The following is a 72,089-nucleotide window of genomic DNA, read 5'->3' as shown; positions in this document are numbered from 1 at the left end:
TGAAACCAGACTTCAAAATCAGAACTTTGCTCCTTCCCAATCTGGACCAGAGCTTGGAAAAGTTACTTTTTTGAACTACAACTCCCATCAGCTCCAGCCAGCATGGCCACTGGATTGGGCTGATGGGAGTTGTAGTTCAAAAAAGTAATTTTTCCAAGCTCTGATCTGGACACGTAGCTATTGATGCCATGCTCGGAATCATTAAGGATACCTTCTGCCTTCTGTCTGGGCCTTAAGATGGGCTTCAGAAGCCCTGTTCTGTGTCCCCCCCCCATTTTCCAATGAAGCTGAATGTTGGAAGATTTAGGACAGACAAAAAGTTCTTCTTCACACAGCACATATTTAAACTATGGAATTTGCTACCACAAGAGGCAGTGATGGCTACCAACTTGGATGGATTTAAAAGAGGATTAGACAAATTAATGGAGCAGAAGGCTATCAGTGGCTACTAGCCATGATGTCTATGCTCTGCCTCCACAGGCGGAAGAAGCATGCTTCTACATACCATTTGCTGGAAACTGCAGGAGGGGAGAGTGCTCTGCACTCAGGTCCTGCTTGCAGGCTTCCCATTGGCAACTGGTTGGCTACTGTGAGAACAGGATGCTGGACTAGATGGGCCATTGGCCTGATCCAGCAGGCTTGTCTTATATTCTTATGTTCTTAAATATATAATACACAAGTTTGAGAGACAGGACCTTCTCTTTGGAGGCTCCTGAACTGTTTAATTCTCCTTCCCAGGGAGATCTACCATTCTTCTGTTCCCACGGTGAGGTCAGTACTTACTTGTTTCAGAATGCCCTTGATTAGCAATGGTTGCTGCATTTGGAGTTTTAAATGTTTTATTTTGATGCTGCCATGGCTTTGCTATGACTTTGCTATGTGTATTTCATGTTGACACTGTGATTATATTGATCTGGAAGTTTTCTATTTTATGACACGTTTTCAATATTCTTGTAAGATCGGATACTGGACAGGAGAGGGTTAGTGGGCCAGAAGGACTGCTTGAAGTTAGTGGGCCCAAGGGAAGGTTTAAAGGTAACAGCCCAGAAGGACTGCTTAGTATCAGCCTTTTCCAACCAGTGTGCCTCCAGATGTTGTTGGACCACAATTCCCATCTTTCCTGACCATTGGCAATGCTGGCTGAGGCTGATGGGAGTTGTGGTCCAACAACATCTGGAGGCACACTGGTTGGGAAAGGCTGGCTTAGTTGGTCAACGCTGCTGATAAAACTACAGGTGACATGCTGCTATGGGAACTAAATAGTACATAGGAAGCTGCCTCATACTGAGTCACACCATTGGTCCATCTAGCTCAGTACTTTCTACATTGACTGGCAGAGGCTTTCAAAGGTTTCAGGCAGGGAACCCTTTCAGCTCTACCAGGAATTGCAGATGCCCTATCACTGAGCTATAACCCTTTCCCAAATTGCTTCTTGATTCATGGATCATTTGATGAATGTTCTGAACAGAATAATATAGTTAGAGAACTGGGTAGAGACTATCCAGTAGACTTTTCCCCCTCTAGTTAACAACGAAGTAATGCAGGAGCCCATGCGTGAAGAGAGACTTCATTTGAGTCAGAACAGGGACATGGAGTGCTGAGTTTGAGGCTCTGTAAACATTTTAGGATGCACGTTGTTCTCCTGGAGATCATAGAATCATAGTGTCAAGAATAGCTAATTTTGGTCAAGCTGAAATGGGTCAACCAGAGAGAATTCTGGGAGCCTGTGGTTCCCTAGGACACGCTACTGGGGGAGATCCATGGCTCAGTGCCAGACAGACAATTTGCAACCTTGCAAGAAGATGCAACTGAACCTTAGCTGGTATCCCTTATCGGCTTCCTGAGATCAAAAGTCAGGAAGAGGGGGTGTTGTAGATCAGGACCCCTGGGTGAGGCTGTCTAGCCCCCTTATCTTCAAAGGCTTAAAAGGAGTGGATCATGGCAGGGGCAGAATATGGCTATTTGCCTCCCCCCTCCTTGTTGACCGATAAACTCAATAAAAATGAAGGATGCTCTTTCAGTCTTCCATCTACTCAATTTGCCTGAAGTTTTACAGAAAAGCCGTTTGGAAACCAGGCTATCTACTGTAAGTATAGGATCTTAGCTTAGCAAGCTCTTGTTTATTTCCTTTTGTCTGTATTGAACCTCTTGCCATTGTTATACCAATGTATCTCGTGCAGCCCGGCTGAGGGTGATTGGCTTTAAGGAATCAAACTGCTGCTCTCTTTTGTATATACTGTTCTACTTCTTTTAAATAAACTATCATTTTATAAATGGTGTGTATTGACTTGAAACTAGTGATTCTAAATCTAGTCCTTGATTGCTGAACGCTACTGATTACCGTTGATCAATAAGGGTTAATCCCTTTAGAATTCACACAGCTCTCTGAGATCCCTTTCCTCAGAGAAAAGGGCTAAGAAGAAGGGGTGGTGGCAGTACTACTGTGAAATTACTCCTGGGAAGCAGAGATCCAAAGGAGTTGGGACTGTTCTCAGAAGCAAAGAACCCCCCTTGGGGTGCCGAGGATAAGGGACCTCAGGGGGACAATTCTTTGACACATAGAATACTAGAGATGGAAGAAGCCTATAAGGCCATCGAGTCCAACCCACTGCTCAATGCAGAGATCTGATGTGGGAGCAGCAGACTTTGTGTTTTGCTGGACTGTTGCAAATATTACAAGATGAAAATAAGCCTCCAGTGACCATCCAAAGGAAGCCAAACCATAACTATTTCTCCATTCATGGAACAGGGCTGAGTGTAGCCATGTTGTTAGCCAATTTGCATATATTTTATAAAAAACCTGGAAATACACTCCAACACTGTAAATATAAAACAAAATCCTGCTGTTCTTCATACTGGTATAAAACATTGTCCTGGATGGATTATCCCATAAATCCAGCATTGTGTCCAATGAATGACCCAAAAGTTCCCACTAAATGGACCCTCCACTCCTGCCCCCTCATGTCCTTTCACATCCTGAAACTCTTTCTGCATGTAAAAAGGAAAGGGAGTGCTGTATCCTAAGAGCTGCTTTCTATCCCATTACTGATGTCCCTTCTGAGCAGGAGTGGGCAGCCTAATTGAATGTTGGTGGCAAGGAGAGGAAAAATAGAAGAAAATGGGGTGGTGGAAAGAAAGAAGGAAAAGTGAATGGCAGAGAAAGAGAAAGGTGTGGGCTGCCCACTTTTTGGCTTTGGCTCCACCCACCACCAGCATGCAGCTCGCAACAGATCATACCCTAGGGAATACAGCCCTCAACAAATAACATAATCCCATCCCTTACTTTAGAGTATGTTCTTCATAGTTTGGGGTTGCATCTGGAACTCTAAAATAAGGAACACATTGTGAGAAAATGAGGGGTGGGATCCACTTTTTAGTTCTGATCCAATTGCATTCTGTTGAACTGGAATGCCATTCTGTCCTGTCTTTGTTTCCATGATATTCTGCTTTTATTTGGTTCAAGTGTGTTTGTGTGTGTGTGTGTGTGTGAGAGAGAGAGGGGGGGGGAGAGAGGGAGAGCACATAAGATCAGTGGGGAGGGAAAGGAACAAGGTGGAATGACAGTGCCGACCTGGGCTCCTGCTGGGAGGAAGGGCAGGATATAAATCAAATAAATAAATAAATTTTTAAATTTAATACTAGAGATTAAAAGGCAACCGTAGAGAGTCTGGCCCATGTTAAGGAGATTTCCTATGCTTGCCTTTTAATCTCTGTAGTATTAACCCAGACAGGTTGGTGATTCTTTTTCTAGCAGAGGGATTATGTTTGGCTCCCTCCCTCCCCACTTGGAGCATGGAAGAGAGGGGGAGAGAGAGAGAGAGAGAGAGAGAGAGAGAGAGAGAGAGAGAGAGATGCATAAATTACTGCTGTGCTGTAAGTAAAATCAATACAAAAACAAAGAACAATATTGTTATATTCAAGAATTCCACCCCCCCAAAATAGTCTGGTGTCTGGGGGAAAGATGCTGAAGTTTGGAGCAAACATGATTGCTCCTTAAAGATAAAGAATATGCGAATTATTGCAAAATCCCATGCTAAATCTGACTTCAGTGGAATTCTCACCCATCCCCGGAGAAAAAGACATACAGTAGGGCTTGGCTTCTCAGCACCCCGCTTTTCAGAGTTCTGCTAATATGGTGCCAGCGGGGTGATCAGCTGGAGCGGGGGCTGGAGCTCCCCGTGCTCCAACTGATCTCACCGGAGGAGGGGAAGATCAGGTGTAGCACGCTAGAGCTGATCTTCTCTTCCTGTGCGATCAGACCCCCCCCCTGCTCCAGCTGATCTCACCGGAGGAGAGGAAGATCAGGTGTAGCACGCTACAGCAGATCTTCTCTTCCTGCATGATCAGACCCCTGCACTACAGCTGATCCAGCCAGAGGAGAAGATCAGCTGTAGCACACTATAGCCGATGTTCTCTCTTCTGGCGTGATCAGACTCCCGCTCGAGCTGATTGTGCCTGAGGAGGAGAAGATCTGATCTGATTAGCAGATTAGGCTCCAGACCCCCACCCTACAGCTGATCCGCTTTTTGGCGGTTTTTGCTTTCCGGCGGGGGTCTGGAACCTAACCTGCCGTATGAGTGGGGCCCTACTGTATTGCATGTGTCAGGCCATTAACAGTACTTTATTAGAATATATTGTCCCCATAAATGTATTTTGCAGTAATGGTGTGTCTCACAAATGAATAAGGGTCATAAATAAGGAACCATTCCTTGAAATAAGGAAGAGGTAGCAAGCCTACTCATTAATGGGCTTCCCAAGATGCTTTGGAAGAAAGAGGAGCAGGAATGAGGACAATAAGAGCAGGTGCTTTATAGAGTGGCAATTGTGCAGTCTGGAACACACACACACAGAGTGAGTGAGAGAGAGTAATCTGTGAATTAGCTGAAGGCTGGAAGTGTCTTGGGTGGGCAGGGACTCTGTCTCTGGTGACCTGATATGAGGTTGAGAGTATGCTGTTTGCCTCCACTTGTGCTCTACCTGGATATATGCAAATTAAGTAAATATTATAAAGATACCTTCTGTAGCCAAAGCTATTTCTCTTCCAAAGGAAGCCAAACATGGGCCCCAGTGCCCTAGAACTTTTCACCACTCATAATATAAAGAGCAAACTGGATCTCTTGTTGGAGCACAAAGTTTGGCTTTGTCAGGGCTGTTGCAAACGGAGGGTAGTATTCAATGCTAGTCCTGCTCAGAGTAGACCCACTGAAGTTTAATAGACATGACTAACAGGCTCATTAATTTCAATGGGCTTACTCTGAGTAGAGCTTAGTCAAATACAAACCTGAGTTTGCAACAGCCTTGTGAAAACAGTGCCTCCTTCAAGTACCTTCAGACCCTGCAATGGCAATACTCACTATGGCTTATCCTCATGAAGAGTGAGGAACCGGGTCTGGAATTATATATGTGACTCTGATAATAACAGAGCTTGGAAAAATTAATTTTTTGGACTACAACTCCCATCAGTCCACTCCAGTGGCCATGCTGGCTGGTGCTGACGGGAGTTGTAGCTTTAAAAAGTAACTTTTCCAAGCTCTGGATAATAATGGGTTGTTTCCAGTGCCACATAAGTGGAAGACAGCTCACACAGCTGAATTTTCCCTTGCTTAACCCCCTTACAGCCCCATGGACTCCTCCCCCCACAAAGCATCCCCAGAGGCTCTCTCTCTCACCAAATATTGTGAATTGTGTTTTACAGGGTTGCAGTTAGAACAGGGAATCACCTGAAATCGGGCAGAGGAGTGTTGCACCCAATCCCCCCTCCCACTGCAGTCCTATCCCACAATGTTTGGTGGGAGAGAATCCCTAGAGATGCATTGTGGGAGGTTATTACAGGTAGCTGCAGGGGGAAGGATGGGAACAGAAAGAGTGGTGGTGCAAGCTGCTTTCCCCTTGCTCGTCACTGGATGCAACCCCATGGTAAAATTTGAAGGCTAGTTTCCAGTAGCAAAGCTGTTGCTGGACTGTAACCCTTCCAAGTTGCAGGGATGGAGTCACACACTTGAATCCATTTCAGACTTTTGAAAAAGAATCAACACCTTCCCCATAGAAAACGAGCATGACAGGGAGAAGGGCTGAGCCTCATCTTCTTCCTGAGATGTTGCTTTTCCATGTGCAAGGAAGACCATTTTGTAGGGAGTTGTTCAAACTTGTGCAATATCCCACCTGCAGCCTGGATTTCGTACATCCCAGGAAAAGCTTTGCCATTTGACTCTGCTGAGTGTATAAACTGTTTCATTGAAATCATCATCAACAACGACGACATAATTATCTTCAAGGGAACAGAATTCACAGGATTTTGTCTTGAGTATTCATGGGAGAAGAGAAAAAGACATAAAGAGAGAGGGAGGGAGATTGTTTTCAGACATCACCCCCATCACTTGCCATCTCATTTCATCTAAGCTTAGAAATAATGTCAGATAAGCCTTTCACATGTATTCTGGAGTGCCTGCATGTTTAAATACATTTGACAATATGCAGCAAAATCCTCTTTCAATACGTCTGGTAGCAGACAAACAGCAAAAGGGTAGTTCTCCATGTCTGTAAAGACGGCAGAGATATGCGTGTGCCGCACAAACTGACCTTTGTGGAATTGTTCAAATTTGGCAATGAAATTGATAGATTTACATGATGCATATGCAGTCAGCCTCTCTGTCTTCGTGTCCTTGTGCTCATTATAAAAGGCACAGACACCGAGCTTGGTTTATAGAGCGATGATAAAATACCCCATGGCACCTGGGCTCCCTGCAGAGCTCAGAAGATTTATCTGCCTTTAGATGAGGTACTCTTCACAGGGACTGTTCCCTCGCCATCTCCCCACTGGTGAACTTAAAACCTGGACTTAAGGGATCACTTATCTGGCTAGAAGAATAATTTAGTCGCTGTCCACTCAATGCTTTGTCCTTCCAGGTCTGTATTTTAATAAAGGACATCAGTTTACTCAATTGTGCTGAATTGTGATTTTTGGGGTTTGTGATTTAAACCAGACTGGTCTAATGGCTGTTTATCTCTGCAAGGCCCAGCTTTTCCTGGGAAGAAATGGTGATGGGGGGGGGAGAGGCTGTGCCTGCTCTCTGCTAATGTACATATATAGACCAAAGACCTTGAAGAAGGGTACATGGCTGAGACTTGATGGTAAGCAGACCTGGTAGGAGATCTGTGCCACAGGCAAGCTACATAGCACCTTGAAACTGCTTTAGTGGAATATTACACTACATTTGCAAAGGATACTGGGCATGGGGAAATCCTTCTTGGGTAAGATAGCTGTTAGCAGAGGTGCTATTGAGGACCTTCTTCTTTGTATCAGCATTTTGGAAACCCACACTGAAGCACTGTAGATATTTATTTATTTATTTATCAAACTTGTATACCGCCCCATAGCCGAAGCTCTCTAGGCGGTGTACAAAAACCAAAAACAAATACAATTTAAAATACATCTTTTAAAAAACAATTTAAAACACAAATTAAAAATTTAAAACAATATAGAACACGTGCTAAAATGCCTGGGAGAAGAGGAAAGTCTTGACCTGGCGCCAAAAAGATAACAGTGTTGGTGACAGGTGCACCTCGTCAGCAAAATCATTCCATAATTTGGGGGCCACCACTGAGAAGGCCCTCTCCCTTGTTGCCATTCTCCGAGCTTCCCTTGGAGTAGGCACCCGGAGGAAGGCCTTTGATCTTGAACGTAGTGTACGGGTGGGTTCGTATCGGGAGAGGCGTTCCATCAGGTATTGTGGTCCCAAGCCGTGTAAGGCTTTATAGGTCAATACCAGCACCTTGAATCGAGTTCAGAAACATAAAGGCAGCCAGTGCAAGTGGCCAGAATCGGTTTTATATGTTTGGACCATCTGGTCCCTGTTACCAATCTGGCCAGTGCATTTTGCACAAGCTGCAGTTTCCGAACCGTCTTCAAAGGCAGCCCCACGTAGAGTGCATTGCAGTAATCTAATTTGGAGGTTACCAGAGCATGGACAACTGAAGCCAGGTTATCCCTGTCCAGATAGGGACATAGTTGGGCCACCAACCGAAGTTGGTAGAAGGCATGGAATCCTGCTTCTCCATGGACATCATCCTTTCTCGATGGGGACTGGGGGCAACAGTTGTGTAGCATCCTGAAGGCTTCACAAATGTATCATGGCATAAGCTTTTGTGCACACTATAATGGTTCATGCCATTATAAATGTGTAGGTCTTTAAGGTGCTGCAAGACTCCTTAGGTTGTGTTCAACTAAGTCCTACTCAAAGTAGACCCACTGAAATGAATGAACCTAAGTTAGTCATGTCTTAACTTCAGTGGGTCTACTCTGAGTAGTACTAGTATTGAATGCCACCCTTTAACTATGTTTGCCGCAAGAAATGCTTTATTGCTGCTACCTCTCTGGATTTACAGAATTTATTTATTTATTGCATTTGTATACCGCCCCATAGCCGAAGCTCTCTGGGTGGTTTACAACAATTAAAAACATTAAAAATATATACACGTTTAAAAACACATTTTTTAAAAGCAATTTTCAAAAACACTGCTAAAATGCCTGGGAGAAGAGGAAAGTCTTGACCTGGTGCTGAAAAGATAACAGTGTTGGCGCCAGGCGCACCTCATCATAAAGATCATTCCATAATTTGGGGGCCACCACTGAAAAGGCCCTCTCCCTTGTTGCCAGACTCCCAGCTTCCCTCCCAGTAGGCACCCAGAGAAGGGCCTTTGATGTGGAGCATAGTGTACGGGTGGGTTCATGTCGGGAGATGCATTCCATCAGGTATTGTGGTCCTAAGCTGTGTAAGGCTTTATAGGTTAAAACCAGCACCTTGAATCGAGCTCGGAAACATAGAGGCAGTCAATGAAAGCGGGCCAGAATCGGTTTTGTATGTTCGAACCGTCTGGTCCCTGTTACCAATCTGGCCGCTGCATTTTGCACAAGCTGCAGTTTCCAAACAGTCTTCAAAGGCAGCCCCACGTAGAGTGCATTGCAGTAATCTAATTTGGAGGTTACCAGAGCATGGACAACTGAAGCCAGGTTATCCCTGTCCAGATAGGGACGTAGCTGGGCCACCAACCGAAGTTGGTAGAAGGCACTCTGTGCCACTGAGGCTACCTGAGCCTCAGGTGACAGAGATGGTTCTAGGAGAACCCCCAAGCTACGAACTTGCTCCTTCAGGGGGAGTGCAACCCCATCCAGGACAGGTTGGACATCTACCATCTGGTCAGAAGAACCACGCACTAGCAGCATGTCAGTCTTGTCTGGATTGAGCCTCAGTTTATTAGCCCTCATCCAGTCCATTGTTGCAGCCAGGCACTGGTTCAGCACATTGACAGCCTCACCTGAAGAAGATAAAAAGGAGAAATAGAGCTGCATGTCATCAGCTCCGGATGACCACACCCAATGTTCATGTAGATTTTGAACAGCATGGGGGACACAACTGACCCCTGTGGAACCCTATACTGGAGAGTTCAGGGTGCAATGTTCCCCAAGCATCACCTTCTAGAGCTGACCTGCCAAGTAGGAGCAGAACCACTGCTATGCAGTACCTCCCACTCCCAGCTCAGCCAGTCTTCCCAGAAGGATCCCATGGTCCATGGTACTGAAAGCCGCTGAGAGTTCAAGGAAAATCAACAGAGTCACACTGCCCCTGTCTCTCTCCTGACAGAGGTCATCATACAGGGCGACCAAGGCTGTTTCCGTGCCAAAACCAGGCTTTAAACCCGACTCAAATGGATCCAGATAATCGGTCTCATCCAAGAGCGTCTGGAGCTGGCCTGCCACAACTCGTTCAAGGACCTCAAGAGATTTTCTGGGTCCAGGGAGGGTCTCTTCAGGAGTGGTATCACTACCGCCTCTTTCAGGCAGCCAGGGACCACCCCCTCTCACAGAGAGGCATTAATCACTTCCCTGGCCCAGCCAACTGTTCCATTTCTACTAACTTTTATTAGCCAAGAAGGGCAAGGATCCAGCACAGAAGTGGTTGCACGAACCTGTCCAAGCACCTTGTCAACATCCTCAAGCTGTACCATCTGAAACTCATCCAAGAAATCAGGACAAGGCTGTGCTCTGGATACCCCGCTTGATTCACCTGCTATAACACTGGAGATTAAGTTCTGGTGGATGCTAAAGATTTTAGCCTGGAAGTGCCTAGCAAATTCATTACAGAGGGCCTACCATGTCCTTGGGGCCAGTGTGTAATAGCCCCCAGACAATTCTGAAGAGCTCCGCTGGGTGGCAAATTGATGATTTGATAGTGGCAGCACAATATTGTTTTTTGCTGCCCTCACTGCCCCTAAATACAGCTTACCGTAGGCACTTACCAGTGTGTAATTGCATCCACTAGGAGTTTGTCTCCATCTGCACTCAAGCCATCTCCTGTATTGTTTCATTGCTCTCAGCTCTGGGGTATACCATAGAACCATACGAGCTCTACACAGGAGAGGGTGCTCAGGAACAATCATGTTAGCCGCCCAGGTCACATGGACAGGGTGATTGCAGAAGGAGATAGAGCTCCTATAGACCACAGCAAACCCCCTCCCTGACTCTCTGGTCTACCCTGATGCTGAACCAGGTACTCTGGCAGACATAGCTGGGAGAGACTGACTCCTCCCTGCTCACCCACCCAGGTCTCAGTTATACATGCCAGATCGGCTGTCTCATCCACAATTAAATAATGAATGAGGGAGATCTTATTATGCACCGATCTGGCATTTAGGAGCAGCATCCGGAGGTCTGAGAGCTGGCTGATAGGGCAACCAACAAACCTGTGGGTGTGGGGAGGACCGGAACAAGGCACAGTTGTTAACTGCCTAGGCCACATTCCCCTTACCTGGCAAGTCCTCACAACACCATATCTCCCTCTACCAGTCACCACACTAATTGGGGCTCCCTCAACTCTCCCCACTTGGCTCTGAGTCCTCTCTCCCAGGCACATGACTCAAGACCCACAAAAAGCCAGACAATCTGCAAGGCAGCAGCCACTTCAGTCAGCCAGCTTATGTACCCCCTCCAGAGAAGGGACAGGTGGAAGAAATCAGCCACAGCTGGCTGAGTACCTGGGGCCTGGTCCTGCAAGGAGTGACACCTGCAGAGCAGAAGTCCAACAGGGAGAGGATGGTGGTGGTAGCCGAGCAGCAGCAGCAGCAGCAGCAAGCAGGCAGGCAGGCCCCCTTTTTTCTGCAGGCACTGGGTCTCCCAGAAATTTGCATTAAATAGAAAAATGACAACACAGAGCTATGTGAAATATTTTCAACATGAAAAGGAGACTGGGGGGCTGATATTTTCTCTGAAAAACTTTCCCAATCTATTCTTTTTTTTAAAAAAAATGCTTTTATTTATTTATTTAGTATTGCATTTATAATAATATTATTGCCTTTCCTCCATGAAGCTCAAGGTGGAGTACAAATGTAGTTTTTCCCCTCACCAACAACCCTGTGAGGTAGGTTAGGCTGAGAGGCAGTGACTGGCTCAAAGTCACCCAGTGCACTTCATGTCTGAGTGGGAATTTGAACTCTGGTCTCCCAGATCCTAGTCTGGCATTCTAACCACTTTGTCACTGTTCACATTACACCAGGGGTGAGGAACTGTGGTTTTCCAAATGATGTTGGACTCCAATCATCTCCAGCTAGCATAGGCAATGGTCAGGGATGATAAGACCAGAAGAAGAAAGGCCCATCTAGTTGAGCACCATGTTCCCTAGTGGAGAACCAGATGCCTATGGGAAGCTTGCAAGGAGGACATCCCAGCAACAGCGCTCTCCCTACTTGTGCTGCTCAGGAAGAGGCAAACGGCTTCTGGTCCTGGTGACAATGCAATCCTATACAGGGTAATCCTATACATGTCTACTCATGAGTAAGGTGCACTGAGTTCAACGGGACATATTCTCTAGTAAATGTATATGATTGCCCCTTAAGGCTTGCAATTCATGCATAGGATTGCATCACACATATCTTTAGATGTTTTGTTTTCATGATTCTAGAGGTGATTAGGGCTGAGCCAAAACTGCTCACACAGCTTCATTCTCCTGGTCATTGCTAAATTGACTTATTTAAATTAGGCTTCAATTGAATATTGTTCAGTTTCAGGTTGTGTGTGTGACATCTAGCAATATTGTTGAGGTATAAATGTATCCTGAAAAATACTTAAATTATGTGAATACTTACCCTTATTCATTCCTATTCAGTGCTATTATTTCTCCCCATGTCAATTTTTGCAGTGCCCCCATCCCCAGCTATTCTGCTGCTTCTGAACCCACCACTCAGGGATCATACAACAAATGTGAATATTTTACAACACCAGTAAAAGCCAATCAGAATAGGCTATGTGATGATGTCACTGAGGGAAACTAGGAAGTCAGCCACATAAGGGCAATGTACTCATCTTTATTATTTATAACCCACCTTCAGAAGCAAAATAAATGTAAAGAAATCATTTAAGCAGCCATTGTTAAACAAATGCATCCCCCCCCCCAAAAAAAAGTAAAGAAGGGGAAGGTTTTTCAGCACTGCTATCAATGTTTGCAAAAAAAAAAAAAAACCTCTGTGAGTAGTGTTGGCGCAGCTCCAATTTAAATATATGCAAATTTTAAAATGCCTAATCACTGGCATTGGAGCTGAGCAAAAATAAAATCAACTGTGAGGGGGAAAAAACAATCCAATCAGGATGATTAAAAATCAGCTTGGGAGCAACTCTGTTGTTTCCAGCATACCTATTCTAACTTTTTTCTTTTTTTTTTTTTTAATGAGCATGTATTTATTATGGACTGGTGCCTTTTTATCCTGCATGACCAGGACATTGCTGGCTTTTTAAATTTATATTTTAATGTGAGAAAGGTGAGTTCTCCTTCCATGTGGACATCTCTTAGTAATGTCTCAGCAGAATAGTGTCCTTGGTGATTCTAACCAATAGAGATAATTTGGTGGATGAAGTGGCAGTTATGGGAACTCTGGGGGAAAGTGACCACAACATACTTGAATTCTTGATTTTAACAGAAGCAAAAGCTAAGACTTCAGGAAAGCTGGTTTTAATAAACTCAGAACAATCGTAAATATGGTTCCATGGCAAGCCACCCTAATGCAAAAGGAGTTCAAGATGGGTAGGAGTTTCTAAAAAAAAAAATTCTAAAAGACCATGGCAAGCAATCAGAGATTTTTCAGTTAACCTGGAAAAAACAAGAGTTTTCTACCTTTGCAATGGGGTCTAGGTACTGCCTAGAGGTCAACAAATCACAACCCTGCCTGCACTTATTGGCTATAAATCTGAAAGGGTGTGGTTAGAGCAGCCAGCTATGAGCTGATTTAACAGAAGTTGGGGGGGTAGCGGCTGACATTTTGGTGTATATCTTGAAAACCAGACCACCTAGAAACTTACTTTTTAAAAAATGAAAGCTGGGAGTCTGGAGATTAAGGTAACTCACCTGGAGAGCACCCCAAAAATCCAGAGTCTTCAGGGAAAAACTGGGGATCTGGCAACCCTCAGCCAGAACTGATGCAGGGGTGCATTACACATTGCCTGTTTGTTGTAAAGCATGTATGTTCTTTATGGAATGAAGGCAGTGGGAGCCGAGAGAGAGAGTGTGAGAAAGAGAATGGCTGCTGGGGATCCCAAAGGCCCAAAACAGGAATGATGGAAATTGGGGTGTGTGTATCTGGCTTATTCTGCTTGACTAAATCTAGCTGTGTAAAGACTTGTGGCTGATCAGTTCTAGGGCTTCCAAAAGGAGTTTTCAAAATCCTGGAGTCATAGGGTGGTCCTGCTTTGAGGGAGATTGGGAAGTCATACAACAGTGCAAGGCTGTGTGTGTGTGTGTGCTTGTTCCAGGATTATTGCTATTATTCAAAATTCTCCCGATGAAAGCCGATGCTCAAAGGCTGCCCATAATTTTAAGTACACATGACAGGTAACTAACACGGTGAAATAAAGCATAAAAGAAATAATTATAGCCATAGGAATCTAACACCCACACTAGCACGAAACTTTCTATGGATATAGGACTTGAACTGGGCTCTGAAGATCAGTCTTTGGTATTACATATTTTGCTAGCAAAATGCCCCGTCGAACTGTGGGATGGCTGAATGCGGAATCATTGGCCATCTTGCCCCTGATTGCTCAGGAGTTTCAAACATGCAAATAAGAAGGGCAGCAGAGGAAGAGGGTTGGTTGACTGGTTACCAGTGTCACAAATGGCTTTTCACTGGGCCAATGTTAGCATTAAGCTTGTCCGTAGGTTACACTGAACACATGTACAAGCTGTCTCTACATGTGTACAAGGGTTTGTGCGGAAGACTATGTATTTGTTGATTTGTACAGCTCAACTACACTTGTTGAATGTTACATGTGAAGAATGTTACATGTGAATAATTACAAGTGTACAGCTTAACTACGTGCACACAGGTAAACAAATGATATATTCTTTAAATGCAGAGCTTGGAAAAGTTACTTTTTTGAACTACAGCTCCCATCAGCCCCAGCCAGCACTGGCTGGGGCTGATGGGAGCTGTAGTTCAAAAAAGTAACTTTTCCAAGCTCTGTTTAAATGTAACATTGGGAGGAAATGCCACACTGTTGTAAATCTTTTTAGCTCTTTCGGACCAGCTTGTCAGGCCCAACTAGCAGCATGATGATCAACATAAAATATGAAAGCACCCACAGATAGCAATCAAAATGTTCTAGCTAGGCTTTCTTCCTGGTACACAACTCTTATTCCTTAGGATACATATGCAATATATTCAATTTCACATTTTCTGTTTTTGAGGCTGAACTGCATTCCACAAAAATCATTACTCAGCTGGCTGTAGGAAATGTACACATGCCACAAAATAAGTCCTTTTATTTAAACATTGCATCTGTGATGGGACCATGGACTAGACCAGCCTTTCCCAACCAGTGTGCCTCCAGATGTTGTTGGACTACAACTCCCATCTTCCTAACCATTGGCAATGCTAGCTGAGGCTGATGGGAGTTGTGGTCCAACAACATCTGGAGGCACACTGGTTGGGAAAGGCTGGACTAGACCCAACTAGCCATTTTTTTTAACCGGTCAGGCTGGTTTAGGGGCAACTGAACAGGCAGCTAGATAAGAGCTGGCTGTCATTTTTTCTCCTTGCACGATATATGTTACCCATCTGCTTCACTGCTCCTTCTGTGTGTCTGCATCTCATGTATTTACTCCACACCCCACCAGTGCCCTCCTTTTTCCTGCTCCCTTAGGTGAGGGGCCATGGCTCTCAAGCACCAGGATCTCTAGTTATTTTTTTATATATAAAAAAGATCAGATAGCTGCCAGCCAAGAATAGCCAATATTGGGCTAGGTGGGCAAAATTTGGGTAGTTTTTCTGAGCAAATCTGAGGGCTCAGAAAAGTACCCCCCTTCATCTCTGCTATCCCTCCCCATCCCCAGAAGTCCACCCTGCTCGTCCCATCTCCCCACCTTCAAGGAAGCTAGCACAATGGGTCTGCCCCACCTGATGAGCCATATCTGTCCAATGCTATGGCACTCTCATTGCCAACCCAAGACATTTTTCTGCTTGGAGATCAAATGGATCTGCCCCTGTTCGGTCCAATAGTTCTGAAAGTCTTGCTTTGTCTAGAGCTGTGTGCAAAATGGCCTCTTGAAATTCCCCCCTCTATTTATGGGCAAAGAAAGTATAGGGGGGCACCATTTCACTGAGTTTATCCAGGGTGGGAGGAGAAATTCTCCAACAGTTTCTCAGAGGTGGGGCTCACTATTAGCAGTAGCACAGCCCCCCCTTTTTAAAATGCTGCTGCAAGTGGCAACAGAAGCAATTGCATTGGTAGCCTGGCTGCCATGTTGCAACCTTCACAATACCCTGGACCTAGCATCAATCCAAGGTATCTTCGTCACCCCAAATAAGTATTTGTTTGGAGAATGTTGTGCAAAGTGTACTTATCAAAACCTCAGAAATTTTATCAGAACAATTTCTTTTGAAAACTTTCAGCTCAGCTCTACCAGGACCATACAGCCTCCAAAACTTGCTTTTGTCTGTCCCACTCTCAGAGGCCACTTCTGGGCATGGAGCACTATGGAAGACATGGTTTCCTCAAAAGATGATCTGAGAACAGGAAAAGAACTGAGGAGCTATAAAAACTCAACTTTTGTTTGAGGCCGGCCTGAAATTCATATCCAAGCTTGGCTTGGGCAAAGCGTCCTGTACTCTGGAAAACTATGTCACAGATCTTGCCAGTTAGAAGTGTAAACTAAGCAAGAAAAAGGAGTATAACTAGTGCCCCATATACCTTGATTTTAGGGTTGCCAGGTTCCTGGCCTGAGACTGACCCAGTATCTTTAGGAGAAGAGAAAGTCAGCCAAGTGCAGGTGTTCTTGCAACCCTGTAATGAGAAAAACCACAAGGTGGAATTCTTCCTTCCCCCTGCAGAACTTTTAAAGATACAGAAGACCTCTTGGAGGCTGGGCCTGGCAACCAAGAGGTCTTCTGTATCTTTAAAAGTTGTGCAGGGCAAAGGGAGAATTCCACCTTGTGTTTTTTCTCATTACAGGGTTGCAAGAACACCTGTACTTGGCTGACTTTCTCTTCTCCTAAAGATACAGGAACCTGGCAACCCTACTTGAGTTGGTCTTTCATTCCAATGTGTCATTTCTTTTTTAGCCAGACACAGAGATAAAGAGTTGATTAAAAGCTTTTAAGTGTTCTTTGTTAAATTCTTTATGCCGAGTATCTCCTCAGATAAGCCATCTGAGCTTTACACTGAAGCACTGGCAAGCACTAAGCAAGTTGCTCAGTTAGAACAATTTTAAATCACAAAGGAGCACCACCATTGAACATCAACAGAAACATTCTTCAGGAAGGTATTCTTTTATATATATATAATGCATTTTCTTTGTTAGGCTATCAGAACGATCAAGCTTTCCACGCCTTACAGAACTGTCTGCAACTGTGGCTTTATTTTAGCTCGTATTTACAGCTTTGACAAATAAATGGAGGGTGAAAATCTTGAAAAGTGTAAATTCTTTCTCCTTTGTCCTCAGTCCTGAGAAGCACAGAAAAGCTCATCACAAAGAGAGGAAAGCAGCAAGCAGCAAGCAGCATAGATGGAATCACCTCTGCAATTGAATAAGCAAATTTGGTTGATGGAATTCCATCCCTCTTAACAGTAAGGATTTGTATCTTATAATTTATTCATTTACATTTCTATCCTAAAGCTTTGGACAGGTTGCAGTTGTTGTGGGTGTTTTTTCTTTTTTTTTAAAGCCATTTTTAAAAGTCATAAAGCTGCAGGTCACAATTCAACACAGCTTGGCCCCATCTGTACTATATATTTAAAGCAGTATCACACCACTTAAAATGGTCATGTCATACCTCAAAATAGTCCTGGAAACTGTGGTTTGTGAAGAATGCTGAGGATTGTTAGGAGACCCCTATTCCCCTCATACAGCTACAACTCCCAGAATTCCCTGGGAAGAGGGGTTGATTGTTAAACCACCCTGTAACTCTGTGAGGGGAATAGGGAGCCCCCTAACAATTCTCAGCTCCCCTAGCAAACCACAGTTTCCAAGATTCTTAGGGGGAAGCTATGACTATTAAAGCAGTACAATACTGTTTTAAATTAATAGGGCAGATGATCTCTTAGATGTGTCCCCCCCATGGCCCCATCTGCACTATACATTGAAAGCAATGTCATGTCATTTTAAATTGCCATCCCCCAAAGAATCTTGGAAATTGTAGTTTGTAAAAGGTGCTGAGAGTGTTTAGGAGGTACCTGTTTCCCCTCACAGAGCTGCAATTCATACAGTGGTTTGATAATCAAGCCCTCTCATAATCATGCCATGCCATGTCATATCATGTTGTAGTGTCATTCCACATCAACACTCCCTGACAAATTGTATGAACTGCTTTGAGAATCCCTTGGATATGTTGTCAGGGTGGCACTCATGGAGAAGAAGCATTTGTAGAGTACATGCATTGCATGCAGATGGGTCTGGGTTTCATCGTTAGCTTTGCCAGCAAAAGATCTTAGATACCATTTTGGGGGGGTTTGTTAGGGCCTGGGAGTACCATCACTGTCTGCAGTGGTTGTGGCTGAGTTAGAAGCATTGGTGGTTTGTATCAGTATAGCCAGCTGTAGGTGTTCAAATTTCAATGGAGGCTGGTCCATTTGGGAAAATGGGGCACACCCCACCAACCTCAGTCTGCTCTGAGCCAGACCCTACCTGCCGGCCTTCTTGTTTACAACCAGTGCAGGGGAAACACAGCCTGTCAGCTTTCTTCTACACCATATCAGTGTTGCCCTTGTAAACAGGGACGGGGATCAGGACAAAACTAGAATTAGTTGGCTCTGCCTTTTATTGGCTCTAGTTCCACCTACTGTTGGTCTCCCAACCTTCTACCTTAACAATCCCAATGAGCATAAGCCACCACTGCCAAATTTGCCTCACGCCTTACGATGGGGAAAGAATCTGGCAAGCCATGATTCCAAAGTGGGCACACCTGATCCAGCCTGATTGGACCAAACTGGAAGCTATAGACAGCTGAATTCTCACTGTCTTGTGAATTTGCATATGAGGTCGTCTGAGGGCTGCCTGCTTGTCTTCTCTTCCTCTTAAAAAAAGTAATTTCAGCCACCTATGAGTAGCTACGTCGTACAACTCTGGACTCTCCTTTCGCATCTGTGCGCATCAGCCTCTGGGCTTCCATTTGGCTTTGACCCAGTGGCGTCATTAGTCACAGCATTACTTGCACTTGTCTGTTGTTCTTCCCCAGTAGCTCGTTGAGTGCAATCTGACCAGGGGGTCTCATCTTCCAGCTCTGTCTCATGTTGCATTTTGGATACTCTGTTCACAGGGTTTTCATGGTAAGAGGTATTCAGAGGGGGTTTACCATTGTCTTCCTCTGAGTTTGGATGCATCTTAGTCTGGTGTCTCAGCTTTGACCATTCGGCCTTGGGTGACCCTGCTAGGAGTCTACCCTCTTGGTCTAGACTCTTGATGGCATTGCTCTCCATTTCTGCAACACTGAGTGACAACAAGTGATGTAGCAAAAGCAATTAGGAGCTATAATGCAAGGTCTGAGTGAGTGATATCAATGAGATTAAACGGGAAACCCATTAACATAACCATCATCCAAATCTACGCTCCAACGGCAAACAGAGAAGAAGAGGAATTTGAGAGATTTTACGCAGAAGTACAGGAAGAAATTGATCACACACCAAAACAAGATGTTCTAATAATCATGGGGGACTGGAATGCAAAAGTAGGGAACAGAGAAGAACTAGAAATTATGGGAAAATGGGGTTTAGGAATTAAAAATGAAACAGGAGATTTACTGAATTCTGTGAAGCTAACAATTTGTTTCTTGCAAACACATTTTTTGAGCCAACAAGAGACAACTATACATATGGACATCACCAAATGGTCAATATAGGAATCAAATTGATTATATAATTGGTAGCAGAAGATGGAGAAGTTTCATACTTTCTGCGAAAACAAGACCAGGAGGAGACTGTGGTACAGATCATGAACTGGTCATATTGAAAATCAGAGTAAAGCTAAAGAAGAACAACAAAACAATCATAATGCCAAAATACAATTTAAATAACATCCCAGAAGAATATAAAGATCAAATAAGGAACAGATTTGAGGCTTTGAACTTAGTTGATAGAGAATCAGAAGAACTATGGATTGAAGTCAGAGACATTATCAGGGAAGAATGCAAAAAGACAATACCTCTAGTTAAAAAGAGAGAAAGACCTCAATGGCTGACTGAAGAAACTCTTAAAATGGTTAAAGAGAGAAGAAAAACAAATGCAAAAGGAGATAGAAACACAGTCAGAACCCTAAATGCAATACTACAGCAACTAGTACGCTGGGGCAAAGAGAGCTATTACAATAGTTATTGTATAGAAACAGGACAACAAGAGCAGAACAAGAGCCCTATTCCAAAAGAAATGAAAGGGAAATTTAAACGAAGAGTAGGGATGTTGAATAATCAACAGAGGAACACACTGACTGACCGAGATGAAATAAAAGGAAGATGGAAGCAATACACTAACTATATAAAAGAGATGCAAGGATGACAGATTCATTCTCGGAGGAACAGTATGATGAAGAACCAGGATTTATTTATTTATTTGTATCCCACCCTACCTACCAGCAGGAGCCCAGAGCGGCAAACAAAAGCACTAAAAACACTTTAAAACATAAAAAGACTTTACATTAAAACAAAAATCTTTCAAAATATTTTTTTAAAAAGCTTTGAAGAAATCTTAAAAAAGAAAAAAAAGGTTAACATCTTTTTATTAAGGTTTACAAATAGATTAAAAAGCAATTCCAACACAGAAGCAGACTGGGATAAGGTCTCAACTTAAAAGGCTTGTTGAAAGAAAAAGGTCTTCAATAGGCACCGAAAAGATAACAGAGATGGTGCCTGTCTAATATTTAAGGGGAGGGAATTCCACAGGGTAGGTGCTGCCACACTAAAGGTCCGCTTCCGATGTTGTGCAAAATGGACCTCCTGATAAGATGGTATCTGCAGGAGGCCCTCAGCTGCAGAGCGCAGTGATCGACTGGGTATATAAGGGGTAAGACAGTCTTTCAGGTATCCTGGTCCCAAGCTGTATAGGGCTTTGTACACCAAAACTAGAACCTTGAACTTGGCCCGGTAGAAAATGGGCAGCCAATGCAGTTCTTTCAGCAGTGGGGTGACATGTTGGCGATACCCTGCCCCAGTCAGCAGTCTTGCCACTGCATTTTGCACCAGCTGCAGCTTCTGGACCAACCTCAAGGGCAGCCCCGCATAGAGCGCATTACAGTAATCCAGCCTAGAGGTTACCAGTGCATGGACAACAGTGGTCAGGCGATCCTGGTCCAGAAAAGGCCACAGCTGTCTTACCAGCTGAAGCTGGTAAAAGGCACTCCTAGCCACTGAGGTCACCTGGGCATCTAGCGACAAAGATGGATCCAGGAGCCACCCCAGACTATGGACCTACTCTTTCAGAGGGAGGATGACCCTATCCAAAGCAGGCAACTGACTAATTATCCAAACTCGAGAACCACCAACCTACAGCACCTCCGTCTTTCTAAGAATCAGACTCAGTGTACTGGCCCTCATCCAGCCCACCACCGAGTCCAGGCACCAGTCCGGGGCTTACATGGCCTTTCCCGATTCTGATGTTACAGAGAAATAGAGCTGGGTTTCATCAGCATACTGCTGACACCTTGCCCCAAATCTCCTGATGACTGCCCCCAAGGGCTCCATATAGATGTTAGCATGGGGGACAAGATGGTACCCTGAGGCACCCCACAGCACAACTGCCAGGGGGCCGAAAGGGAATTGCCCAATGCTATTCTCTGAAAATAACCCTGGAGATAGCATCGGAACCACTGAAAAACAATGCCTCCAATACCCATTTCACCAAGTCAGCCCAGAAGAATACCATGGTCAATGGTATCAAAAGCTGCCAAGACAACAGGTAATAATAACAGCGTCACACTCCCCCTGTCCTCCTCCCGATAAAGGTCATCCATAAGGGCAACCAAGGCCAATTCAGTGCCATAATCAGGCCTGATCCCAGAGTGGAATGGGTCAGGATAATCTGTTTTTAGAATGTGAGGTGAATGTGAGGCTCTTAAAATACTTGGAAGAAACAAATCACCAGGAATAGATGGCATACCAGTAGAGTTGCTTCAAGTTATTGAGACTGAAACTGTCCAAATTTTGACAAAAATTTGTCAACAAATATGGAAAACTAAACAATGGCCCACAGACTGGAAGTGTTCAATTTACATCCCAGTTCCAAAGAAAGGGGATCCCAGAGAACGCAGCAATTATCGAACTATTGCCTTAATATCCCATGCAAGTAAAGTAGTGCTCAAGATTCTACAACAAAGGCTCTTACCATATATGCAGCGAGAAATGCCAGATGTCCAAGCTGTATTTAGAAAAGGAAGAGTTACCAGAGGTCATATCGCAAACATACGTTGGATAATGGAACGGACTAAGGAATTTCAGAAGAAAATCATCCTGTGCTTTATAGATTACAGCAAAGCGTTTGATTGTGTAGATCATGAAAAACTATGGAATGCTTTAAAATAAATGGGGGTGCCACAGCATCTGATTGTCCTGATGTGCAACCTATACTCTGGACAAGAGGCTACTGTAAGGACAGAATATGGAGAAACTGATTGGTTCCCCATCAGAAAGAGTGTGAGACAGGGGTGTATTTTATCACCCTATTTGTTTAATCTATATGCAGAACATATCATACGGAAAGCAGGATTGGACCAAGATGAACGAGGTGTGAAAATTGAAGGGAGAAATATCAATAATATAAGATATGAAGGAAAGAAATTCAACGACTCACTAACTAGTTCTACACCCTCCCTGGAGCATGTTAAAATTGATCTCGATGTCTCTTTAACAAGCCTAGAAAGGAGGGAGGACTTACATGGCCCAAGCCTAGAAGGAAAATCAATGATTCCTGACCAGCAGGAGGTTCCCATCTCCCCTATTTTGCAATCTCCTCATATGGATTTGGGGGCTTCTAAGATTAATCCATCTATCTCAACACCTTTGACAGAAGATATCGAAAAGGCTGATCCTATCCACGGTAATACCTCTCCACCTCTTGACGATTCGTCTGAGCCTTTAAAATCGGAAACAGATTCAAAAGACTTACTCCAAAAGCTGATAACTAAAAATCTCATGGAGCTACCATCTAACCTGCTAACTGACTGCGATTTACATAAACTATTTCACTCAGTAAGGAACAGCTTCGATTCTATAAAGGGGGTTCCGCTTCCCGATTTGATGGATAAAATCGATGATACTCCTAACAAGCTGAATGACCCTTCATTCTCCTCATCAGAAATCAGTCCAGTGGTCTTGGGCTGATTATTTATGCTGGCGAATGATCTTGTCTCTATCAAGTCGTCAATGATTGAACTTAATAGCATATTAACTAAACTAGTCAACATATCTTTTGGCAAAGACTCCAATCAACCTCATTCACAACCTATCCAAGGAATACAACGAAATCCTAGACCCTGTGTAAAAACCAACAGATCCAAAAACAAAAACAAAAACAAAACACAAAATCAACTACAAACGTAATATCGTACAACTTTCCAGAGGGAAGAAGACGTCCTCCCAGGAAAATTTTAAGCAACCTATTAAGAGAAGAAGGAACTTTAAGAAACCTTTTGCGCATATGGATCAAACTGGCTCAACAGTAACATCGTCTGAGCCACCTAGTCCTCCTAAGCCGCCAGTCAGTGATAACAAAGATAATTGGAACTCTACACACAGTCTTGTAAACAATTTACTTCTAAGTCAAGAAAACAATCCCCGATCTGCTCATCAACTTCACTCTCAGCTGGAGAACCACCATTTGCCATCCAACTTTCTACCAATTTCGCTTCCTGGCAGTTCTAAGGCATATCTGCACACAGTCCCTTTACAAGATCCTTGGGAGGAAGTCTTACAAAGACCAGCTATTCCCCCCCCCCCCACTGGCCTCTAAGCAATGGAATTTAGTCTTGGATCCTCTACAACTTATTTTTGCAAACTTCCTGAAACCTTCGGGTCTTTTATCCCAGACTGAACGTATCAATCACTTTTGCACTCTTTTTAATTGTGAACTAGCGCCTCTTCCATCAGAAGTATCCCAAGTCCAATACTTTTATTTTAATGGATACACAGCTCGGGCCCTGGTCCGATTTCACTCTTTATCTACAGTGCGCAATATACTATCTGATAGGTCAAATATAGTTAAACAAGGAATGTCTATTCATAGACACTTTGTCAATAGAGCTCCCCCTAAACCCCTTTTAACTACTGATATCCATGCTAAAGCAATTTCTCAATTACAGCCGATTTTAACATTGCCAGATGAAACTCTAATTGACCTGTCCTTAACTACTCCGTGTCCAGGGACGACTGTTAAAACTGATGTTCTGCTCAAAACAGTCCCGCAAATACAAGCTCCCTCTAATCCTTTTACTTCAGAAGAACTTTTACTTATTGGTACTTTTTGCTCTCTACCTGAGGTAAATCAGAATGAGATTTTGGACAGATTAGATCGCCTAAAAACTCACCTCATTTCTCTTATAACACGAAATCTCCCTCATCTTTCAAAAGAATGTTCTGAACATCGTGTCTCTTTAGAGCCAATAATACAGATTTTAAAACCAAATCTGACAGTTAATCAAAGGAGTTATTGGGATAATGACAAGGATCCCATAGATAAAGTTCTCCCTTCCTCTTTGGTGGAAGATTCCACCTCGGATAAAACTTCTACATATGAGCTTGCAAAAAAAGCAAAAATCACTTCTCCAGGATATTGGCATAAGATGCGTTACTTGTCATCGGAGGAAAGGGGTCCCGTTAAGGCTCCTCCTGTAACTAACCATTGCCCTCAATCGAACCTTAAGGCCTTCCAGTCCATCACAAATATAGCAGATCCTCCAATAGTAACCTCTTCAATAACTCCATCTCAAAATGGGTGCATTGCCCCCTCTCGTCTTTTTGATGAGATTCATTATACATGACCACTTACCATCTTATCCTGGAACATTAATGGCTGGGTGAATAAAAGTCAGGACAAAGACTTTATTGAATTTCTAAATTCCTTTACAATTGTTTGCTTGCAGGAAACATGGGTGTTGTTTCCGTTAACTACGAATTTGCAGGGCTTTTTGTCCTTTTGCACCCCGGCAAAAAAATCCTCGGTAAAGGGTCGTCCTAGTGGGGGCCTCATAACCTTCATCTCAAAGTCATGGAACCTATTGATTGATACACTTCCTTCACCTCTCCCTAATAATATTTTAGTGCTTAGGATAAAGGGTCTATGGAATGAGCCTTTGATATGTATTAATGCTTATTTCCCACCCAGCTCTAACTCTGTTGTTGATGTTTCTAATCTGTGGGATAAGATGGAAGAAGCCTTATCTCATTTGGAGACTACGTTTCCAAGTGATAGAATTCTCCTGTGTGGGGACCTGAATGCCAGAATAGGTAACCTCTGGCCTTATAACTCAACTACTTCCAATCACGATCCATTAACACGGGACATTTACCAGTATAAAGGCATGCAAGATATAAAGTCAAATACCCAGGGATTACAGCTAATTGAATTAGCTGCGTTACATTCTTTAGAAATATTAGTGTCCCATAAGATTTTAGAAGATATTATCGACTTTACAGTAGAACCTCGAATCGAGAGTGACCATTTCCCTCTCCTTCTAAGATTGAAGTCCCGTACTAACCAAAATACACTTTCCCTCTCCCCACACGTTACTCAAATAGTTGAGAAAAGAGTTCCATGGTCAGAGCAGACCAGTATTATCTGTGACTCTCTGTTCAAGTGTAATATATTCCAAACATTACGCCAGTCAGTTATTGACGATACCCAAGACCCTATAATAGCCTTCCAATCCATTCTCTTTAATCTTAGATCTCACTTAATTCGACAGAATAAGGGCCCGTTCAGTAAGACCAATACACACTCGTGGTTCAGCCAGGACTGTAGAGCTGCGAAAAGGAACTTTAAATCCTCATTTTTGCTCTTTTTGAAGTTTTCCTCACAACAAACTTATTTCGCCTATAAAACAAACAAGACATCCTATAGAAGCCTTTTTTTTTAAAAAAAAGCAGAGTATATAGAACATTCATGGCAGCGCTTACTTAAAGCACTTTCCGAAAACCAAGACCGCCTATTTTGGCAGCTAGTTAAATCGGGATCCTCCTCATTCAACCATTCCCATGCAACGCAGATTCTGCTAACTGTTTGGCGTTCATATTTTACTAAACTCTACTCCTCAACTGCAATTTATAATACCACCCCTTATAATCTGATTAACAAGAACCTATTACCTTGGCCTCCAGTCACAGTGAAAGAAGTAAAAACTTTAATTGATTCGTTAAAAAATGGAAAAGCTCCAGGGGAAGACTTTCTTCCGCCAGAAATTTTTAAACATTATTCTGGTTGGTGGGCCCCAATCCTGGCACGTCTTTTCACCAAAATTAACGATTCTGGGGTAATCCCAGAAGGATGGGTAAACAACATTATCATTCCCATATACAAGAAAGGTGATCCCTCTGTTCCATCCAATTATAGACCAATCAGTCTATTGAATGTAGCTTCTAAGTTATATAGTAAATTTCTCCTTAACAAGTTAAATGATTGGGTTGAATCTCGACAGATACAGATACTCTACCCTGAACAAATTGGCTTTCGAAAAGGGTCTTCACCAATAGACCACTGTCTGACTCTTAATTTCTTAGCGAGACAGAGCATTGTTGGCCCTACAAAACATTTATATGCGGCTTTTGTAGACCTAGCCGCAGCTTTTGACTCGGTCGATAGGAACCTTCTATGGTCTAAGCTGATGGAATGGAACATCGACCCACGCCTACTTCACCTCATTAGAGCTCTCCACACTAACACCCATGCCTATGTGAGAGATGGCCGCTCAGGAGCTCTATCAGATTCAATAACGATAGAGAAGGGAGTTAAGCAAGGCTGTCTATTAGCCCCCCTTCTCTTTAATCTAATTTTGAATAATGTCATTCCTGCTCTATCCGGTCCGCAATTCTATCCACCATCAATTGGACGTAGAAAAGTATCAATTCTACTCTATGCAGATGATATGGTTCTTCTCTCCCTAGTCCCTCTCGGCCTTCGGAGGTTATTAAGTAGCTTACAATCATACTGCTTAAAAGAAAATTTAAAAATAAACTATGAGAAAACAAACATCCTGGTTTTCGGTAAGAAATATAAAGGCCATCATTGGCAGATGGCAGGTTCTCAGCTCGTTCAGACCCGCACCTATAAATATCTGGGAATTTACTTCTCAGATACCTTGTCATGGAATCGTCATCTACAATATATTAAATCCTTAGTTGCTAAAACAGTTGGAGCGATTTTAAAATTCTATCGCACCTCTGGTCGTAATCAGATTTTGCCAGTCCTGAAAATCTTTAAAGCCAAAGTGGTTCCGCAGATTTCATTCAGTGCAATGTTATGGGGATGGGATAATAAGAACATAAAGCTTTTAGAAACCATACAAAATGACTTTCTCAGGCGTATACTGTGCCTGCTTAAAGGAACATCAGCAGCTATGCTACGATCTGAGACTGGTTTCCCTCAGCTGTCTGCTCGCATTCATCTCATACTTATGAAGTTTTTGAAATCTTTAGAGGATCCCCATGATAAAATACTTTTAAAACTCTGTAGTGATCGTCCTTTGGCCACTAAATTATGGAAATGCAACCTAGCGGATCTGATTCACAATTACCATATTTCGCAAGGGGACTTCAAACTACTTTCTAGTAATAACCGCCTTCGAGAAGTAATAGTTCTCCATTCTCTGAAAGTTGATAGATTATCTTCCATCAATTCAAAGGTTGCTCCTTGGTACTGGAGATTTAAGTTAGATTACCATTGTTCATTCTACCTTACATCCCCCCTTCCACTGGCCCTGAGACATGCCTTCACCGCATTGCGCTTTTTTTCTTTGCCTAACGCCGACAGAGAGGGTCGGCTCTCTGGCATTCCCAAAGATCAAAGGCAATGCATCTGTGGCTCCCATGTGCAGGAAGACCTTCCCCATATATTGTTTTATTGTCCAATTTATAATCATCCTCGTCATAGATTTCTTAGGAACTGGCTCGATAATTATCGGCTGACTTCAACTGAGGATAAAATAAAAAGTTAATGTCTGATTCTATTCCTGACGTAACCTACAATGTTTCACTGTTTACCATAGCTGCTCGTAACTTAAGAGTTAATTTCAAAAGAGTTCAATCGCCCGATATATTTTTAGACAGTAAATGAGTTATTTTATAATTAATTTTAACTTATTTTCTCCTGGATCTTAATGATTTAAATGATCTAAATGATTGTAATAATCTGATTACGCAGTTGTAAATATTTTTTGTTTGTCTCCTGTTTTATTTTTAATGCTGATGGCCTTCGGCCCTGCAATTTAATAAATACAATACAATAAGATATGCAGATAATACCATACTCTTAGCAGAAACCAGTAATGATTTGAAACAAATGCTGTTGAAAATTAAGAGGAAAGCACAAAAGCAGCACTGCAGCTGAATGTCAAAAAGACTAAAGTAATGACAACAGAAGCTTTATGTAACTTTAAAGTTGACAATGAGGACATTCACCTTGTCAAGGATTATCAATACCTTGGCAAAGACATTAACCAAAATGGAGACAATAGTCAAGAAATCAGAAGGCTAGGACTAGGGAGGGCAGCTATGACAGAACTAGAAAAGGTCCTTAAATGCAAAGATGTATCACTGAACACCAAAGTCAGGATCATTCAGACCATGGTATTCCTGATCTTTATGTACGGATGTGAAAGTCGGACAGTGAAAAGAGTGAATAAGAGAAAAATCAACTCATTTGAAATGCTGTGATGGAGGAGAGCTTTGCAGATACCATGGACCACGAAAAAGACAAATAATTGGAACAAATTAAACCAGAATTATCATTAGAAGCTACCATGATGAAACTGAGGTTATCATACTTTGGACACATAATGAGAAGACATGATTCACTGGAAAATACAATAATGCTGGGGGGGGGGAGGAGTAGAAAAGGAGGAAGACCAAACAAGAGATTCCATAAAGGCAGCCACAGACCTGAACTTACAAGATCTGAACAGGGTGGTTTATAACAAATGCTATAGGAGGTCACTGATTCATAGGGTCACCATAAGTCATAGTTGACTTGAAGGCACATAACAACAACAAATGAGTAGCTAAGTAGTGCACCAGGCTCTTGCTGCTATGCACATTGAAACCAATGTAACAAGTGCCCTTAGGAGAGACAGATCTTGATGATGTGCTTCCTTCCTTTTTTTGGTAAAAAAAATGAGGTGCTGGTACTCATATCTTGATAATAGTGCTGTGAGTGCCAGCAAAAAATGGCTGCCATGGGCAGCTAAAAAAGAGGTGGTGATACTTCATACTGGTGAGTTCTATCACAGAAAAAGCACTGGCCATAAATCCCAGGAGGAATTTTATGTTCATTTTATGTTCTCAGGGAGAATTGGACGTAAAATATCTGCAATGTACATAAAATATGTAAAATACATAAAATACCTCCCTGAGAGTGATGGCACATAATCAAGACCCATCATCTTGCTACACTGATTTCAAAGCCCTCTGTGCTAGCTAGCCACTCTTAAGCGCCTGAAAAATTACTTTTTTTAAAAAAGCAGCAAGAGAAGACAGGCAAGGCAGCCTCAGACAGCCTTTTACGTACTGACAATCTGGACTACCTTGCAGATTTTTTAAAACTTTAAAAGGAAAAAATCTGTATGAGGGTGGAGACACACTTACTGTTCTGCTGGTTCCAGTGTGCCTCCACCTCTCTCTTCCAAAAATGGGGGCGCCAACGCTAGTTAAACCTCATCCCTTTTTACTGTATAATCTAGTGGGAGCAGCTTGAGCGCATTTTTTTCCTAATTCATCTTCAGAGAAATTTCTCAACTGACCGGCAGATCAACCCCTTTCCCCCTCTAGGTGTGGTTAATGGAAATGTTTTGGTCTGGCAACTAGTATGTTTACAGCCTGAATTTTTAAGGATAGAGATTTGTCTTTCAAAACCTGCACAGAAACAGGATGAAACAATCTTTAGACCTGTTCTGCAATCAACCAGCCTGACTCGAATTTTGTCCTTGGGCCATCCCTATTTAAAACATCCAGTTGGGGCTGGAGCACCTATGGCCCTCCAGATGTTTCTTGCTATGGCTCCCATCATAGCTAGGCTCCTTTGGGATGAAGAGTGGAATATAAATTCAATTAATCATCATCATTATCCTAACCATTGGACATGCTGGCTTGGACTGATGGAAGTCAGAGTCAAACAACACCCAGAGGGCCACAGGTTCCCCACCCCTTCCTTATGGAGATAGAAGCCTTGTTTTAGAACTATTTAGGGTAGCCATATGTCCTATTTTAGAAGATAGCCTTCTATATTAAGGTCTTTGTTCAATGCCTGGTTTAAAGAAAAAGAATACCATAAGAAGGTAGAGAGGACCCTTGAAGTAGCCCATCAACAGTTAGAACCTGGAGAGCAGACTGAGCGCCATACCGGTCGCCTGGTCACACTCTTCCCTACTATGGTTATATGTAATTTAATATTATATAATTTTATATATTAATTTCTATTTAAAGGAGAGCAGATCTTTCTATATTTGAATCTATATGCATGATATATGCAAATTTTAGGCAAATCTTTGTCCTTTTCGGTAATGCTTGTTTTTTTCTTGTTTGGCAATGCATATGAGGCCACCATCATGGACAGTATTCATGGGGTCTATATTGTTTAAAGAAAGTCATGAGCTCAAATTGTTCTTAAATCAGTGGTTGATTCTTTAAAATGATAATACTCTCACTAGCAGTAATGCATTTATGTGCATTTTTAGACACACTGGAAATTGTTTCTGACACATTAGCAGGGAAATAAATGTATGGAGGTCTCTCTGGATGTTCTCAGCTATTAGAGCAGGGCTGATTCTTTGAGCCTAAAACATGCTTGTTGGTTTTCTTCTTGTAATTAATGCCAGCAATATTTCCATTAAATGCTTCTGCATGCCTCTCGGAGCCGTGTAGGTCTCGACAGCAGGTTGTGGATCTAAGGGACATATGTGAGGCATTTTTACACATTTTCATTTCACATCCCCTGAAGTTTGCCAAATAGTTGTGGAGTTTTTTTGCAGCCATTGGTGAACAGTAATAAATTATATTTATATAGTTTATATAAATATATAAACACATCTCCTCTCTATTGTCTTTCTACAGGATTACCCCCCCCCAAATGCAGCTAGATATAGAGGTACACCTAACTGCACAATCCAAACCCAAGATCCATTGGGATGAGAGACTTTGAAATAAGCAGATCTTGGGATGTCCTGGCTCGGTCAGGGCTGCACTGGCACAACTCCCTCATCCCGGTGTAAGCCCCTCAGCCCAGCTGACAAAGCTATGCTGGGTCAGCCAGAGAAACTTAAGCCAGCAAAACGTATGTTGGTCTAAGTCCCCCTGAAGAGGCATTCCAGGGTTGAGGCAGGGGCAGAACAGGGCAAGGAGAGACTTACACCTATTCCAAACAGCCTTCAGTTTAGTCACATGACTTGGCAACTGGGAGGAACCTACACTGGCAAAAAGGGTGGTAAATCAAGCTCTGTTTTAAAGAATTGCTTTTCCTTAACCAGGCTTGGGCTGGCAGCCCTGCTCCTAAATGCAGTTTGGAACAGAGGTAACTTATGCCAGCTTCCTATACTTAGGATTTTTCTGTTGAATAAGTACATTATTTTTGGATGCAATAGTAGATGAAAGGGCTGGAATCAAGTGCAAAGGTAACTCTGACAGAGAGAGAGAGAGAGAGAGAGAGAGAGAGAGAGAGAAAGAGATGTGTATAGGCTCAGATCCTAAGTCAAGTTAACGTAAGGAAGCTCACGGAAGGAAAGTTTTCCATCACATATTTCCCACTTCCTGCAGGCACCTGCCTCCCCACCACCACAAAGCCTCTCAAGAGGCTGTCCTGAAGAATATGGGATGAGGCATGGAGGGCTGCTGGGGGAAGGGGAGAATCACTCCAAATTGGGCAGAGGTCTACCCATCATTGGATAATTGTCCCCTTGCCCTGCAGTCCTCCATAGAGGCTTTTTTTTTTTTTGCAGGTGTCTCCCGGAAGGAGAAGAGGATAGAAAACGTTCCTTCTATGAATTTCCACTTCATCTTACAAGCCATGCCATAATCTGCTCTGGGTGGCTAGTAGGGATGGAAAGATCTGTCAATTTAGGTTCCCTCAGTTTCTCATTTTTTCCAATCTTAAATTCATTTCTCCGTTTTTCTGTAGCAATGTTGGTTTTTAAATCCTCCTGAACATTTTTTGGTATTTTAGCATGAATTTCTCCTAATAAACACATTTTTGTAGGGAGTAATGTGGACATTTTTTGCAAGCCTCATCATATAATGCATTTGTGCATGTTATTTTCATATATTCATTTTTATCCACACTTTCCCTTAATATATGCATTTTTGTAAATATTGTTTGGCTGGCGAACTGCATCACAAAATTCAAATAAGTATGAATTCTGAAGAATGGCTATGGTTTGGTTCTCACATTGTTCCAGAAAGTGCAAATTTGACAGATTTAGTTTGAAATGTGGACTGAATAGTTATTCTCATCCATCCCTACTGGCTAGTGTCATATGCCGTGCTATAACGCATAGAGTGTTGGACTTAGACCCAGAGTCCAATCCAAATATGATCCCAACTGAAATCCAAGCTCACTGGGTGATTTTGGATTATTCACTATTTCTCATTCTAAACTATGTCACAGGGTTGCTGTAACATTAAGTATATGGTAAGAAAGAACCATGCACACCAGGCATAGGCAGCATTCAGTCTTGTGGGATCTAACTTAGCTTTTTACTAGAATCTTCACACTGACCAAAATATCAGCCTCTATTTTGCAAGGATGGTGGCTCAAAATCAGCCAGGATGATGAACAGAAGCCATCTATCTAAGGTTCATACACTTACCTGTACGGGCCTCTTCTTCACGTAGCAGAGGGATTTGAGTACCCATGTGTCTTTCCCTCCTGCTCATGCTTAAAACATATTGTGTGACATGGCAATATGTGTAAGTAATTTATGCAGTTGTCCTCCCTCACAGAAAGGGAAGGAGGCAGACTGCACAAACTGTGTTTATAAATCAAGGAGAGGGAAGCAAGTCCCTTCATGCCATGAATGGAGGGTCTGATATAGTACTTGCATGCAGCAGCATTATGACTTTACAAAGGAACACAGGAATCTGCCTTGTACAGAGTGAGACCATTGGTTCTTCTAGGTTCGTCTACACTGACAGTGGCTCTCCTAGTCTTAACTGGACATGTCGGAGATTAAACCTGGGATCTTCTGCATGCAAAGCTCTAGCACTGAGCTACAGCCCTCCCCCTAACTTTCAAGAGAACTTCTGTAGGGGAGGACACAGAGGTATAACTACATGAAGCAACCAACAACTCCCTCATTTGGTAGTCTCTGATGCCCTGGGGGAAGAGGATAGAGGACCACTAAACCTCTTTTCATCATTCCAGACAGACCTGCATGTGTCCTGAGCAAGGCTCTTTAGTCATGTTGAAAGTTAAATTAATGTTTTTAATTATTTCAATTTTAGCAGAAAGCACTCTTTCCCCCCATAAATTGATTTTTTTTTTATCACGTGCATATTTCTGGAACATTAGTTAATGCTTGACCTTTGCAGGAAAAGGGCAAAATATTAGTGTTTGACTAAAGTTATTAACCATGTGTGCAGTTTTTTCTTTTGTTCCTTCTTATTTTAATTGCGGCTGTATTTGGGAAATAAAATGTTGTAATGGAAATGCAGACAGCCCTGTTGCTTTGCCCTCTTAAGCTGTCTGACATAAAGTAGAATGTGTGTGTTTTAATATTACAGAAACAGAGAGGGGGGGAAATGAATATAGAATTTATAATAATTGTTATCCAGTAAACTATTAAATCGCTTTTTGAATCGCAGATGTTTTAATACAAGTAAGATGAACCTTTTCTTGGCCTTTTAGTTCACATAATCCCTACCTCTTTCTTTTTATCCTTCTGGTATGAGCAGATGGAATACTGGAATCTCAAATTACCATTCTCCGTTTTCTACCAGTGCCATATTTTCAGCCTGACGAGGTCTTCTAATTGTTTGATTGTCCTATTCACTTCTTTACTGCTCCATCTTGAGGCAAGCGTAACGGTATATGCTTGCTTTCTGCAATTGGGGATGAAGTCGTATTTTGATGGTGGGGAGGGGGACTTTGGTTGTTGTTCAGCTATCAGGACTTTCTGAAGCAAGGACCGTCAGTGGTGTAAGCGGTGTCACATTTATATGCTTGAGTTCTGAATAAGAACAGAATATGGAGAGTGAGTTTTTTCTTGTAAAGTGGAATTGTTCTTGCCTGTGAACATGGACTTTAATGTGATTGCAGATAGTGGACACTTTGCAGAAGAGCAACTCCAGTTCTTAAAACGTAGTTTTACATGAAAATGTGATTTTGCCAATATCAGATAAGTGGTCCAAATAGCCCTGTATTGTCTAATCTGAGTTACAGTGTCTCCAACTCTGCAGTCTTGTTACTGGAGATCTTTTCACTGAAGGGTGGCCAATTTGTAACCGTCGAACTGCATGTGACCCCCAGCCTAATTTCATGTGGATCTCTCTTGCAAGTGGTCATCTCAGACCTTTGGCAAGAGAGATCTGCCCCTCACACAACAGCCCCCTGGGCGGAGAAGAAGAGGGAGAAAGAGAGAAGGGAGTGCTACAAAGAGAAAAGGGGTGTATCGAAGCAGATCTGCATGGCTTACAATTACATTAGTTAGAACACACACACATATAGGGAATGATCTGGGATTTAAAATGTGTCATGACAGTGATTTGGGGCAGAAGTGCGGCACCTTTTTTCTACCAAGGGCAACATCCCCTTGGGGGTAATCTGTCAGGAACCATGTTCTGGTGGTGGATGGGGTCAGATCTAGTGGTGGCCAGGAGCCGTAGCTGAGCCACCCCTCTTTCTCTCTTTCTGCCAACCCCTTCTATGTGAGATTAGGCTGAAGTCCACAGGAAAACCCATCCAGGGGACAAAAAGGGGACATGTATATGGCTGACATGTCTGCAAAGGACTGATTTAAAAAGTCATAAAAATTATGGGGAGGGCCTATAGTTTAGTGGTAGAGCACATGCTTTGCATGCAGAAAGTCTCAGGATCAATCCTGGGCGCCCCTGGTGCGAGTGGAGGCGACTCTTTAGGTAAAGTGGGCCAGCCTCGTGGAGCGCCTTGAAAGTTAAAGCCAGGATCTTAAATTTGGCCCTAGCAACCACCGTAGCCAGTGCAGTTCCTTAAGTACTTAGCACCCTTAACAGACTACAGTTCCCAGGATATTTCTGGGGAAGCCATGACTGTGTAAAGTGATATAAGAGTGCTTTAAATGTATAGTCCAGATGGTGTCTTATTCATATGATGGTTTTGATTTCCATTTCAATTGATTGTGACTTGTGATGTGAACTACATGCATAAAAACTAGTGGCCTCTTCAGGGTGTGGCCTTCACATCTCCTTTTTAATATCAAAATTAAATAATGGAATATAGGGTGAGAAAGCAAAACACAGAAGAAAAATGAGAGAGGAGTGCTTGTTTCAAACCCTTTATCTTCAGTCTTATATCCAGCAGGTGATGCAGGGCATCTTCTCCTGTGCTTGTTTCAAATAGTGCAGTTGAGCAGGGTGATAAGAGAAACACTCTTTGTACAGGCAGCAACTGTGAGAACAAACCATTTCCTGTTTGGATGAGGCCTGACAACTTTCAGTCTTAAGAGGTGTATTGAGCTAGGCTACCACTTGCAAGTCTAGGGAATCTCTCTGTAGTCTCTGGCTATCCGTGGGTGGCAGTAGATAGTAAAACAGGGACAAAAAGCCCTAACCAGAAGCCTGAACACTTGCCCTGCTTTGCAAAAACACAGCATAGTTTATGGCACAGAAGGAAATCTCAGGTCCAGGGTCTAAATGTGGCCCTCAGGATTCTCTCTATGGCCCTTGGGACTTTTTCTAGGCCACAAACTCCCCTAGCCCTGCTTCATACCCTCTTCAATTGCTTTTGTCTGGTTGGAATGTGTTATTGGACTGTGATAATTCATCTTGCTTGCTTGGATGTGTGTGTGTGTGTGTGTGTGTGTAGAAATCTTTGGCTTTGGCATTGGTGCAATGTAGCCTACTGTACAAAGATAAGAGTCCCATGTATTGCTCTGCCCACGTTCCCATCTGGCCCGCCCACTCTTGTCCTTAATCTGCCCACCACAAGGGACAGTTGCTACAATTATTACGTTACACTTGCATTCCACCTTCCTCCAATAACCTCAAAGTGGCATACATAATTCTCCCTTTCCACATTTTATCCTCACAACAAGCCTGGGAGGTAGGTTAGGCTAAGAGACAGTGACTGACCCAAGGTCACCCAGTGAGCTTCATGGATCTGAACCCTGGACTCCCAGGTCCTAGTTAAATATTTTAACCGCTACACCACACTGGCTCTCATTCTGATTTTTGTCTCTTGTAAATCATAAATTGTTGTTCCTATTTTATATTCTGGAGAGATTTGGGGAACTGCAGTTAAAGGTGTGGTTAGTCTGAATTGTTAAAATTGCAGTTCTACTAGGTTTCAACCCCGTTCCCTAGATCTCTACAAGTCAATTGCTTAGTTGGAGGTCAGATGTGCTTTGATTCCTGTGTACATCCAGATAGGTAGACACAACATGAGAGTGCACTGCTTCTCTGCCATCCTTCTATTATTATTACTATTTATTATTATTATTTATTAAACTTATATCTTGCCCTTCCTCCTGAAGAAGCTCAGGGCAGCAGACACATTAACAACAAACATTTCAACAACAGCAATTCTAAAAACAATTAAAAACATTCTAAAAATAGTTACAATTAAAACGTACTAAAAACAGTTGCAGATAAAAATATTCATCCATCTAGTGATCTCTGGATTGTCAGGAACAGCCCTCTTCAGCCATCAAATGTCTGGGTAAACAGGCATGTTTTCAAATTCCTCCTAAAAGTTAATAATGATGGAGATGTCACGAGGGAGGGCATTCCACAAACGGGGAGTCATCACCGAACAGGCCCTGTCATGGGTCATTGCCAACTGGGTAGCCGCTGGTGGTGGCAAGACCAACAAGCCTCACCTGCCTTGTAGGCCCTAGATGGTTGATATTGGGGAAGGCGCTCTTTTAGGTACTTGGGTCCTAAGCCATTTAGGGCTTTATATGCTAGTACTAACATTCTGAATTGGGCCCAGTAGCTCACTGACAGCCAGTGCAGTGCTTTCTGGACTAGTGTCACATAGTCCCAATGGGCTGCTCCATTTACCTGCATTTATAGATGCAGTCTAGCATCTGCATTCTACACTAGCTGTAGCCTGCGGACCATCTTCAAGGGCAGTCCCACATACAGCACATTACAGTAGTCCAGAAAGGAAGTCACCAGAGCATGGACAAGTGAGGCCATAATTGTGACAGGAATGACAGAATCATAGTATCGCGAGACCTAAGGACAGAAATACTGAGCACCATATACCAGTTCTAGATTATGTAAAGGGAAGATTCAAGGAGCTGTTTATTAGCAAGACTAATGGAAGACTTCTTTCATGTCACAAAAGAACATTTCTTGCTGCATGGAATTCCAGAATTTTTTTTGGCAGTAATTGGGAATACACTTATTTAAATTTAAAGACCGCTTTCTTTTGGTTGATCACAATTAAAACTATACAAATGCTGTCTGCAACAAAAAATTGCAGTGCACCATCACCTCCTAACACAGGGGTGGGGAACCGGATGTTGCTGGACTACAACTGCCATAATCCCTTACCATTGGCCATGCTAGCTGGGGCTGATGGGAGCTGGAATCCAACAACATCTGGGGGCCACAGGTTCCCCACCTCTGTCCTAACAGGAGCGTTCCTGTTCAGGTTCCAGGTGCCCAGCCAGGTCCTCCACCAGGATACTGGCTGCACAGGGCTCAAGCAGGCCATCCTATTCCACCTCATTATTTTCCCTTTCCAACTAACACTCAACATTCTGTGGCTACAGAGCATGCTCGGTCCTCATTGGATGAAAAAAAAAGTTTTGAATTCTTTTGCACTTTTGCAGGCTTTAGATTTTCCTGAAGGACTGAAATGAAGTCCCACCCCCTGACTCCTACCAAACAGAGCCGAATCATGCCCCCTTGTAGCCTTGCAGTATTTTAGATTTGCATTGTTTTACTGAATGCCTTCTCTGTTTTATATTTTATTATAGCAAATAGCTCGGGGATGCCTCTGGCTGGGTGAAGCGATATAGGAATATAATAAACCAGGCCTGGACAAGGTGGCATCCTGCCGATATTGCTGGACTCCAACTCCCATCATCCCTGGCTATTGGCCATGCTGGCTGGGGCTGATGGGAGATGGAGGGCTACCCCTGTAAAAAAAAATGAAAGCAAAACAACAGTTTGCTGACATGTACTGAGTTAGGTATTGTACCACTGCAAGATGTCCTGTTTCAATATTTTAAATTTAGACTACATTCAGTGGGCATTTCTCTCTTCCCCTGCTCCTCGTCCATCCTAACCAGGTTTTCTTCTTTTGCATTTAACAGAAAGGGACATTCCAGTACAGAAAGGGGCAAGCTCTTCGTCTGGAGGACACACACAGCTTTCAGCATTCATAAGGAAGAGTTCTGTGCAACAGAGCTGGGGCCGGAAGCCAATTTAGGGCTAATGCAAAATTCTCTGAGAGAGAAAAAATGAAACACAGGTGTTGTGAGCTCCCTCACACACAGCTCTGCTCAATTATAGGGTGGTTTTGGTGGTTTCACACAATGAGGACAGATACGTCCACCAGGAACTAGCTTGAGATCTCCAAGCTTGTTTCACCCATGACCTGGCCTTTGCTTCCATTTTTCAACCATCTGAAGAGGTAAAAGATGGCAATATTCCCCCTCCCCCGCCGAATATAAGGATGTTTGAATTCGTCAGTTTCAGCTTCTCTCATTTTGCAAATTGCAAGTTCAGTTTGCCTCATTTCTATATCAGTTTGTTATTGTTATTATTAATAATAATTATAAAAGTCCACACACAAAAACATGTGCACACTTTTGTGCTCATGTCTCCCAATATGCACATTTTTGTATGGATTTTTTTTTTAATTGAAGGACTGCGTAAGAAAATTCTGAGAAGTGTACATTTCAAAGGACAGATGCATTTCAGTTTGGGAAGTGCAAAATAGGTCTGTTGCATGAAAATGCAAACTAAACCCATGTCTTCCCCATTCCTCATTTTCGTGTATGTAGACCACGTTTGGCAGTAGCGAGAAATGGATTGCTTTGGAGTGTGTTCCAGTTCCCCAAGTCCTCCCTTGGCCAACGTACAGTGTTTTCCCTTTATTGACATTATTCAGACAAGGTGTTCGTTGCTGTTGGGTAATGCAGAAAGCAACACAATACGACACATAGGCTTCTGAGTATAAATAACATATTACAGACACCATATTACAGACACCAAAATGCAATGGTTCTACCACACACACACACACCCCAAATATGACAGAGGATTTGGGTGCTTTTTCTTCCTTTCCCCATCTGTTCTCAATTACAGAAAACTCCTCCCTCCAGTTTAAAGGGAAGACATACACCCTGAAAAGCATCTCATCTCAGTACAATATGTGACATCTGTATATGACAGATGGGCTTCCAGGTTTCTTCATTGTGAGCTTTATTTTCTAGGACCTTTATCTGAAGCACCTAGGATCTTTTTCTTCAGAAAAACTACAAGAAACAAAACAATTTCACCTCTCCTTCTAAAGAGTATTGGCAAAAGTATTAGCCAGAGTTGTAAAAACTGAAGAGGTTCTCAACCATCGGTCCCTGAAGTTCATTGGCGTTCAAATAACCCCTATCTGAATTAACTGGCTGCCACTGATAAAAGAAATGGATGGACAGCAGACTCAATTTTAATAGTAGCACAAGTGGAATCTGCAACAAAATGTTGGAGTGTATCCTCTGTCCTTAAAGGAATGCACTTGTTCTGTGTTCCAGGCAGCCATTCCCTTCCAGCAGGGCATTCTGTAAACATACCATTTTGTTTTTCTTTTCCAGTTGTCGCTCTGTATTCTGCAGCATCCTCTTGCTTTGCTTGGTTTTCTGGGATGGTGTTTTTTTTAAGTTTTTTTTTTTTGCGCATTTCTGTAAGCTTTGGGGCTCCCTCAAACACATTGATGCCTCTATTTTCTTCCTCATTGGCTTCAGTTTTGGCTAACATCACGTTGGCACTCACCTGCAGAGTTTGCTGTTAATATGCATCATTTATATAGTACTTTTTAGGAGTTTATTTATTTATTTTATTTTATTCAATTTCTATACCGCCCACAGCCAACGGCTCTCTGGGCGGTGTACAACATAAATATAAAAATACAGTAATATAATAAAATCACATAGTAAATACAAACATACCACAAAAATTCCCCAGAGCTAAAAACATATTACACAATTTAAAATTTAGAATACCAGAATGTGCTAAATATGCTAAAATATGTTAAAATGCCTGGGAAAAGAGGAAGGTTTTAACCTGGCACCGAAAGGATAACAAAGTTGGTGCCAGGCGCACCTCGTCAGAAAGGCTATTCCATAGTTTGGGGGCCACCACTGAGAAGGCCCTAGTTCTTGTTGTCATCCTCCGGGCCTCTTTATGAGTCGGTACCTGGAGGAGGGCCTTCGATGTTGCACGTAGTGTACGGGTAGGTTCATATCGGGAGAGGCGTTCCACCAGGTATTGCGGACCCGCGCCGCGTAAGGCTTTATAGGTCAAAACCAACACTTTGAATCTTGCCCGGAAACGTATAGGCAAACAGAGCTTGGAAAAGTTACTTTTTTGAACTACAACTCCCATCAGCCCTAGGCAACATGGCCACTGGATTAGGCTGATGGGAGCTGTAGTTCAAAAAAGTAACTTTTCCAAGCTCTGGGCAACCAGTGCAAACGGACCAGAACAGGTGTTATATGTTCTGATCGTTTGGTCCTTGTCAACAGTCGAGCCGCTGCGTTTTGCACTAGTTGCATTTTCCGAACCGTCTTCAAAGGCAGCCCCACGTAAAGCGCATTGCAGTAGTCCAATCTTGAGGTTACCAGAGCATGGATAACTGAGGCGAGGTCGTCACTGCCCAGATAGGGACGTAGCTGGGCTACCAACTGAAGTTGGTAGAATGCACTTCGTGCCACCGAGGCTACCTGGGCCTCAAGTGACAACGAAAGATCTAAAAAAAACTCCCAGACTACGAACCTGCTCCTTCAGGGGGAGTGTAACCCTGTCCAGAACAGGTTGAGTATCCACCATCTGATCAGAAAAGCCACTCACTAACAGCATCTCAGTCTTGTCAGGATTGAGTCTCAGTTTATTAGCTCTCATCCAGTCCATTATCGCGGCCAGGCAACGGTTTAGTACATTGACAGCCTCACCTGGAGAAGATGAAAAGGAGAAGTAGAGCTGTGTGTCATCAGCATACTGATGACTACGCACTCCAAAACTCCTGATGACCGCCCCCAGCGGCTTCATGTAGATGTTAAAAAGCATGGGGGACAGAACTGACCCCTGCGGGACGCCATACTGGAGAACCCATGGAATCGAGCAATGCTCCCCAAGCACTATCTTCTGGAGCCGACCCACCAAGTAGGAGCGAAGCCACTGCCAAGCAGTACCTCCAACTCCCAACTCCATAGGTCTCTCCAGAAGGATACCATGGTTGATGGTATCAAAAGCCGCTGAGAGATCAAGGAGAATCAACAGAGTTACACTCCCCCCGTCCCTCTCCCGACATAGGTCATCATACAGGGCGACCAAGGCTGTCTCTGTACCAAAACCGGGCCTGAAACCGGATTGAAATGGATCTAGATAATCGGTTTCATCCAAGAGTGTTTGGAGCTGGCTAGCAACCACCCGCTCTAAGACCTTGCCCAGGAATGGAACATTTGCTACCGGCCTATAGTTATTCAAGTTGTCCGGGTCCAAGGAAGACTTCTTCAGAAGTAGTCTCACCGCCACCTCTTTCAGGCAGCTGGGGACCACTGCCTCTCGTAAAGAGGCATTTATCACTTCCCTGGCCCAGCCGGCTGTTCCATTCCTGCTAGCTTTTACCAGCCAAGAGGGGCAAGGATCCAGTACAGAAGTGGTCGCACGCACCAGTCCAAGCACCTTGTCAACTTCCTCAAGCTGCACCAACTGAAACTCATCCAATAAATGAGGACAGGACTGTGCTCTGGATGCCTCATTAGGTTCATCTGCTACAATATTGGAGTCCAAGTCCCGGCGGATGCCTAAAATCTTGTCCTGGAAGTGCCTAGCAAACTCATTACAGCGGATTTCTGATGGCTCTATAGTGTCCCGAGGACCAGGATGTAATAGCCCTCGGACAACTTTAAAAAGCTCTGCCGGACGGCAGAGGGATGACTTGATAGTAGCAGCAAAATAATGCTTCTTAGCTGCTCTCACTGCTTCTGAGTACCACTTAGTAAAGGCACTTACCAGTGCATGATTGCATCCGTCAGGAGTTCTCCTCCATCTGCACTCAAGCCTCCTCCTCTCTTGTTTCATCACTCTTAGCTCCGGGGTATACCACGGAGCTGTATGAGCTCTACATAGGAGGGGGTGCGCAGGGGCGATCGTGTCAGCGGCCCGGGTCATTTCTGTGTTCCACAGGTCGATCAGGGCTTCGACAGGAGCGCCAGTCTTATCAGCCGGAAAACCCCCCAGAGCCCTTTGAAAACCCTCAGGATTCATCAGTCTCCGGGGGCGGACCAACTTAATGGGTCCCCCACCCTTGCAGAGGGGAAAGGCCGCTGTGAGTCTAAACTTCAGCAAGTGGTGATCTGTCCATGACAAAGGAATAGATGAAAAATTCCCCACCTCCAGATCACCATCCCCATGTGCAGTGGCAAAAATCAGATCAAGAGTATGTCCCGACACATGTGTTGGGCCAATAGCAAATTGGGACAGCCCCATGGTTGCCATGGAGGCCATGAAGTCCTGAGCCACCCCTGATAAAGCAGCCTCGGCATGGATATTGACATCCCCCAGTACCAATAGTCTGGGGGATTTCAACAATACCTCCGAGACCAGTTCTGTCAGCTCAGTTAGGGAAGCCATTGGGCAGCAGGGTGGGCGGTACACCAACAAGATTCCCAGTCTGTCCCTCTGGCCCAAGACAAGGTACAGGCATTCCAGACCAGTAGTCACATGGACAGGGTGCTTGACGAGAGAGAAAGAACCCTTATAGACCACAGCAACCCCACCTCCCCGACCCTCGGATCTACCATAGTGCTGAACCATATACCCAGGTGGGCAGAGCTGGGAAAGAGTAACTCCTCCCTGCTCACCCACCCAAGTCTCAGTTATGCATGCCAGACCGGCCCCCTCCTCCACAATTAAGTCATGGACTGTGATGTTCCTATATTAATGTATATATGGTAAGTGTTGGTTGTTTAGAAGATACATGGTAAGTGGAGTGAAAGAGGAGGGGGAGTGAATGGGCAGTAGAATGCTAGATGATTGGCTGAGTGTTTCAAATGGCTGAACGTATAAAAGGAAGAGTGAGAGTGGAATCTAGTGGAAGAAGAGAAAGAGTGGGTTGCTTGGTGGGGTTTGAGAGAGTTGTTTGCCAGGAGAGAGTGAAGGAGGGGGGTGGAGTTCGGATTAGTATTGAGTAAAACCATATGCTTATGTGCCTTAAGAAGAAATCTTGTTAATCTTGTTAGCTTTGTTATCTTTAATAAATACTTAATTTGGTTTACCAAAGGCCTGATCCTTGGCTGGGGTTTCACAGACCAGAAGGGAGGGTAAGGTAATGACCAAGGCTGAAGGGAAACTGTAACAAATGGTGGCAGCGGTGAAGAGAATAACAATACCAGTATTCAGAGTCTCTGGGAATACTAGTATTGGGACGTGACTGGTGGTTGCCTAGCAGGGGGATCTGTTGAGATCTGTGCTAGAGCGGGGAGAGAAACAATAAAAAAGGACAGTCCGGACTGGTGGAGTCCCTGGTGGTGCCTAGTGACAGGCAGTAGCCACGCGCAGGTAGGAACCTGACAGGGAGAGCCAGGGAAGGGCGCCACATGGACGAGGGAGGTTTTATTGTGTACCGATCTGGTGTTTAAAAGCAGCACTTGGAGATCCGAGAGCTGGCTGAGAGGACAACCCGCAATCCTGTGGATGTGAGAAGGGCCGGAACAAGGCACAGCCACTAGAGTTCAGATCAATTTGTGTACGTTGTCTCAGTAATCGGTGTCACAATGTTGTATGCCAGCAGGCCTGTATTACCCCCATTTTGCAGATGGTCAAGACTCAGGCTGAGGGATAGCTGCTTGTCCAGGGCTGTTTAGGGAGTCCTTGGCTCAGCAGATGTGTGAAGGTGAAGGCATTTTAGCCTGTGTTTTAAATTGTTTTTATATTGTTTTAAATTTTAAAATTGTGTTTTAAATTGTTTTTAAAATACGTGTTTTAAAATGTATATTTGTTTTAATGTTTTTGATTGTTGTAAACCGCCCAGAGAGCTTTGGCAACCGTGATTGCTTCACTTTTCTTAAATAAGATGCAGATACATAAATTTGTTATTTAAGTGGGAATGTTTTGTTTAGTTTGATCTAGTGTAGCAATACTCTAAGAATTTAGAAAGTTCTCTGGAAAAAAAAGGATTCAAGAAAAAGCAAGCAAGCAACCCTTACAGGCCTATTCAGGTATCACAGAATGGGAGACATTTAAAAATACTTGTAGTTTGCCTGGCTTGCAGATCAAAATCTTTATAGTTTAGATGTGAATAAAGATTAATTGTCTCTGTGGGTGTTTGTTTAGCTGTTTATGTATTGCGGAGTTTCCCCCAACCTTAGTATGCTTTAACTTCTAGTCCAATGGGCTCAAAGGCAGCTCTTCAAGTAAAGAGAGAACTGCAAAACAGAGAATCTTCTGTGGAACTCAGCACAACGCATGGGGGAAAAATTGTTTGGTTTGTATTTTAATGCAAACCTATCTACTTCACACTTCCTGAACCAATGCACAAATTGAAATGCACCTATCCTTCACATTTGCACTTCCCTGAATTCTGTGATGCAGTTAGTTCTCCAACCAAAAAATGCATACAAAAAGGTGCTGCTGTTGTTATTGTTTTTGTTGTTTATTCGGTTTCTCCTCTTTCCCAAAGGAGCCAGGCAGCAAACAGATAATTAAAACAATATAATTAAAAACATTCTAAAAAACAATTTTAAAATAATCACATCATCTCAGCCAATGATTCCAGGATTGCCCAAAACAGTATCTTTCAGCCGACAAATGTCTGGGTAAACAGGAATGTTTTTACATTCCTTCTGAAAGTCAGTAATGGGAGAGAAGATGCACTTCATCAGGGAGGTCATTCCACAAGCAGGACACCACCACTGAGAAGGCCTCGTCACAGACCAACAATTGGCTGGCCCCAAGTGGCCCCACCACCACCAAGACCTCACCTGTTCATTGCAGGGTCTGAGATGGTTGATATTGGGGATATCATTTAGATACTTGGGTCCCAAGCTATTTAGTGTTTTGTATGCCAGTACTAACATCTTGAGTACCTGGTGTTACTCACTGGCAGCCAATGCAGCACTTTCAGGACCAGTGAGGCATGGTCCCACTGGGTTGCCCCCACTTAACAATATTAGGGGAAACAGCAGAAAAGTGCATATATTAGGAAAAATAATGCATTATTATTATTAGAAACATGCATTATATTAGGTAGAATTGCTTGCAAAATGTGCCTAATAAGTAAAACTGCATACAAAAATGTATATTAGGAGAATGTGTGTAAAAATGTGTACAAATTTCCATGCATATTTTTTTTAAAAAATTGCAAACTGATGCCAAAATGGGGCGAACTGAACTGGGGTGAACTTAAGTTTAGAAAAATGAGAAACTGAGAGAAACCAAAATTAACATATTCATCCATCCCTACATGTGGAAACACATGTGGAAGCTATTATGTACGTAAATTATTGACTCTACCTTGGGGAACCTTTCCACACTGACCTGTCTGCTCAGGAACAGCTACATGTCAGTCATGGATGGAGCACTTGCATGTTGTAAGGGGATTCTGGGGTCTATTTTGAGGCACATAGTTCGTGCAAGGCTAGCAGACTAGCAGGTCTAAGTGTCACTATGTGTAACCTAAGAGTGTTCCCTATTGAGGAAGCTGCCTTATACCAGGTCAGATTATTTGGCCATTCAGTCTAGTATTGACTACTCTATCTGACTGAAGGTCACTCTCTAGGGTCTCAGATGGAGGTTATGGTCCTTAGCTCAGTGACAGAGCATCTACTTTACATGCAGACGGTCCCAAGTTAAGTCTCTGCCATCTCCAGACAGGGTGGGGAGAGACCCTTGCCTGAAAACCTGGAGAGCTGCTGCCAGTCAGTGTAGGCAATACTGGCCTACAATGCAGCCTTATACTTAGAAACACTGCATTGTATCCAGTGAGGTTGTCCCATTTATGGAAGGGCTTTTGCTTGTGCAGCAGAACTTCCCCTCCCTGTGTGTCCCCCACATCCCCCCATCAAATCTGCTCCAGAGGGTTAGGAGAACAGATTTGGGAGGCGCACAGTGGGAGGAGAGGGAGAGAAAAAATCTGTTATGCAAAGTAGAAGTCTTTGCAAGAATGGGTCAACTTTGTTGGATATAACCCTAACTCAGAGGTGAATTTGTCCAGGGACTTGGGGGGTCTTAGACTCTTTACTTTTTTGGGAGCAGGGTCCCAATAGGGTCCCTTTGTGTCCAGCATCCTATGAGCTGAGCATGAATGGGGAACATATTAGCTGCAGAGAAGGGTCTTCTAACATGTTCCCTTGTCCTTTCCTGCTGCTTGGAGCCAGAGTGAAAGACGGTGAGTCAGTCTCTGAGAAGACTCTTCTCAGTAGCTAACACTCTCTCTTTTCATGCTGATTGGCTGCTAGGGATGCTTGTTGTGGGAGAAGGCATTAACAAGGAATTCATTCTCAACTCAGCAGGAGAAAAAAAGGATGGGAGGGAGCGTGGCTGTGACTATCATGAAGGGACCCTGCACTTCTGAATTTGCCACTACACTACTACCCTAAGTTCAGAACTAAGTTAAGTCCATTGTGTGGTGAGAGGAGAATAGAGGAGTGGGGCAGGGACTTGAATAAAAGATGTCCAGATTGTAGCTCAATTCAACATCTTTTGGAATCCATTAATTTTCCCTTGGGTACAATCTGAAGGCACATAAGGCCATCTTGTTGAAGCTAAACAGGTTTTGGTCTGGTCAGGGCCTGGTCGGGAGAGCACATGGGAGGCATGCACACGCTGCAATGATGGAAGAAGAGCTGGATATAAGTGTAAGAAAATCAATAAATAATGAAATTCTTCATGTTGGGACTTTGTTGTTGCTTGCACAAGCAATAAAAAGCCCAAGTAGAAATTTTCATTTCAGAATTTGGTAATGAGAAAAGTTATGCTCCCCCTCCTTTTTTTAAAAACAAAACAAAAAAACAGCAGCAGCAACAACAAAAAATCCTGGTGCATATAGTACTTGGCAGTTTTTTCTCTATATACTTCTTCCCCACAGGGATCAGTGGCAGACGATATATTATATAAAATCTGGAATGATTTGTTGGCTATGATTTATGGAGGGCTAAGTTGAGACTTTCACTGAGGCCTTCAGCATGCACTTCAAACAGGCTCATGCTTGCCAAAAAAAAATGGAAAAAAATGTAGATGAACTCATCTGGGTTTTTCAGACAGAGAGTCAAGCAATATTATTTATACCTTAACACAAACATACCACATTTGAAGTGGGACGGAGAGGGAAGTGTATATGATGACAAAGGGCTTTTATAACTCATCCATTCCCAGAGGGGATCTGTGCACCTGTTTCTTACCACTAAAAGGACGTTAAACTTTCTGAAATGTGACCAAGTTTTAGATGGGAGATCTTTTGAGATAAAATGTGACATAATTTACTTCGGAAGGTCAGGATCTAATCATGTTGTTGCTTTATTGTCCGATTGCTTCTCACGCATCCCTAACGGTGCATGTGATGCGACTGGATCCACATCACCTCTAGAACCTGCTTCAGTGGCCGCAAGTAGCTCATACTTTTTGTTTACTGTTGTAGACCATAACTGAGTGGATGGAAGAGGTGATGAACAGTGGTTTTCTCTCCTTGGTTCAAATGTGGCTAGGCTCACAAAGATACAACACACAGCAGTGATTACGTCAGGTTGCTCCCTCTCCTGGTAAAGCCACAAGGGAGGCCCAAAGGGGATTAAGAGACCACAAAGTTGTCACAGCAGACTCTCAACAGTCCATTTCATTGTAGGATGCATTTACCATCGTGGGAAACGGCAAGCAGATATGACCCCACCAGAGCCTTTGACTCTCAAGGGACTCTGCTTTGTTCTTCAGCTATCCATATGCCAATCATGTGGCTCCAACCGGCTAAGTAGCTCCCTTCAGCTCAACTTCATTCTCGCATGTGAAAAACTGGTGGAGATCCACCTTCTAGGGTTCTCCAGCTAGACTTAGGGTTATAACATACAAACATAACTATCTGAATTTCTCAGGGGAGTGTTTTTTTTAAAGCGGGGAAATTGTAGTGTAAACCCCCCTATCCCTGGGCCCAGTTCATACAACGCCCCCCCCCGGGTTGAGGAAAGCTGCTGTAGACAATAGATTTTGTGGGGTGTCCGGGATGAGAAGCTGGAAGCATGTAAATATGTGTTGCAATCAATAGGAGAAGCATCAAAGCCACCCTCCTCTACCCCTCCTTCCTTTCAAAAAGCAGCCATAAACAATGAAAGTACACAAGATAAGTCTTCATAGCTTCCCTACATGACATCACTAGGGGCTGCTTCAGGCCACTGGGCTGAGGCCTGCTCACTCAAGAGGCAAAGAATCCCTCCTGCCCGTGGGGCTTCTGGCTAGGAAATGACTGTCCCCTCCCCTTGAGGGCAATTCCCCTGGGGACTCCTGCTGCGACAGGTGGAAGGCAATCCTCCCAATCTGCAATCTGTTTGAAAGGATACAAATCCCTTTGGTTAAGCAGTGTTGATTCTAAAAAGGGGGAAGGGATACCTTTGCCTGGCATATAACCAGAGCTTGGAAAAGTTAATTTTTTTTAACTATTACTCCCATCAGCCCAATCCAGTGGCCATGCTGGCAGGGGCTGATGGGAGTTGTAGTTTTAAAACAGTAACTTTTCCAAGCTCTGCATATAACCCCTTACAAAACCTGTATTCTTTTCTGGAGAGATAAACCATCACTGCAGCCTTCCCCCCCCCCACCTTAAGTCCCTTTTGATGTGCAGGGTTGCCCAGGCGGTGCTCTGAAGAGATGCTCCACTCTGCTCCTTAGTGGTGCAGGCCACCAGGTCTCCCTGCACCAAACAGATGTTGTGCTGTTTTGTTCAGTCTGCTCCACAGCCACTCTATGATCTTGAGCAGTCTCCCGTTATCAAATGTCTTCCCCAAGCTCACAACAGCAGTTTATTTTCCCTCAGCAGTCCCACATTACCCCATCTCTTCTCCCCTGCTGGCTTATCTGCCCTCCAATTATGGCCCCATCTGCGCTATACAATCAAAGCAGTACCATACCACTTTAAATAGACATGGGTTCCCCCAAAGAATCCTGAGAACTGTAGTTTGTGATGGGGGCTGAGAATTGTTAGCAGACTCTTCTGCTCACAGTCCTATAATTCCGGAGTTCCCCGGAAAGAGGGATTGATTGTTAAACCACTCTGAGAACTGTAGCTCTGTGAGGGGGAATAGGGGTCTCCTAACAGCTCTCAGCACCCTTAACAAACTACAGTTCCCAGGATTCTTTGGGGGAAGCTATGATTCTTTAAAGAGGTATGATACCCCTTAAAGCTAAGGACTCTCTCTCTCTCTCTCTCTCTCTCTCTCTCTGAGGATTTTAGTTTCTGAATCTGATGAAGTGGATTCTAGTCCACAAAAGCTTATGCAATAATAAATTGGTTAGCTTCAAAAATCTTAGCTTTTTTTTGCTGTGGCTGTTCCTCTGTAGCTGTTCAACATGGTTTTCCCTCTGGAAATACATTCAGAAAGCCATTTTCTAATAGTTGTCTTAGGTAGGTCCATGTAAATCTATAAGTCTGTATAAATACCCATACTGGTCATGCAAATCCCCCTCTCCACAAATGCATAGCCGCTATACCACACCACCTCTTAAATAAGAGCAGAGCCAAAAGATTTAGCATCACACCTTTAGGCACAAAATGGTAGCCAAAGAGTTAGTCCACACAGTCAGGGCTGGCTCCAGGCATGCTGGGGCCCTTGGGCTCCAGCCTGGCCTGCTCCCCCCGCTCCCCTTCCGCAATCTGCAGCAGGAGTGTGGATCGCAGGACAGGAGCTTCTGAGTCGCCCGCCATCCCCCTGCTTCACCTACTGTTTTTTACGGCTGTGCACACTGCCTGTGCACGGTTACCATCAATCAAGATGGCGGCTGAGATTTCCGTAAGGGGCTGAAGCCTCTGCTGCCATCTTGGTTGATGGCATACATGCACGCACATTGCTGCCTTCAACGAAGATGGTGGCAGAGGCTTCAGCCCCTTACGGAAACCTTGGCTGCCATCTTGATTGATGGCAACCCTGCGCACACTGCAAAAACCAGCAGAGAGAAAGGTAGGTGAAGTGGGGGGATGGCGGGCGGCTCGGAAGCTTCTCCTGTCCTGCGATCCGAAGCTCCTGCTACAGATCGCGGAAGGGGAGCAGAGGGGCCCCTCGGATCAGTGACCCACCTGGCTGCCCTTTAGAACTGGCCCTGCACACAGTACTTAAAACTGAACAGCTTATTTATTAATTTGTTAAATAAACCATTTGTTGTATAGTTAAGGATTTCCTGTTGGTTTCCCATTCAGGCATGTACCAGGCACAGACCTGCTTAGTTCAACAGTTCAATGCCACTCCTCCTATTTGCCTCCCAGCCACCTCTGTGCCTTGCCATGCATGCCTCACATTTCTAATGTCCTCCACAATTACAGTACAGTTTGACGTGGGATTCACAGATCTTAACCATAGCAAGGAGCATGATCTTCAAGTGACCTCTGGAGCTTATCCATCACCTGATGGGTATGATATGTGATTCCACCTTAAATGTTATTTTAATTGCAGGCAGTCACAAGTGTGAGGCACCAACAACACTTTTGCAAGCCAAACAATTCAATCAATGTGTGAATCAGCTCTCTGTAATTTCATTGAAAGCAATCAAAAATGACAGCTTATTGGGAGCCTGCAACTGTAATGGACTTTTCTGTGCTTTTTTGTTTTTAAAATCTGGCATTTTTGGCCACCCTTCTTTTAGGACAGCAAAAGATGGAAAACACAGTTTTGACAAGTTAAAGAAGAGCCCATCTTCACAGATATAAAATGCTTAAGAAATTGATTTGACAGGTCTACCTATCTCTCTCCCTCTCCCCCCCCCCTCCATCTTTTCCCACAGCCCTTGGAATGGTTACATGCCCAATGTGAGAAAGAAAGGAAAAGAGGTGGAACTAGAAACTACCAGTGCTGTTATGATCTAATTAGCAGCAGGGTTGTCTAGCCAATAGATGAACATTTGTTTAGAACGAAAGCCAGAATTAACACAGGTTTGTATCATGTGTCCTGCCAGAAAACACTTATTATAGGCAGACTCTAAGAGGTTTGAATATCAAGCAGGGAAATAGGCAATAAGGGCCCCTCCAAACATCTTTTTTATTGAGCATTCGTGATGATCTGTGTTCATGATGGTATTGGGATGCTTATGTGTGATTCCACTTTCAACACTGTTTGTACCTGCAAAGGTTTGGAGTGAACAAGGAATGGAGGGAATTTGACTCTGTATTCATTTAAAGGCAACCTTACATAATTCATACTTTCTGAAACAAACTGCAAACTGCAACATAGCTGTCCTTTGAAATTTGCAGTTCTCTGAATTTTGCAATGAAGTTCTCCAGCCAAGAAATGCATACAAAAATGCATATACTAGACCAGTGGTTCCCAACCAGGGGGCCGGGACCCCCAGGGGGGCCACGAAGTAATCCAGAGGGGGCCGTGAACAGTAAAGAAATGAATTATTTATTAATTTTTTAAAAAAGTCTTCACTCCTTCTACACTGTCTGCTTTCCACTGCCACTGCAGATGACACCTCCCCCTTGCTCCAAACGAGAGGGGAGGCCTTTTGCTGAAGCGCCAGAGTGTCTTTCAGGCGCACTAACGGCAGGCATCTGCCTATAAAATACATGGCAGATGCCAAAGGAGGCTGAGGGTGGAGCTACCAGGAAGAAAAGGGGATTACTATCACTGATTCCCGTCTCCTTGCACTGCCGCTACTGGCAACGCCCTTGCTTAGAATGAGAGGAGAGGGCTTTATGTGAAGCAAACAGAAGCAAGCCTGCAAAGAAAAGCTGCTTTCCCCCTTCCTTCCTGGCAGCCAGCCTGCCTCCCTGTGGGGAGGGGGGTCACAAAAATTTTTCAGCTTATAAAGGGGGTCCTGTGCTCATAAAGGTTGGGAACCACTGTACTAGGCTAAACTGTGCTAGAAATGTATGCATTAGTGAAAATAACATATAAAAATGTATTGTATTGGAAGAAATTGCACTAAAATGCTGATGAATTTTCAGGAGGTTTTTTTAAAAAAATAATTGCAAACATGTAGAAGTGTGGAGAACTGAACTTAAGATTGGAAAAATGAGAAACACAAGCTGCTTTCAGACATGGGGCTTATTGCGTTAGTTTAACAGATTAAAACGGTAGCGCTTCTGTCCCGATTTCTAAAATTCCTTTCACACTGCAGTACCTGTTGCTTTAAAGAATAGTTTTTTCAGCTGATATACTGGCGTTTCACACAAATGTCTTTCACACAACTGCAATGAATAGCATCTTGTTTTCATTCATCACCCATTATACACATGCGCACTTCAGCTCTTCACTGTGTAGGAGGTCTAAGATCTCATCCTGTAGCCATGCAACCCCTCTCCCTTTAGCATCTGACATACTTTTTTCTTTTAGTTGTATAGACACAGGGATATGTGTGGGGAAAGCTGCAGTACTGTGCCAGTATTCCAGCATTTCTTGCTTTCCTGTCAGCATCAGCCAGGGCTGGGGAGGCTCCAGCCCAGAGGCTGAATGCAGCCCTCTGGGCCTCTCTGTCTGGCCCTTGGAACTCTCCCTAGGATGCCCTGATCTCCCTAGGCCACACCCCTCACTGGCCCTGCTTTGCACGTCCAAGTGTTTTTGCCTGGCTGGAATGTGTCCTTGGAATTTTACAATGCCTCTCTTGGCCCTACATGTATCTCTTGGCCCTACATGGAGATGCTGGAGATTGAACTGGGGACCTTCGACATGTAAAGCAGATGCTCTGCCACTGAGCTACGGCCCTTCCATAGCAACACAGGAAGTTGCCTTATACCGAGTCAGTCCATCTAGCTCAATCGTGTCTACACTGAGTGGCAGTGGCTCTCCGGGACTCCAGACTGGGTACATTCCCAGCCCTAAGTGGAAATGCTGGGGACTGAACTGGGGACCTTCGACATGCAAAGTAGATGCTCTACTGCTGAGGTATGGCCCTTCTCCAAAGGTACAGTTTTGGGGCTACAAAATGCTCCATTGGTGCTAGCTCTGTAGGGAATCTCTCTCTCTCTCTCTCTCTCTCTCTCTGTGTGTGTGTGTGTGTGTGTGTGTGTCCTCACAGTAAAAACTGAACGAGTCTTTTTCATACCTATCTTTATCTCTATATGAAAAAGACTCAGTTTTCAGTGGGAGTGCTGACATAATCCAATTTCTATTACTTTGTCAAGAATGCCAGTCTAATAAGGAAGGAAGACAACGCCTTTGGTGGGAGACTGATGGCAGTTAGTGATGCTGGCTGAAAATATGCAGCTCATTTAAAGGAGGAAAAAGTAACAAAGTAAATGCATCACTTTTTTTTAAGGAAAATGTTTCTTTTTCTTTCTTTAAAAAAAAAAAGACAGGTAAGACAGAACTGAAAGGCACATGTAAAATGCAACGGAAAGAGAATTCCCTCCCCTGACTTCCCCCATTCAGCATACCCTGAGATGCTGATTGTCATCCAATTAGAGGCTGAAGGAAGGTTTGATTAATCTATCACAAGCAAAAGGGCCTGGCTTCAGTCACTAATCGGGGAGGTGTGAAAGCAGCATGTGGGTCTCTGGAGACCTCCTTGGCTCTTGCATTAGCGTGATCAGGTGCTCCTGCATAGTCAGATTCTGGGACAACTGTCTCTTTTGAATTATGGCTAATTGTAAATAGGAGCATGTAGTCCAGGCGAACTGAGTCAGGATGGCTCCATATGAACTTGAGCTGTGAAAGGACACAGGTTCGTCTCTGATGTGAAGTTTCCTTTATTATTTCAAGTTGCTGTATGCTTTTAACATGTAAAGATCCGGCACACAATGGAAATAATCATTCTCCAGTGTTTTGAGAACCTTTCATCCAGCTGAAGTAATGAGCAGAAACTTGGTAATTAGTAGGAGACAAAGAAGAAGAGACGTATTATAGAGGAAATTGAGGAGGCAGTGAGAAGGGCCGATTCCTTTTTCTGGGGCATTCCTGCAATACGTGTGGAATAGGGTTGCCAGGTTCATGGGCTGAGACTGATCCTATATCTTTAGGAGAAGAGAAAGTCAGCCAAGTGCAGGTTTCTTGCAACTCTGTAACGGGAAAAACCACAAGGTGGAATCCTCCCTTCCCCCTGCACAACTTTTAAAGATACAGAAGACCTCTTGTTTGCCAGGCCTGGCCTCCAAGAGGTCTTCTGTATCTTTAAAAGTGGAGGGGGAAGGGAGAATTCCACCTTGTGGTTTTTCCCATTACAGAGTTGCAATAACACCTGCATTTGGCTGACTTTCTCTTCTCCTAAAGATACAGGATCAGTCTCAGGCCATGGACCTGGCAACCTTAGTGTGGAAGTGTTCTGCTGGGTTAGACCAAAGTCCTGTCTAGGCCAGCATCCTGTTGCCTCTGGGAAGCCCACAAGCAGGACATGAATAACCTGCTCACCCTGGGGGAGGGTCGTAGCTCAGGGGTAGAGCACATGCTTTGCCTTTGCATGCAGAAGGTCCCAAATTCAATCCCTGGTATCTCCAGGTACTCCGGTCTGAAACCTTGGAGAACCACTAACAGGCAGTGTTGACAATACTGAGTTAGGTAGACTTAGTATGAGGCAGCTTCCTAAGGTCCCCAGCAACTGGTATTCCAAGCTATGCTCCCTCTGATCCTGGAAGTAGAACATAGCCATCAGCACTAATAGTCAGTGATAGCCTTGTCCTCCGTGAATTTGTCTGATCCCCTTTTAAAGCCAGTTGATGGCTATCACTACATCATGCTGCAGCACATTCCATAGTCTGACTATGCACTGGGTGAACAAGTTCTTCTGTATGTCTTGTCATGTCAGCTTCATTGGATGACTCCTGTTTCTCATATGATGAGAGAGGGAGAATAGCATCTCTCTGCTCACACCGTGTATAACTACATAAGGCTTTATCCTGCCCCCCCACTCAACTTTTTTCTCTTAATGAATTTGTTTAATCCTCTTTTCAAGTAGGTGGGCATCACAACAAGTTCAACCAATGGCTGTGTGAAGAAGTGATTTCTTTGGCCTGTCCTGAATATCTTCCCACATTTAGGTTTATTGGATGGCCATGAGTTCTAGTATTATGAGAGAGGGAGAAAACCTTTCCTGAGTATCCTCAAAGGAGCCAAAACAGTTCTGCACAAACTATTTGGTACCATCTTCCTGAGGACATAGGGAGAGAAAGAAGAATGGCTAAATTCAGTGAGTTTTTTGGTAAAAAAATTAGGTGCTGGTACTCATACCTTGATAAAAGTGATGTGGGTGCTGGCACCCAATGGTTGCCCTGGGCAGCCAAAAAATAGGTGCCGGCACTCCATACTGGTGAATACCATCACACAACACACACACACACACGGCTAAATTTAGGAAAACCTGGAAGAAATGTAGAGGGAAATATTTTCAACAGGTGCCATGGTAATAATATCCCAAACTGAATTTCAAGGAAAAGTCTCCTCCATTGCATCTCACCTCAAGAGTCCATCCTCTGCCTTCAGCTTACAGCCCCAGTAGCCGATCCCCAAGGCTGTGATGTTCTGGAGCCTTTAACTCTCCAGGACAATTCTGGCCAAAGTTTGAATCCAGAAGGAATGTACATTGTGAAGGTTGAATTACATGTTCTGTGCCTCATGTTTTCAGCACTCAGTTGCCACTCACCCAGTGTATTTTCCACAAGATGCATGGTGTTTGGGAAGAGAACATAACCCTTCCATCTGGCAGCTGAGGAAAAACTGATAAAAAAAATGTCCAGTATGATTTTTGATCTTGCACTTACTGTTGCATTTAGTGAGTCCATCATTACAGGGATTTTGATTATATTAAATGACTTAGTGATGTTCATACTAATAAATGGTGAGTAGTTCTTTGTTAAATGATCTAACAGCTATTGTTTGCCCCCCACCCGCAACACATTGAGTTAGATTTGCGGTTGTGTGTTGTTGAGCACCTACAATTTACATTTCATTTAGTTAGACCACTGGTTCACCTAGCCCAGTATTTTTGACGGTGCCTAGCAAAAGTTCTCTTGCATCTCAGGCAGATGTCTTCCCCAGCCTGCAACAAGTGTGGCGCTTGCAAGGTTCTGTTCTTCAGGCAACTTTTTAAACAACTCGCTTGCCCACCCACTTTTCTGTTGCCTTTGGTCACATCCACACTACACATGTAAAGCCCATTTAAAGAATCCTGGAGACTGAAGATTATTTCCCTCCCCCAGACTTACAATTACCAACACCCTTAACAAACTACAGCTCCTGGGATCCTTTAGGAGAAGCCATGTGCTTTAAATGTATGGGGTTCTATTCAATGCTAGCTCTACTCAGAGTAGACCCATTGGAGTTAATGAAATGAAATGGACTGCCTTCAAGTCAATTCCAACTTATGGCGACCCTATGAATAGGGTTTTCATGGTAGGCAGTATTCAGAGGTGGTTTTACCATTGCCTTCCTCTGAGGCTGAGAGGCAGTGACTGGCCCAAGGTCACCCAGTGAGCTTCATGGCTGTGTGGGGATTCGAACCCTGGTCTCCCAGCTCGTAGTCCAGCACCTTAACCACTGCACCATACTAGCTCTCTATTGGAGTTAACAGGCATGACTAATTTCAGTTCGTTAATTGCAATGGGTCTTTTCTGAAAAGGACTACAACCTATGGTGTGGAAGAGACCCATATGTCTGTTTCCAATTAATTCCAATCAGTATATCTTTCTCTAAGTCAGGCACTTTTGTGTGTGTGAGTCACATGCGGCCCTCCAACCTCTTTGTCTGCCCCCTGGGACTCTCCCTAAGCCACTCACCCTTCCCCAGCCACACCCCCTTGAGTGTTTTTGCCTGGCAGGAGTGATAAACTGTGATAAAAGATCTCCACCCTGGCTCGTAGTCATTATACCTGTTTAACATTCATCTTGTCAAAGTATTTCCCAGTTCTTCCCGCAAATCCATGAGCATATTGGCTTTAACTGAAGATGTTTGACCAGATATACATTTTCCAACTTCTTGCATCATATCCCCAGGGCTGGGTCTTTAAGAGACATCACTTTATTGCACTGATAACTAAAAGGAGCAAATCAGAAATTAGAAAGGGAGGAAACTGACACTGATTGATGCCCAAGTCCATCTTCTGATTTGCTGATTAAACTCATCAATCTATATGCAGAAGAGATGTCCAATGCAAATAGAACCAACCAGGCTTAGCAAAGTCATGTTGTCAGCATACTGTTGTGGAAAGACAAAGTTGCAGGGTTTTTTGTTACATGCACACCAGTCACCCACTAAACACACACTCACACACACCCCAATGGTCACTTAAGAAATCAAAATTTATTTAAAATGCCACTAACCTAGCTGAAATCCTGTTCACATTTACTAAGGTGTAAGTCTCAGTGAATACAATGGAATTTACTTCTGAGTAAATGCACACAGACTCAGGCAGGTGTTTTAAAATCCTTGTTCAATAAACAGTGTAAATGATTAAGTGGGTCTTTACCAGAGAGACATGTGGTCGTGTGTCCTGTTTTACAGAGGACAGTTCTCTATCTTGTCCCTTATTTGAAGGGATGTTGGGTCTAAGTCTGGTTTAAAGATAAAGAACTGCTGTTACCAAGTAGTGAGCACCTGGGCAACAGACTGAGCAGTCAAGCACTGCAAATGGCTCATCTAGTCACAGTCCTCCCAATTATGGTTCAATGTACAGTATTTTTATTTACATTGTAGAAATTGAGTGATAGCTAAGTTGCATGACACTATGAACTCAATGGACTTACTTAAGCCTATTGTGTCTACTATTTCTACTTTGAATGTATACATATGAATCAGCATATGCAAATGTTATGCAAATCTGTGTCTTCTTTTTCTTCTGTGATGCATTTTCCCTTTTTTGGAGATATGTAAGTGGTCAACCTACAGAATCACTCAAGATTGTTCCAGAGAATATTACATTTTGAATTATTGTACTGAATCATCAATCCTGGTGTGGTTATATCCCCATATTGAGCGTTGAGCTGTAGCAAAATGGGCCCTGGTGATGTATCCTGACTCCAGTGAAGTCTTGTATTTCTCTATCTATAAACAAAATATGCAGTTTTACATACTCTTTTTTAAAAAAACACCAATGACTGCATCGGAACATTTTGGAATTCTGAAAGCTAGGGCGTAGCTAAGCTGCAATCTCTACATTAGTTCAGGCACTGCAGACCAGTTCAATTCGTACCAGAAATTCACTAAGTTGCCTTAAGCATCTCTACACAAGCATCTGTTTTATAACTAGGATGGCTTTCCTTCTACGTGGCTTCTATTTTATTATATGACCTAATCACCTAGGAAGCGGTCCAGTTATGGTTAAAATCTTCTTCCCAGACCACTCTCTGGGGACTAGAGGGTTCCCTAACAATGCCAAAATTGGCTACCCCCAGTCTACAGTCAACAGTATTATTCCCATAAAATGAAAGTCATCATAATTAAAATAATATTGGTTACTGGATCTGTTAGTCATTGAAAGCACTGCAAATTTTCATTATGTAATATAAATAAACTATACTGGAAGAGTTCAATATATATATCCCAATTCCAAAGAAAGGGGATCCCAGGGGATGCAGTAATTATCGAGCTATTGCCTTAATATCCCATGCAAGTAAAGGGCAAGTACGAGTAGCGCTGTGACTAATGACACAGCTGGTCAAAGCTGAAAGGAAGCCCAGAGGCTGATGCACACAGATGCAAAAGGAGAGTCCGGAGTTGTAAGATGCACACAATAGGAACATGGAATGTGAGAAGCATGAACCAGGGAAAGTTAGAAATTGTCAAGCAAGAAATGGAACATAACAACATTACAATACTTAGCGTGAGTGAATTAAAATGGACAGGAATGGGACATTTTCAATCAGGCAACTACAAAATATTTTATGTAGGAAATGAGAAATTATTTATTTATTATTATTTATTGATTCCATAAAGGAAGCCACAGACCTGAACTTACAAGATCTGAACAGTTACATGATCTGAACAGGGTGGTTCATGACAGATGCTTTTGGAGGTCACTGATTCATAGGGTCGCCATAAGTCGTAATCGACTAGAAGGCACATAACATCAACAACAAAGTTGATAATGAGGACATTGAACTTGTAAAGGATTATCAACACCTCGGCACAGTCATTAACCCAAAATGGAGACAATAGTCAAGAAAACAGAAGAAGGCTAGGACTGGGGAGGGCAGCTATGAGAGAACTAGAAAAGGTCCTCAAAAGCAAAGATGTATCATAACACTAAAGTCAAGATAATTCAGACCCTGATATTACCAATCTCTATGTATGTGAAAGTTGGACAGTGAAAAAAGTGGATAAGAGAAAAATCAGCTCATTTGAAATGTGGTGTTGGAGGAGAGCTTTGCACATACCATGGACTGCGAAAAAGACAAATAATTGGGCGTTAGAACAAATTAAACCAGAACTGTCCCTAGAAGCTAAAATGATGAAACTGAGGTTATCATACTTTGGACACATAATGAGAAGACACGATTCACTAGAAAAGACAATAATGCTGGGAAAAACAGAAGGGAGTAGAAAAAGAGGAAGACTGAACAAGAGATGGATTGATTCCATAAAGGAAGCCACAGACCTGAACTTACAAGATCTGAACAGGGTGGTTCATGACAGATGCTCTTGGAGGTCACTGATTCATAGGGTCGCCATAAGTAATCGACTTAAAGGCACATAACAACAACAATATAAATCAAGAGAGACAGAACATGCTTAAACACTGAACTGAAGCTATTTTAAAGCAGCTTATTTAACAAACTAATGAAATGAGCTATAATCATTGACCATTTATTGTGTCGAAGCTGTTAATGCCATTTACCAGTTAGAACGGTCAGATGATCCAACTCTTTAAATTACCCATGGCTGACCTCAGGTCACTACTAAGAGTAAATTTCATTATAAAATGCTCTTTATAGCATATTTATTTATTTATTTATTGCATTTGTATGCTGCCCCATAGCCGAAGCTCTCTGGGCGGTTTACAACAGCATATGACTTAGTGCCACTAGAACAATATAGTGTTTCCATCTTTTTTAAATACATCAGTATCTAAGGAGCTGCTTTAGAGCTTACTGATGCCATTGGGTGGAAAAACCCACATTTGATGGGATCTTTTATCAGGCCATTATATCACACAGGTTGGAAGCAATGCAGTTCTATAACTCTGCCTTTTTCACTAGAGGTCTTCAGAAGTCCAGGCCTAGTCATCTTTTGGAAGTTTGTTTTGAACGTTGGCATTTTGTGGTTTATTTTAAAGCCAGAATGGAAGTTAAAATAAAGGAAGGAACAAATAAAAATAAATAACATATAATTTACCACATCTCTGTTATTCAGTCATAAAGGCCCCAATCCAGAGCAAGTTATGCATACTTAACAGCACAATCCTATACATGCTTACCTGGGAGCAAGTCGTGTTGAATACAGTGCTGTTTCCTTCTGAGTCATATAAAGGATTACATTGTGAAAATCCCACTGAAATCCATGCAGCAAGTTTATGTACTGAAGCCAAAAATGTTTACACTCTGGATTACACATCTCTTATGGCCCTCCACACCATAAATGGTTCAGCGGGTAAAATGCTAGTTTTGTACATGGGATGGGTGAGAGGAGACAATATCAACATATGACCATTCACCTCTTATAATACTTTATAATAATTTAACTTACTGGGCTCCGTGGAATATTTATTTCATTTTTAGTACGTTTATATCCCATTGTTTCTTCATGGAGCTCTGGGTTGCCTACATGGTTCTCCTTCACCCAGTCACCATTTTATCCTCACAATGACCCTGTGAGGTAGGTTAGGCTAAGAGATAGTGACTGTCCCAACATAACCCTTTGACTTTCATGGCTGAGTTGAGATTTGAACATGAGTCTCCCTAGTCTTAATTGAACACTTTGACCACTACACCACACTGCATCTGAAATAATGTCTAAGAATGTAAAATGGCTTTGCACAAGGCAAATAAAATACCTTATCCCAGTCTGCGTCTGCTCTGTGTTCAAATCACTTTTTAATATGTTTTTACACCTTTTTTTTTTAAAAAAAAATGTTTTTAAAGCTTTTTTAAAATGTTTTTTAGATATGTTTTGTTTTAATATATTTTAAAGTCTGGTTTTATGATGTTTTAAAGTGTTTTTAGTGCTTTTGTTTGCTGCCCTGGGCTCCTACTGGGAGGAAGTGCGGGATATAAATCTAATAATAAATAAATAAAAGGCATCTGTGTAAGATGCTACCACCATGTATAGGTCTATGAGTTTGAAATGAAACATTCCATGGCAGGCCTACTCATTAGGTGGTGCATGAGAACAATAGATTGATATATACGGATGTTAAAAATTGTTTGAGAATTTTAGCTCTCCTGATTCTAAAGACTCTGGCTGGGTAATGATACATCAAAACACATATGAAATTATAAATCTTGACCATGACAAGCATCATGGTCTCCTTTCTTTGTATTCCTCATAGTCAAGAAATAAAAAAGGTCTTCTATTGCTTTTGAAAGATGTTTATGCATTAATAAGTCTAAAGAGGAAGGGACCTCCACTACTATAAGGTTAAAATGAACCATTTTAGGTTCTCATATTGTTATATAAAGCCCTGAACAACTTGAACTGCAATCACTGAGATCATCTGGATGAGTGCTGTTAGTTGTAACCCGATGGTTTAGAAGCCTGACTGGTCTATACTAGAAGTCAGGCATTTAGTGTCACTGGTCCCATGCTGTGGGACACTCTTCCAACAGAGGTTCGGTAGGCACCCTCGTTTTTGGCTTTCAGGTGTCTCATGAAGACCTTTTGATGCCAACAGGCCTTTGCAGATGTTTAAATCAAGGGGGTAGGGAACCTTGGCCCTCCAGAGGTGGTTGGATTGCCACTCCCCTCACCCCTCACCATTGGCTATGCTGGCTGGGGCTGATTGGAGTTAGAGTCCAACAATATATGGAGGGCCACAGGTTCCTCACCACTGGTTTAAAGTAGTTATCCAATCACTTTCCTGGTTTTTTGTTTTTTGTTTTAGAATTCTCCACCACCCTGGTTTTTTATTATATGGTAGTATAGAAAGCTAAACAAATGAAAAAATCTATTATAGTCCATGGCCACAATCCAGCATAGAGATGCACATGTTTAAACCCAATAAAATCAAATGAGTACTGCTATCTGTTGTGCAGCTAAGTCTGCAGAGAAGCATAGTAAGTGGCAGTCTGATGCTATGCGTGTAGATTTCTGCATCAGGGCCATTATTCTGCTACATTTCTTTCAATAAATTGTACCCACATTTCTTTTTTAGCCAGACAACCGGCAAACAAGTGGATAATCCTACATCCATATAAAGCTGTTCTACAGAATTGCAACGGAAATTATTTTTGCTGGCTGAAAAGACTGCCTTGCTCTCAAGAAGATCTGCTGAGACTTGTCAATTATTTATGTGGAACAAAGAAAAGGGGTAAACAGATGAATGTTTATTTATTATAAGTATGTTTATATCACTGTCCTCCAATCATATTCCCGGAGCATTTTACAATCAAAGAGTAAAACCATGAAGATGCAAACACAGCAAAATTAGGCTTGGATACTAGGAACATAGGAAGCTGCCTTACACTGAGTCAGACTATTGGTCCATTTAGCTCAGTATTGTCTACACTGAGTGGCAGCAGCTCTCCAGGCAGGAAGCCTCTCCAAGTCCTACCTGAAGATGGAACCTGGGACTTTCACTATGCAAAGTAGATATCCTACTGCTTACTTATGGTCCTTCTAAACATATCATAAGATAAGTTAAATTAAGGAAGTTCATGGAAGGCAAGTTTCCTATCTCCTCTTCCCTCCAGAGGCTCCCATGCACCACCCTATATTTTCAGAATGGGGGGCAAACTCCCCAAAGAGGCTTTTGGGGTGTTGTAAGTAGATACAGGACTCAGGAGGGAGGGGAAGATGGGAAGCTTTCCCTCCACGAATTTTCTTGACTTATCTCAGGATCCATCATAATAAAAAGCCACAACATCCTAACAGCAGTGTAGCTACCTTTCACAGAGTCATACCAGTGGGCCATCCAGCATACTGCAGGCGGAGGGAGCCCATGGCCCTCCAGATGTTGCTGGACAACACCTGTCACTGATCATTGGCATCCTGGCTGGGGTTGATGGGAGCTGGAGTCCAGCAACGTATGGCAGGTGACAGGTTCACCACCACTGAGCTAGCACACATTATTCACGCTGGCTGACAACAGAGCTCCAAAGCCTCCAGGAGAGAGGTCTTTCCATGGCTTCTATGAGCCTTTTAACTAGATTGGTCAGGGACTGAATGTGGGTTCTTATGCATGCAAGTGCTCTACCTTTGAGCTATGGGGCATCCCAAATGTGTGCCCCCCCTTTGCCTGGGGTATATGGCTTGTATTGGAAAGGAACCCATGACCTCTCTCATTGAAATCAAGACTACAGGCACTCCTTAGGGCTTAGGCAGAGAAGCTTTCCCTAAAGAAAGGGGCAGGTGAATCACTGTATTTTGGGCCTGGAGGAAGAACCATGGGAAGCTGGTTCATGCTGAGCCAAACCCACTGGTCTATCTAGCTCAGTACTGTCTGGGCTGACTAATAGCAGCCTTCCAGAGGTTTAGACAGGGAGTCTCTCTCAGCCCTGTCTGTAACTCAGTGGTAGAAGGAAGGGATTGTAGCTCAGTGGTAGAGCCGGCCCTGTAGCCAGAGTGGAGCAAATGGGTGCACTGCCCGCCCCCCTGTGCTTCAACCCCCCCAGATTTTGGCTGGTCCATGACTGAAATAAATTCATTCATTCATTCAACCACCCCAGATTGGTATGGAAAATGCCTTTTTAGTTGGTGACATGACAGACAATGACACCCTCCATTTAAAGAATGATCACTTGTTTTCAGAACAGGAACAATTTAAGAATTGGACCCTCTGAACCATTCAGAGAATAAGGCAGGGTGAATGCACAACAAAAGCCTCATTGGAGGAGCTCCCAAAAGTCTGCTCACTCAAGACTTTCCCTGACTGAGGGTGGATTTTCCATGATCACAATCACTCTGTAATAACTTAAATGATCCTGAAAAAAACAGCCTGTATAGTATCATGACCCCTGAAGAGTTAAATATTAGAACTTTGCGTGATGAGCTAGAGTAAGAGCCCACTCTTTGGACTTTCCCTTTGCTCTGCTTTTCAGTTTCAGTTGTGTACTCTACCCAGCCAGCAATAAGGAAGCATGTTTGTTTGCCTGCAGTAAAGAGTAAGAGTTTGTTTATTTTGCTGTTATTATGAGTAGTAGAGTAGGACTGGGTGCTTAATGCTTTAAGCTATATCTTTGACCTGAAAAAAAATCCTAAGCACTCACTATACTAGCAATCATAGTGGCTATTTTACCACTTTTCTGATGGCAAAGGATGAAAACAGCCCTAGACAAAAAGAAACACTGCTATGCACACTATAGTTAGCTGGCTGGCTGGCTACCTAAGCTGTAACTCAGGCCTAATTTCTGATTTTCCCAATATATGCAGCTCAGCATGACACCTTTTTAAGGTTTCTGGGCAGAAAAATCAACCCAGCAACCAGTTAAAAAAATCAAATTGCTTCCCATAATCAGTTGCCAATTGCTTAGTTAGTCCTTTATATAGCAACCATTGTAAAAGTTTTCCCTTGATTATCCAATAGTAAGGAACATTTAAAGGCCAGGAACAAGACTAGAAGGAGGGACCCTCAAGGAGGAGTTAACAAACACTATTTATTTTCTCTGTGCCCTTCCCTAAACTTGCTGTATGGGCAAGTTTGTTTTTCAGGGGGAATCTGAAACTGAGATTCCTAATCCAGCATCAAAGCCAAGCTCAGGAGCCACTGTCACTACCAAAGTAGTGAAGAATCAGAACACAGGGAGAGACCACAGGTGAAAGAGGACTGTAGCTACAGGCAAAGGCAAGCTTTTGAGTCTGATATTCCTGGAGATCTCTCAAAAAATGTGAGACAATTCAACAGATTAAACCTCATTCATGTAAGGGTAACACACTCTCTGCATGGTGGAGGACAGTCCTTGCCTTCCCCTAGCCTGTCCCTCCATCCTCTCCACCAGTGAATGTGTGTTTGTGGGGGAATTGGCTGGCACTATGCACCTCCCACCCCAAAATGCCCCAACTAGAAATGTGGCTGCTCCATCTAACAAGGAAAGCTGGCTACAGTGCTGGCAGCCTTCTGTCTTACATGCAGAAGGTCCTAGTTTCAATCCCTGGCATCTCCAGGTAGGGCTGAGAGAGACTGAAACCCTGAAGAGCTGCTACTGGTCAGTGTAGACAATAGTGAGTTAGATGGAGCAGTGGTCTGATTCTGTATAGGGCAACTTCCTATGTTCCCATCTCACTTTAGCTCCTGCCACCTTCCTGTCCCATTTTTGCATTAATCTGCAATTTAGAAACGTGCATTTAAAATGTTCTCCAAGGTATAGGAGAACCGATCAGATTTTCCACAAGACTTCGTTGAGCTGTCGGCGGCTGGAATTGATCAGGAAATCCCTGAGATAAGAAGGCATGCCGATCGGCTGAAGACGGAGTCAGGACTCCCACGCAAGCTGTACTGGAAAAAAGCGAAGCGTTTTTTTTTCTTCTTCTTAAAAAAACGTCATTAACCAGCGAGCCCACTTCTGTCTAAATCTTATCATTTGGCTTAAATTACTACAATAAAAGAGATTTGTTTACGAATCAGCAACTGAGAAACCTGGGTGAGTCATACTTTTTCTCTTTTAAATATAATTAAGGAAGAAAGAAAATGTAAACAACTTATTTACTTTTTTTTACGACAAAAAGCTGGCTTGAATTTGGAGTTTTAAAGTTTAAAAACGGATGAGAAGTAATTACTATTTGATGGAAATATATTTTGGACTATTTTTCTCCTTGGACCTTTTTTTTTTGGACGAATCTGCTGTTCGTATATGTTACTAATCGTTTGGTGTTGGGAACCAGAATTGTTTTGTATTCTTGGACGTAGATAAGAACTGTGCTGTGCTGGCTGGACTTTAATAACAGGCCTGGAATATTAACTCTTTTGTTGGTGGAGGAAAAAAAAGAAACAGATTGCCTCTAGGTTTTGGAACAGTGGTTAATATCAGAAATTAAAGGCTTCTTTTGAAAATGACAACTAAAAAAGCAACTAAGGCCCAGGAGCGAAGACGTTCTATTGACCCACAGGAAGGGGCTATACCCCCAGATATGTTTCAAAAAATAATGGAGGGGATTAATGATATAAAACAGGAAATGAAAACTGAATTGATGGACATAAAAGTCTATATTAAAACACAAGTGGATGAGATTAAAGGGACAATTGGGCAAATAAAGGAGGATGCAAAAAATACTAAAGAAAAGGTACAAATCTTGGAGAATAGAACAGATATACTAAATCTGGAATTAGAAAAAAACTTGGACTATATGGCTGTGACTGAAATGAGAAATAAAGAACACTGTTTGAGATTCCGTGCAATCCCTGAGGAATCAGGTGAAGACATCAGAGATAAAATTGTTAATGCTTTAGCAAAATTTTTGGATTTGAATGAAGATCGGATGGAATTTGAAATAGACAAAGTTTATAGAATTAATTCCAGATATGCAACAATGAAAAAAATACCAAGAGATGTGCTTGTTCACTTTATAAAGAAGACGACCAGAGATATGGTATTACAGCAACACTTTAAAAATACCTTTAAAATTTATGGTAAGGAAATACTGGTGATGAAAGAAATTCCTATTAGACTTTTACGTAAGAGAAAAGAATATGCTTTCCTTATAGAAAAACTTAAACAATGCAAAATTCAATTTAGATGGGATGTTCCAGAAGGAGTGATCTTTACATTCAGACAACAGAAATATAGATTGAATACTGTTCAAAAAGCAAGGGACTTCTTGAGAAAAGCTTCAAAAGATATGGATGAAGATAAACTCAAAGATATGGACATAATTCCTAGGGAACAAAGTCAACAAGGATATGCAGAGGAGGGGAAGGAAGATGATGGATTAAAAGGAGCACTAGGCACATTTTAAAATACACGCTTAAAGATGGATTACAAATACCTAACTTGGAATATAAATGGAGCCAACACGGCGCAGAAGAGAAAGAAAGTGTTTCATTATTTGAAAAAATTAAAATTGGATATAATTTGTTTACAAGAAACTCATATTAAGAAGAAAGATTCCAAATATTTGATTTGTAAAAATTTGGGTGAAGAATTTATTTCGGCTGGACCAAAAAAAAAAATGGAGTTGTTCTCTACATTAACCCACAATTGCTTCCTAAATTGGTATTACTGGATGATAGTGGTAGATTTGTGGGGGTTGAAATTACTTTACAGGGTACAAACATTTTGGTAGTGGGCATTTATGCCCCCAATGAAGATAAAACAAGGTTTTACACAGGACTTATGGAAAAATTGTCAGAGTTTTCATATGATCATTGGTGTGTCATGGGTGATTGGAATGGGGTAATCTCACCAAAAATTGATAGGCTTTCTGAAAAAAATATCAAAGAGACACAGGGTAAATTACCGAAGATTTGCTTTGAATTGATGGAACATTTAGAATTGGTGGATACCTGGAGATATATAAATGATAACGCAAAGGAATTTACTTATTTTTCAGAAAGACACAAAACATTCTCAAGGATTGATATGATTTGGATGTCTAAAATCCTAGTGAAGGATATTTTTAAAATGGATATATTACCAAAAACTTCTTCGGACCACAATCCTGTGATATTAACTTTAAAAAAAAAAAATCTTGGATTTAGATGGAGACTAAATGAATCTTTATTACAGAATGACAAAGTAGTACAAGAATGTAAGAAGAAATTAAAAGAGTTTTTTGAACATAATTTACATAAAGGAACAAGTGAAAATATTGTTTGGGATACAAGTAAGGCATTTATGAGGGGATATTTCATTAAATGTAACTCTGAATTAAAAAAAAAGAAACAACAGAAAATGCAATTAATTTTGGAAGAAATAAAACAAAAAGAGGAAGAATTGAAAAAGAATCCAACTAAAGTTTCTATTGTAAATCAAATTAAAATGCTACAGAAGCAAGTATCAATGCTGACAGTTAGAGAAATTGAAAGGAAACTAAATTTTGCTAAACAAAGGACTTTTGAATTTGCAAATAAACCTGGGAAATGGTTAGCATATAAATTAAGAAAAGAGTGTCAAAAAATATTATTTTAAAGATACAAGAAGGAGATGAGACGCTGACAGATAATGTAAAAATCAAAAAGATTTTTCATCAATATTATTCAACATTGTACAAGTGTCAGGAAATTCCATCTGAAAAAATAGAAGAGTATATATCTAAACAGAATTTGCCTAAAATTACAGACTTTCAGAGACAAGCCATTAATGGCCCTATTACGTCAAGAGAGATATCAGAAGCTATAAACAAAATTAAATTAGGAAAGGCGCCAGGACCAGATGGGTTATCTGCAATGTATTATAAATGTTTGGAGGAAGAACTCTTGCTACCTTTACAGTCTACAATGAATCTTATTCTGCAAGAGGGAAAGATACCGGATAGTTGGAAAAATGCTAATATAACATTAATACCTAAAGAGGAGCAAGATTTAACTAAAACAAAAAATTATCGACAAATATCTCTATTGAATAATGACTATAAAATTTTTACAATGATCTTGGCAGAAAGATTGAAAATAATATTGCAACAATTTATTCAGGAAGATCAATCAGGGTTTTTACCTAAAAGACAATTACGTGACAACGTCAGGAATGTCTTGAATGTCTTGGAATATTTAGAACAACGAAATGATAAACGAGCAGCTTTGATTTTTTTAGATGCTGAAAAAGCATTTGATAATTTGAATTGGAAATTTATGTTTCAGGTTTTGGAGCAAATGGATTTTGGAGACAATTTTATAAAATGGATTAGATCGATTTATACATCTCAGAAGGCTCAGATAATTGTTAACGGAGATTTAACGGATTCATGTGAAATACAAAAGGGTACAAGACAGGGATGTCCTTTATCTCCTCTTTTATTTATTCTGGTCTTAGAAGTGCTGCTTAGAGATATAAGGCAAGATAAAAGAATTTCGGGATTAAAGATAAAAAAAGAAGAATATAAATTGAGAGCATTTGCTGATGATTTGATAATTGTACTAGAAAACCCTTTGGAAGGAATTAATGTATTGATGGACAAATTAAAAGAATTTGGACCGTTAGCAGGATTTAAGATCAACAATCAAAAAACAAAGATGTTGGTGAAAAATTTAACTTTAAGGGATCAGAAAGAGTTAATGGACAAGACAGATTTTACAATAGAGAAAAAGTTGAAATATTTAGGTATTATTATGACAAATAAAAACTCAAAGTTGTTTCATAATAATTATGAAAAATTATGGACAGAGATTAAGAAAGATTTGCTAAAATGGGATAAACTACAATTGTCATTAATGGGTAGAATATCTGTGATAAAAATGAATGTATTACCGAGAATGATGTTTTTGTTTCAAACAATACCTGTAATATCCTCTGATTTACCTTTTAAACAATGGCAAAAAGATATTTCTAAATTTGTATGGCAAGGAAAAAAACCAAGAGTTAAATTTAAACTACTACAAGATGCCAAAGAAAGAGGAGGACTGGGATTACCAAATCTGAGACTTTATTTTGCTGCTTGCTGTCTAGTCTGGATAAAGGAATGGATCTTATTAAGGAATAAAAGACTATTGGATTTGGAGGGCCATAATTTGAAGTGGGGATGGCATGGATATCTATGGTATGACAAAGTAAAAGTAAATGTAGACTTTAATAATCATTTTATAAGACGTCCTCTGTTGAAAATATGGAATAGATATAAACCAAGGCTTTATTCGAAAATACCATTATGTGTCTCAAGTCAAGAAGCGTTTTACAGAAGAGAAATGGCTGGAAAAGAGAAATGGTTAACTTATCAAGAACTATTAGAAAATGTACATGGAGAATATATAATGAAAGAGAGAGAACAACTGACAAAGGAAGGATATAGTTTTCAATGGTTTGCCTATTTACAATTGTTAGAAAGATATAAAATGGACAAGAAAATGTATGGGTTTGAAATAAGTAAATCTGATTTTGAAATAGGATTGTGTACAAATGATGAAAATATAATTGCGAAAATGTATAAACTCTTACTGAAAATGGATATGGAGGAAGAACAAGTAAAAGAGTGTATGGTAAAGTGGGCAAAAAAATTTGGTTATAACATACAAATGGATCAATGGGAAAATATGTGGAAAAAAGGCTTGAAATTTACATTATGCTATAATCTTAAAGAAAATTTTTATAAAATGATGTACCGTTGGTACATGACTCCAGAAAAGTTGTCAAAAATGTATAGTAATGTTTCTAATGTTTGTTGGAAATGTAAACAACAAGAAGGATCATTTTATCATATGTGGTGGCTGTGTAAAAAGGCAAAATCATTTTGGGCACAGATAGGTAGGAAGATGCAAAAAATTCTAAAGATAAACATTCAGTCAAAACCAGAATTTTTTTTTATTGGGTTTTATGGATAAACAAATAGAAAAGAAATATGGAAGAATAATATTATATATGATTACGGCAGCAAGATTATTATATGCACAAAAGTGGAAAATGGAATCAACACCAACAATGGAAGAATGGCTATGGAAATTAATGGACTTAGTAGAAATGGATAAATTGACATGTCTACTTAGAGAAAAATCGACAGATACATTTCTTAAGGAATGGAAGCCTCTCTTAGACTTTTTGTTGAAAGATCAAAATAAAATGATGATACTGGGATTTGACGATTAACTAAGATAGCCTATGGAGAAAAGGGATTCTGTATGTACACATTAAGGGACAGGTTTGATGTATATTATATACTTATAGCTGATCTGCGACAAATCGGAAGTCAACTATTTTATTTTTATTTTTTGTTGTTGTATGTTTTTTTTTATTTTGTTTTGTTTTTTTTGAAAAATTTGAATAAAAATTATTAAAAAAAAAAGAAACGTGCATTTAAAACGCATTTTGACATTGTCAAGGGCTGAGAACTGTGTCACGACATGTGAAATCCCATGGATGCTAGGTTTCAATTGGCACATTATGCCATAAGGTGCAGATAGGTTTCTTTTTGTATCAGACAGTGTTGCCTGCCATTTGAATGGTTTAATATCCATGCATTCTGTTTTACTGTTTTTATGATGATATAACCCACCCTGTGACTTTTTGTGCAGGCAAGAAAAGTGCCAAATAAATAACTAATCAAACTCCTCAAGCACCCCTCTCCTGGAGACAGTGTTGCAGGGTGGGAAAAACCCCTGACTCTGGGTGGTTTAGCCCTCATTCATAATGAGGACTCTGTATATTATTGGGACCATCCCGGGCTTCCTGCAAAATACAAACCCTGAGCCCTGTCAAGCCAACACATCCCATTAGCAGAAGGATTTCCATTTTTGCAATGGGACTCCCCGCTCTTCTCCCCCTATGTGTGCCCCATGTCCTCCCCAAATCTGCTCCAGAGGGTTGGGGGAACCCCTAGAACAGATTTAGGGGCTGTGCAGGGGAAAAGGGGAAATCCTTGCATGGGCAGGATGCATTCCTTAGTGCTGCTTTGGATACAACCCCAAGCTCCAAACTCACTAATTCTAAACTCTCTTAGGGGAAGGGCCATATAGCTCAGCAGTAGGGAAACTATCTTGCATGTAGACGATCCCAGGTTCAATCCCCCGCATCTCCAGGTACAGCCGGGTGAGTCTCCTGCTTGAAGAGCCGCTGCCAGTCAGCGCAGACTATGTGGAACTAGATGGACCAATGGTCTGACTCTATATAAGGCAGCTTCCTATGTTCACTCCTCTTGCTATAAGGAGAGGCTTCTGGCTAAAAA

The 72,089-nt window shown here is 42.3% G+C and overlaps 1 long non-coding RNA gene across 1 annotated transcript; it reads left to right on the top strand.

Moving 5' to 3' along the window:
* The first annotated feature begins 16,555 nt into the window (after positions 1-16,555).
* LOC133378430 (uncharacterized) lies at positions 16,556-38,703 on the top strand. Its single transcript, XR_009761023.1, has 3 exons — positions 16,556-16,802; positions 16,983-17,107; positions 38,175-38,703. It is a non-coding gene; the product is annotated as an uncharacterized LOC133378430 (long non-coding RNA).
* Positions 38,704-72,089: the final 33,386 nt, after the last annotated feature.

This window comes from Rhineura floridana, chromosome 2, assembly GCF_030035675.1.
Source record: "Rhineura floridana isolate rRhiFlo1 chromosome 2, rRhiFlo1.hap2, whole genome shotgun sequence".
NCBI classification, from domain to species: domain Eukaryota; kingdom Metazoa; phylum Chordata; class Lepidosauria; order Squamata; family Rhineuridae; genus Rhineura; species Rhineura floridana.
This window is presented reverse-complemented; position numbering and strand designations above follow the sequence as displayed.